The sequence below is a fragment of the Ranitomeya variabilis genome, chromosome 3 (genome assembly GCF_051348905.1).
Source record: "Ranitomeya variabilis isolate aRanVar5 chromosome 3, aRanVar5.hap1, whole genome shotgun sequence".
In the NCBI taxonomy this organism is placed as follows: Eukaryota; Metazoa; Chordata; class Amphibia; order Anura; family Dendrobatidae; genus Ranitomeya; species Ranitomeya variabilis.
The window spans coordinates 435,744,256-435,814,640 of record NC_135234.1 but is presented as its reverse complement, the minus strand read 5'-3'; the positions used below and the strand labels follow the sequence as shown (position 1 = coordinate 435,814,640).

The 70,385-nt window shown below is 52.1% G+C and overlaps 1 long non-coding RNA gene across 1 annotated transcript; it reads left to right on the top strand.

Moving 5' to 3' along the window:
• The first annotated feature begins 29,358 nt into the window (after window positions 1-29,358).
• LOC143816262 (uncharacterized) lies at window positions 29,359-65,937 on the top strand. The gene is made up of 4 exons (XR_013223904.1): window positions 29,359-29,762; window positions 39,948-40,263; window positions 41,772-42,081; window positions 65,808-65,937. It is a non-coding gene; the product is annotated as an uncharacterized LOC143816262 (long non-coding RNA).
• The last annotated feature ends 4,448 nt before the right edge of the window (window positions 65,938-70,385 follow it).

Here is a 70,385-nt window from a genome sequence, read left to right as displayed (position 1 = left end):
GCAAAAAATCACTTAATTCTCCTACTTCTACATCTACAGGGTTAAAACGATGTTGTAAAGCATCCCAAAAGAGTTCCCAAAGAGGGGGTATAGTGCATGTTTGATTTGTGGAAAAAAAAATTTTTGGCTGAAAATCAGCCATTTTTGGCTTGGCCGGGTATTAGATTTTTTGACGTTTTCAGGTTTTGCGAAAAATCACTTAATTCTCCTACTTCAACATCTAGAGGGTTAAAACTATGTTTTAAAGCATCCCAAAAGAGTTCCCAAAGAGGGGGTATAGTGCGTGTTTGATTTGTGGAAAAAAATTTTTTGGCTGAAATCAGCCATTTTTGGCTTGGCTGGGTATTAGATTTTTTGAAGTTTTCAGGTTTTGCGAAAAATCACTTAATTCTCCTACTTCTACATCTACAGGGTTAAAACTACGTTGTAAAGCATCCCAAAAGAGTTCCCAAAGAGGGGGTATAGTGCGTGTTTGATTTGTGGAAAAAAAAATTTTGGCTGAAAATCAGCCATTTTTGGCTTGGCCGGGTATTAGATTTTTTGACGTTTTCAGGTTTTGCGGAAAATCAATTAATTCTCCTACTTCTACATCTAGAGGGTTAAAACTATGTTAGAAAGCATCCCAAAAGAGTTCCCAAAGAGGGGTTATAGAGCAGGTTTGATTTGTGAAAAAAAAAAATTTGGCTGAAAATCAGCCATTTTTGGCTTGGCCGGGTATTAGATTTTTTGACGTTTTCAGGTTTTGCGGAAAATCAATTAATTCTCCTACTTCTACATCTAGAGGGTTAAAACTATGTTAGAAAGCATCTCAAAAGAGTTCCCAAAGAGGGGTTATAGAGCAGGTTTGATTTGTGGAAAAAAAAATTTGGCTGAAAATCAGCCATTTTTGGCTTGGCCGGGTATTATATTTTTTGACGTTTTCAGGTTTTGCGAAAAATCACTTAATTCTCCTATTTCTACATCTAGAGGGTTAAAACTATGTTGTAAAGCATCCCAAAAGAGTTCCCAAAGAGGGGGTATAGTGCGTGTTTGATTTGTGGAAAAATAATTTTTGGCTGAAAATCAGCCATTTTTGGCTTGGCCGGGTATTAGATTTTTTGACGTTTTCAGGTTTGGCGAAAAATCACTTAATTCTCCTACTTCTACATCTAGAGGGTTAAAACTATGTTAGAAAGCATCCCAAAAGAGTTCCCAAAGAGGGGGTATAGTGTGTGTTTGATTTGTGGAAAAAAAAATTTTGGCTGAAAATCAGCCATTTTTGGCTTGGCCGGGTATTAGATTTTTTGTCGTTTTCGGGTTTTGCGAAAAATCACTTAATTCTCCTACTTCTACATCTAGAGGGTTAAAACTATGTTGGAAAGCATCCCAAAAGAGTTCCCAAAGAGGGGGTATAGTGCGTGTTTGATTTGTGGAAAAAAAAAATTTGGCTGAAAATCAGCCATTTTTGGCTTGGCCGGGTATTAGATTTTTTGACGTTTTAAGGTTTTGCGAAAAATCAATTAATTCTCCTACTTCTACATCTAGAGGGTTAAAACTATGTTGGAAAGCATCCCAAAAGAGTTCCCAAAGAGGGGGTATAGTGCGTGTTTGATTTGTGGAAAAAAAAATTTTGGCTGAAAATCAGCCATTTTTGGCTTGGCCGGGTATTAGATTTTTTGTCGTTTTCGGGTTTTGCGAAAAATCACTTAATTCTCCTACTTCTACATCTAGAGGGTTAAAACTATGTTGGAAAGCATCCCAAAAGAGTTCCCAAAGAGGGGGTATAGTGTGTGTTTGATTTGTGGAAAAAAATATTTTGGCTGAAAATCAGCCATTTTTGGCTTGGCTGGGTATTAGATTTTTTGTCGTTTTCGGGTTTTGCGAAAAATCAATTATTTCTCCTACTTCTACATCTAGAGGGTTAAAACTATGTTAGAAAGCATCCCAAAAGAGTTCCCAAAGAGGGGGTATAGTGCGTGTTTGATTTGTGGAAAAAAAAATTTTGGCTGAAAATCAGCCCTTTTTGGCTTGGCCGGGGAATTAGATTTTTTGACGTTTTCAGGTTTTGCGAAAAATCACTTAATTCTCCTACTTCTACATCTAGAGGGTTAAAACTATGTTAGAAAGCATCCCAAAAGAGTTCCCAAAGAGGGGGTATAGTGTGTGTTTGATTTGTGGAAAAAAAATTTTTGGCTGAAAATCAGCCATTTTTGGCTTGGCCGGGTATTAGATTTTTTGTCGTTTTCGGGTTTTGCGAAAAATCACTTAATTCTCCTACTTCTACATCTAGAGGGTTAAAACTATGTTGGAAAGCATCCCAAAAGAGTTCCCAAAGAGGGGGTATAGTGCGTGTTTGATTTGTGGAAAAAAAAATTTTGGCTGAAAATCAGCCATTTTTGGCTTGGCCGGGTATTAGATTTTTTGACGTTTTCAGGTTTTGCAAAAAATCACTTAATTCTCCTACTTCTACATCTAGAGGGTTAAAACTATGTTGGAAAGCATCCCAAAAGAGTTCCCAAAGAGGGGGTATAGTGCGTGTTTGATTTGTGGAAAAAAAATTTTGGCTGAAAATCAGCCATTTTTGGCTTGGCCGGGTATTAGATTTTTTGACGTTTTCAGGTTTTGCGGAAAATCAATTAATTCTCCTACTTCTACATCTAGAGGGTTAAAACTATGTTAGAAAGCATCCCAAAAGAGTTCCCAAAGAGGGGTTATAGAGCAGGTTTGATTTGTGGAAAACAAAATTTTGGCTGAAAATCAGCCATTTTTGGCTTGGCCGGGTATTAGATTTTTTGACGTTTTCAGGTTTTGCGAAAAATCACTTAATTCTCCTATTTCTACATCTAGAGGGTTAAAACTATGTTGTAAAGCATCCCAAAAGTGTTCCCAAAGAGGGGGTATAGTGCATGTTTGATTTGTGGAAAAAAAAATTTTGGCTGAAAATCAGCCATTTTTGGCTTGGCCGGGGAATTAGATTTTTTGACGTTTTCAGGTTTTGCGAAAAATCACTTAATTCTCCTACTTCTACATCTAGAGGGTTAAAACTATGTTAGAAAGCATCCCAAAAGAGTTCCCAAAGAGGGGGTATAGTGTGTGTTTGATTTGTGGAAAAAAAAATGTTGGCTGAAAATCAGCCATTTTTGGCTTGGCCGGGTATTAGATTTTTTGTCGTTTTCAGGTTTTGCAAAAAATCACTTAATTCTCCTACTTCTACATCTAGAGGGTTAAAACTATGTTGGAAAGCATCCCAAAAGAGTTCCCAAAGAGGGGGTATAGTGCGTGTTTAATTTGTGGAAAAATAAATTTTGGCTGAAAATCAGCTATTTTTGGCTTGGCCGGTTATTAGATTTTTTGACGTTTTCAGGTTTTGCAAAAAATCACTTAATTCTCCTACTTCTACATCTACAGGGTTAAAACGATGTTGTAAAGCATCCCAAAAGAGTTCCCAAAGAGGGGGTATAGTGCATGTTTGATTTGTGGAAAAAAAAATTTTTGGCTGAAAATCAGCCATTTTTGGCTTGGCCGGGTATTAGATTTTTTGACGTTTTCAGGTTTTGCGAAAAATCACTTAATTCTCCTACTTCAACATCTAGAGGGTTAAAACTATGTTTTAAAGCATCCCAAAAGAGTTCCCAAAGAGGGGGTATAGTGCGTGTCTGATTTGTGGAAAAAAATTTTTTGGCTGAAATCAGCCATTTTTGGCTTGGCTGGGTATTAGATTTTTTGAAGTTTTCAGGTTTTGCGAAAAATCACTTAATTCTCCTACTTCTACATCTACAGGGTTAAAACTACGTTGTAAAGCATCCCAAAAGAGTTCCCAAAGAGGGGGTATAGTGCGTGTTTGATTTGTGGAAAAAAAAATTTTGGCTGAAAATCAGCCATTTTTGGCTTGGCCGGGTATTAGATTTTTTGACGTTTTCAGGTTTTGCGGAAAATCAATTAATTCTCCTACTTCTACATCTAGAGGGTTAAAACTATGTTAGAAAGCATCCCAAAAGAGTTCCCAAAGAGGGGTTATAGAGCAGGTTTGATTTGTGAAAAAAAAAATTTGGCTGAAAATCAGCCATTTTTGGCTTGGCCGGGTATTAGATTTTTTGACGTTTTCAGGTTTTGCGGAAAATCAATTAATTCTCCTACTTCTACATCTAGAGGGTTAAAACTATGTTAGAAAGCATCTCAAAAGAGTTCCCAAAGAGGGGTTATAGAGCAGGTTTGATTTGTGGAAAAAAAAATTTGGCTGAAAATCAGCCATTTTTGGCTTGGCCGGGTATTATATTTTTTGACGTTTTCAGGTTTTGCGAAAAATCACTTAATTCTCCTATTTCTACATCTAGAGGGTTAAAACTATGTTGTAAAGCATCCCAAAAGAGTTCCCAAAGAGGGGGTATAGTGCGTGTTTGATTTGTGGAAAAATAATTTTTGGCTGAAAATCAGCCATTTTTGGCTTGGCCGGGTATTAGATTTTTTGACGTTTTCAGGTTTGGCGAAAAATCACTTAATTCTCCTACTTCTACATCTAGAGGGTTAAAACTATGTTAGAAAGCATCCCAAAAGAGTTCCCAAAGAGGGGGTATAGTGTGTGTTTGATTTGTGGAAAAAAAAATTTTGGCTGAAAATCAGCCATTTTTGGCTTGGCCGGGTATTAGATTTTTTGACGTTTTCAGGTTTTGCGAAAAATCACTTAATTCTCCTATTTCTACATCTAGAGGGTTAAAACTATGTTGTAAAGCATCCCAAAAGTGTTCCCAAAGAGGGGGTATAGTGCATGTTTGATTTGTGGAAAAAAAAATTTTGGCTGAAAATCAGCCATTTTTGGCTTGGCCGGGGAATTAGATTTTTTGACGTTTTCAGGTTTTGCGAAAAATCACTTAATTCTCCTACTTCTACATCTAGAGGGTTAAAACTATGTTAGAAAGCATCCCAAAAGAGTTCCCAAAGAGGGGGTATAGTGTGTGTTTGATTTGTGGAAAAAAAAATGTTGGCTGAAAATCAGCCATTTTTGGCTTGGCCGGGTATTAGATTTTTTGTCGTTTTCAGGTTTTGCAAAAAATCACTTAATTCTCCTACTTCTACATCTAGAGGGTTAAAACTATGTTGGAAAGCATCCCAAAAGAGTTCCCAAAGAGGGGGTATAGTGCGTGTTTAATTTGTGGAAAAATAAATTTTGGCTGAAAATCAGCTATTTTTGGCTTGGCCGGTTATTAGATTTTTTGACGTTTTCAGGTTTTGCAAAAAATCACTTAATTCTCCTACTTCTACATCTACAGGGTTAAAACGATGTTGTAAAGCATCCCAAAAGAGTTCCCAAAGAGGGGGTATAGTGCATGTTTGATTTGTGGAAAAAAAAATTTTTGGCTGAAAATCAGCCATTTTTGGCTTGGCCGGGTATTAGATTTTTTGACGTTTTCAGGTTTTGCGAAAAATCACTTAATTCTCCTACTTCAACATCTAGAGGGTTAAAACTATGTTTTAAAGCATCCCAAAAGAGTTCCCAAAGAGGGGGTATAGTGCGTGTTTGATTTGTGGAAAAAAATTTTTTGGCTGAAATCAGCCATTTTTGGCTTGGCTGGGTATTAGATTTTTTGAAGTTTTCAGGTTTTGCGAAAAATCACTTAATTCTCCTACTTCTACATCTACAGGGTTAAAACTACGTTGTAAAGCATCCCAAAAGAGTTCCCAAAGAGGGGGTATAGTGCGTGTTTGATTTGTGGAAAAAAAAATTTTGGCTGAAAATCAGCCATTTTTGGCTTGGCCGGGTATTAGATTTTTTGACGTTTTCAGGTTTTGCGGAAAATCAATTAATTCTCCTACTTCTACATCTAGAGGGTTAAAACTATGTTAGAAAGCATCCCAAAAGAGTTCCCAAAGAGGGGTTATAGAGCAGGTTTGATTTGTGAAAAAAAAAAATTTGGCTGAAAATCAGCCATTTTTGGCTTGGCCGGGTATTAGATTTTTTGACGTTTTCAGGTTTTGCGGAAAATCAATTAATTCTCCTACTTCTACATCTAGAGGGTTAAAACTATGTTAGAAAGCATCTCAAAAGAGTTCCCAAAGAGGGGTTATAGAGCAGGTTTGATTTGTGGAAAAAAAAATTTGGCTGAAAATCAGCCATTTTTGGCTTGGCCGGGTATTATATTTTTTGACGTTTTCAGGTTTTGCGAAAAATCACTTAATTCTCCTATTTCTACATCTAGAGGGTTAAAACTATGTTGTAAAGCATCCCAAAAGAGTTCCCAAAGAGGGGGTATAGTGCGTGTTTGATTTGTGGAAAAATAATTTTTGGCTGAAAATCAGCCATTTTTGGCTTGGCCGGGTATTAGATTTTTTGACGTTTTCAGGTTTGGCGAAAAATCACTTAATTCTCCTACTTCTACATCTAGAGGGTTAAAACTATGTTAGAAAGCATCCCAAAAGAGTTCCCAAAGAGGGGGTATAGTGTGTGTTTGATTTGTGGAAAAAAAAATTTTGGCTGAAAATCAGCCATTTTTGGCTTGGCCGGGTATTAGATTTTTTGTCGTTTTCGGGTTTTGCGAAAAATCACTTAATTCTCCTACTTCTACATCTAGAGGGTTAAAACTATGTTGGAAAGCATCCCAAAAGAGTTCCCAAAGAGGGGGTATAGTGCGTGTTTGATTTGTGGAAAAAAAATTTTTGGCTGAAAATCAGCCATTTTTGGCTTGGCCGGGTATTAGATTTTTTGACGTTTTCAGGTTTTGCGAAAAATCACTTAATTCTCCTACTTCTACATCTAGAGGGTTAAAACTATGTTAGAAAGCATCCCAAAAGAGTTCCCAAAGAGGGGGTATAGTGTGTGTTTGATTTGTGGAAAAAAAAATTTTGGCTGAAAATCAGCCATTTTTGGCTTGGCCGGGTATTAGATTTTTTGTCGTTTTCGGGTTTTGCGAAAAATCACTTAATTCTCCTACTTCTACATCTAGAGGGTTAAAACTATGTTGGAAAGCATCCCAAAAGAGTTCCCAAAGAGGGGGTATAGTGCGTGTTTGATTTGTGGAAAAAAAAAATTTGGCTGAAAATCAGCCATTTTTTGCTTGGCCGGGTATTAGATTTTTTGACGTTTTCAGGTTTTGCGAAAAATCACTTAATTCTCCTACTTCTACATCTAGAGGGTTAAAACTATGTTAGAAAGCATCCCAAAAGAGTTCCCAAAGAGGGGGTATAGTGTGTGTTTGATTTGTGGAAAAAAAAATTTTGGCTGAAAATCAGCCATTTTTGGCTTGGCCGGGTATTAGATTTTTTGTCGTTTTCGGGTTTTGCGAAAAATCACTTAATTCTCCTACTTCTACATCTAGAGGGTTAAAACTATGTTGGAAAGCATCCCAAAAGAGTTCCCAAAGAGGGGGTATAGTGCGTGTTTGATTTGTGGAAAAAAAATTTTTGGCTGAAAATCAGCCATTTTTGGCTTGGCCGGGTATTAGATTTTTTGACGTTTTCAGGTTTTGCAAAAAATCACTTAATTCTCCTACTTCTACATCTAGAGGGTTAAAACTATGTTAGAAAGCATCCCAAAAGAGTTCCCAAAGAGGGGGTACAGTGTGTGTTTGATTTGTGGAAAAAAAAATTTTGGCTGAAAATCAGCCATTTTTGGCTTGGCCGGGTATTAGATTTTTTGTCGTTTTCGGGTTTTGCGAAAAATCACTTAATTCTCCTACTTCTACATCTAGAGGGTTAAAACTATGTTGGAAAGCATCCCAAAAGAGTTCCCAAAGAGGGGGTATAGTGCGTGTTTGATTTGTGGAAAAAAAAATTTTGGCTGAAAATCAGCCATTTTTGGCTTGGCCGGGTATTAGATTTTTTGACGTTTTCAGGTTTTGCAAAAAATCACTTAATTCTCCTACTTCTACATCTAGAGGGTTAAAACTATGTTAGAAAGCATCCCAAAAGAGTTCCCAAAGAGGGGGTATAGTGTGTGTTTGATTTGTGGAAAAAAAAATTTTGGCTGAAAATCAGCCATTTTTGGCTTGGCCGGGTATTAGATTTTTTGTCGTTTTCGGGTTTTGCGAAAAATCACTTAATTCTCCTACTTCTACATCTAGAGGGTTAAAACTATGTTGGAAAGCATCCCAAAAGAGTTCCCAAAGAGGGGGTATAGTGCGTGTTTGATTTGTGGAAAAAAAAATTTTGGCTGAAAATCAGCCATTTTTGGCTTGGCCGGGTATTAGATTTTTTGACGTTTTCAGGTTTTGCGAAAAATCAATTAATTCTCCTACTTCTATATCTAGAGGGTTAAAACTATGTTGGAAAGCATCCCAAAAGAGTTCCCAAAGAGGGGGTATAGTGCGTGTTTGATTTGTGGAAAAAAAAAATTTGGCTGAAAATCAGCCATTTTTGGCTTGGCCGGGTATTAGATTTTTTGACGTTTTCAGGTTTTGCGAAAAATCACTTAATTCTCCTACTTCTACATCTAGAGGGTTAAAACTATGTTAGAAAGCTTCCCAAAAGAGTTCCCAAAGAGGGGGTGTAGTGTGTGTTTGATTTGTGGAAAAAAAAATTTTGGCTGAAAATCAGCCATTTTTGGCTTGGCCGGGTATTAGATTTTTTGTCGTTTTCGGGTTTTGCGAAAAATCACTTAATTCTCCTACTTCTACATGTAGAGGGTTAAAACTATGTTGGAAAGCATCCCAAAAGAGTTCCCAAAGAGGGGGTATAGTGTGTGTTTGATTTGTGGAAAAAAATATTTTGGCTGAAAATCAGCCATTTTTGGCTTGGCTGGGTATTAGATTTTTTGTCATTTTCGGGTTTTGCGAAAAATCAATTATTTCTCCTACTTCTACATCTAGAGGGTTAAAACTATGTTAGAAAGCATCCCAAAAGAGTTCCCAAAGAGGGGGTATAGTGCGTGTTTGATTTGTGGAAAAAAAATTTTTGGCTGAAAATCAGCCATTTTTGGCTTGGCCGGGTATTAGATTTTTTGACGTTTTCAGGTTTTGCAAAAAATTACTTAATTCTCCTACTTCTACATCTAGAGGGTTAAAACTATGTTGGAAAGCATCCCAAAAGAGTTCCCAAAGAGGGGGTATAGTGCGTGTTTAATTTGTGGAAAAATAAATTTTGGCTGAAAATCAGCTATTTTTGGCTTGGCCGGTTATTAGATTTTTTGACGTTTTCAGGTTTTGCGAAAAATCACTTAATTCTCCTACTTCTACATCTACAGGGTTAAAACGATGTTGTAAAGCATCCCAAAAGAGTTCCCAAAGAGGGGGTATAGTGCATGTTTGATTTGTGGAAAAAAAAATTTTTGGCTGAAAATCAGCCATTTTTGGCTTGGCCGGGTATTAGATTTTTTGACGTTTTCAGGTTTTGCGAAAAATCACTTAATTCTCCTACTTCTACATCTACAGGGTTAAAACTACGTTGTAAAGCATCCCAAAAGAGTTCCCAAAGAGGGGGTATAGTGCGTGTTTGATTTGTGGAAAAAAAAATTTTGGCTGAAAATCAGCCATTTTTGGCTTGGCCGGGTATTAGATTTTTTGACGTTTTCAGGTTTTGCGGAAAATCAATTAATTCTCCTACTTCTACATCTAGAGGGTTAAAACTATGTTAGAAAGCATCCCAAAAGAGTTCCCAAAGAGGGGTTATAGAGCAGGTTTGATTTGTGGAAAAAAAAAATTTGGCTGAAAATCAGCCATTTTTGGCTTGGCCGGGTATTATATTTTTTGACGTTTTCAGGTTTTGCGAAAAATCACTTAATTCTCCTATTTCTACATCTAGAGGGTTAAAACTATGTTGTAAAGCATCCCAAAAGAGTTCCCAAAGAGGGGGTATAGTGCGTGTTTGATTTGTGGAAAAATAATTTTTGGCTGAAAATCAGCCATTTTTGGCTTGGCCGGGTATTAGATTTTTTGTCGTTTTCGGGTTTTGCGAAAAATCACTTAATTCTCCTACTTCTACATCTAGAGGGTTAAAACTATGTTGGAAAGCATCCCAAAAGAGTTCCCAAAGAGGGGGTATAGTGCGTGTTTGATTTGTGGAAAAAAAATTTTTGGCTGAAAATCAGCCATTTTTGGCTTGGCCGGGTATTAGATTTTTTGACGTTTTCAGGTTTTGCAAAAAATCACTTAATTCTCCTACTTCTACATCCAGAGGGTTAAAACTATGTTAGAAAGCATCCCAAAAGAGTTCCAAAAGAGGGGGTACAGTGTGTGTTTGATTTGTGGAAAAAAAAATTTTGGCTGAAAATCAGCCATTTTTGGCTTGGCCGGGTATTAGATTTTTTGTCGTTTTCGGGTTTTGCGAAAAATCACTTAATTCTCCTACTTCTACATCTAGAGGGTTAAAACTATGTTGGAAAGCATCCCAAAAGAGTTCCCAAAGAGGGGGTATAGTGCGTGTTTGATTTGTGGAAAAAAAAATTTTGGCTGAAAATCAGCCATTTTTGGCTTGGCCGGGTATTAGATTTTTTGACGTTTTCAGGTTTTGCAAAAAATCACTTAATTCTCCTACTTCTACATCTAGAGGGTTAAAACTATGTTGGAAAGCATCCCAAAAGAGTTCCCAAAGAGGGGGTATAGTGCGTGTTTGATTTGTGGAAAAAAAAATTTTGGCTGAAAATCAGCCATTTTTGGCTTGGCCGGGTATTAGATTTTTTGACGTTTTCAGGTTTTGCGAAAAATCACTTAATTCTCCTACTTCTACATCTAGAGGGTTAAAACTATGTTAGAAAGCTTCCCAAAAGAGTTCCCAAAGAGGGGGTGTAGTGTGTGTTTGATTTGTGGAAAAAAAAATTTTGGCTGAAAATCAGCCATTTTTGGCTTGGCCGGGTATTAGATTTTTTGTCGTTTTCGGGTTTTGCGAAAAATCACTTAATTCTCCTACTTCTGCATGTAGAGGGTTAAAACTATGTTGTAAAGCATCCCAAAAGAGTTCCCAAAGAGGGGGTATAGTGTGTGTTTGATTTGTGGAAAAAAATATTTTGGCTGAAAATCAGCCATTTTTGGCTTGGCTGGGTATTAGATTTTTTGTCATTTTCGGGTTTTGCGAAAAATCAATTATTTCTCCTACTTCTACATCTAGAGGGTTAAAACTATGTTAGAAAGCATCCCAAAAGAGTTCCCAAAGAGGGGGTATAGTGCGTGTTTGATTTGTGGAAAAAAAATTTTTGGCTGAAAATCAGCCATTTTTGGCTTGGCCGGGTATTAGATTTTTTGACGTTTTCAGGTTTTGCAAAAAATTACTTAATTCTCCTACTTCTACATCTAGAGGGTTAAAACTATGTTGGAAAGCATCCCAAAAGAGTTCCCAAAGAGGGGGTATAGTGCGTGTTTAATTTGTGGAAAAATAAATTTTGGCTGAAAATCAGCTATTTTTGGCTTGGCCGGTTATTAGATTTTTTGACGTTTTCAGGTTTTGCGAAAAATCACTTAATTCTCCTACTTCTACATCTACAGGGTTAAAACGATGTTGTAAAGCATCCCAAAAGAGTTCCCAAAGAGGGGGTATAGTGCATGTTTGATTTGTGGAAAAAAAAATTTTTGGCTGAAAATCAGCCATTTTTGGCTTGGCCGGGTATTAGATTTTTTGACGTTTTCAGGTTTTGCGAAAAATCACTTAATTCTCCTACTTCTACATCTAGAGGGTTAAAACTATGTTAGAAAGCATCCCAAAAGAGTTCCCAAAGAGGGGTTATAGAGCAGGTTTGATTTGTGGAAAAAAAAAATTTGGCTGAAAATCAGCCATTTTTGGCTTGGCCGGGTATTATATTTTTTGACGTTTTCAGGTTTTGCGAAAAATCACTTAATTCTCCTATTTCTACATCTAGAGGGTTAAAACTATGTTGTAAAGCATCCCAAAAGAGTTCCCAAAGAGGGGGTATAGTGCGTGTTTGATTTGTGGAAAAATAATTTTTGGCTGAAAATCAGCCATTTTTGGCTTGGCCGGGTATTAGATTTTTTGTCGTTTTCGGGTTTTGCGAAAAATCACTTAATTCTCCTACTTCTACATCTAGAGGGTTAAAACTATGTTGGAAAGCATCCCAAAAGAGTTCCCAAAGAGGGGGTATAGTGCGTGTTTGATTTGTGGAAAAAAAATTTTTGGCTGAAAATCAGCCATTTTTGGCTTGGCCGGGTATTAGATTTTTTGACGTTTTCAGGTTTTGCAAAAAATCACTTAATTCTCCTACTTCTACATCCAGAGGGTTAAAACTATGTTAGAAAGCATCCCAAAAGAGTTCCAAAAGAGGGGGTACAGTGTGTGTTTGATTTGTGGAAAAAAAAATTTTGGCTGAAAATCAGCCATTTTTGGCTTGGCCGGGTATTAGATTTTTTGTCGTTTTCGGGTTTTGCGAAAAATCACTTAATTCTCCTACTTCTACATCTAGAGGGTTAAAACTATGTTGGAAAGCATCCCAAAAGAGTTCCCAAAGAGGGGGTATAGTGCGTGTTTGATTTGTGGAAAAAAAAATTTTGGCTGAAAATCAGCCATTTTTGGCTTGGCCGGGTATTAGATTTTTTGACGTTTTCAGGTTTTGCGAAAAATCAATTAATTCTCCTACTTCTATATCTAGAGGGTTAAAACTATGTTGGAAAGCATCCCAAAAGAGTTCCCAAAGAGGGGGTATAGTGCGTGTTTGATTTGTGGAAAAAAAAAATTTGGCTGAAAATCAGCCATTTTTGGCTTGGCCGGGTATTAGATTTTTTGACGTTTTCAGGTTTTGCGAAAAATCACTTAATTCTCCTACTTCTACATCTAGAGGGTTAAAACTATGTTAGAAAGCTTCCCAAAAGAGTTCCCAAAGAGGGGGTGTAGTGTGTGTTTGATTTGTGGAAAAAAAAATTTTGGCTGAAAATCAGCCATTTTTGGCTTGGCCGGGTATTAGATTTTTTGTCGTTTTCGGGTTTTGCGAAAAATCACTTAATTCTCCTACTTCTGCATGTAGAGGGTTAAAACTATGTTGGAAAGCATCCCAAAAGAGTTCCCAAAGAGGGGGTATAGTGTGTGTTTGATTTGTGGAAAAAAATATTTTGGCTGAAAATCAGCCATTTTTGGCTTGGCTGGGTATTAGATTTTTTGTCATTTTCGGGTTTTGCGAAAAATCAATTATTTCTCCTACTTCTACATCTAGAGGGTTAAAACTATGTTAGAAAGCATCCCAAAAGAGTTCCCAAAGAGGGGGTATAGTGCGTGTTTGATTTGTGGAAAAAAAATTTTTGGCTGAAAATCAGCCATTTTTGGCTTGGCCGGGTATTAGATTTTTTGACGTTTTCAGGTTTTGCAAAAAATTACTTAATTCTCCTACTTCTACATCTAGAGGGTTAAAACTATGTTGGAAAGCATCCCAAAAGAGTTCCCAAAGAGGGGGTATAGTGCGTGTTTAATTTGTGGAAAAATAAATTTTGGCTGAAAATCAGCTATTTTTGGCTTGGCCGGTTATTAGATTTTTTGACGTTTTCAGGTTTTGCGAAAAATCACTTAATTCTCCTACTTCTACATCTACAGGGTTAAAACGATGTTGTAAAGCATCCCAAAAGAGTTCCCAAAGAGGGGGTATAGTGCATGTTTGATTTGTGGAAAAAAAAATTTTTGGCTGAAAATCAGCCATTTTTGGCTTGGCCGGGTATTAGATTTTTTGACGTTTTCAGGTTTTGCGAAAAATCACTTAATTCTCCTACTTCTACATCTACAGGGTTAAAACTACGTTGTAAAGCATCCCAAAAGAGTTCCCAAAGAGGGCGTATAGTGCGTGTTTGATTTGTGGAAAAAAAAATTTTGGCTGAAAATCAGCCATTTTTGGCTTGGCCGGGTATTAGATTTTTTGACGTTTTCAGGTTTTGCGGAAAATCAATTAATTCTCCTACTTCTACATCTAGAGGGTTAAAACTATGTTAGAAAGCATCCCAAAAGAGTTCCCAAAGAGGGGTTATAGAGCAGGTTTGATTTGTGGAAAAAAAAAATTTGGCTGAAAATCAGCCATTTTTGGCTTGGCCGGGTATTATATTTTTTGACGTTTTCAGGTTTTGCGAAAAATCACTTAATTCTCCTATTTCTACATCTAGAGGGTTAAAACTATGTTGTAAAGCATCCCAAAAGAGTTCCCAAAGAGGGGGTATAGTGCGTGTTTGATTTGTGGAAAAATAATTTTTGGCTGAAAATCAGCCATTTTTGGCTTGGCCGGGTATTAGATTTTTTGACGTTTTCAGGTTTTGCGAAAAATCACTTAATTCTCCTACTTCTACATCTAGAGGGTTAAAACTATGTTAGAAAGCATCCCAAAAGAGTTCCCAAAGAGGGGGTATAGTGTGTGTTTGATTTGTGGAAAAAAAAATTTTGGCTGAAAATCAGCCATTTTTGGCTTGGCCGGGTATTAGATTTTTTGTCGTTTTCGGGTTTTGCGAAAAATCACTTAATTCTCCTACTTCTACATCTAGAGGGTTAAAACTATGTTGGAAAGCATCCCAAAAGAGTTCCCAAAGAGGGGGTATAGTGCGTGTTTGATTTGTGGAAAAAAAATTTTTGGCTGAAAATCAGCCATTTTTGGCTTGGCCGGGTATTAGATTTTTTGACGTTTTCAGGTTTTGCGAAAAATCACTTAATTCTCCTACTTCTACATCTAGAGGGTTAAAACTATGTTAGAAAGCATCCCAAAAGAGTTCCCAAAGAGGGGGTATAGTGTGTGTTTGATTTGTGGAAAAAAAAATTTTGGCTGAAAATCAGCCATTTTTGGCTTGGCCGGGTATTAGATTTTTTGTCGTTTTCGGGTTTTGCGAAAAATCACTTAATTCTCCTACTTCTACATCTAGAGGGTTAAAACTATGTTGGAAAGCATCCCAAAAGAGTTCCCAAAGAGGGGGTATAGTGCGTGTTTGATTTGTGAAAAAAAAAATTTTGGCTGAAAATCAGCCATTTTTGGCTTGGCCGGGTATTAGATTTTTTGACGTTTTCAGGTTTTGCGAAAAATCACTTAATTCTCCTACTTCTACATCTAGAGGGTTAAAACTATGTTAGAAAGCATCCCAAAAGAGTTCCCAAAGAGGGGGTATAGTGTGTGTTTGATTTGTGGAAAAAAAAATTTTGGCTGAAAATCAGCCATTTTTGGCTTGGCCGGGTATTAGATTTTTTGTCGTTTTCGGGTTTTGCGAAAAATCACTTAATTCTCCTACTTCTACATCTAGAGGGTTAAAACTATGTTGGAAAGCATCCCAAAAGAGTTCCCAAAGAGGGGGTATAGTGCGTGTTTGATTTGTGGAAATAAAATTTTTGGCTGAAAATCAGCCATTTTTGGCTTGGCCGGGTATTAGATTTTTTGACGTTTTCAGGTTTTGCAAAAAATCACTTAATTCTCCTACTTCTACATCTAGAGGGTTAAAACTATGTTAGAAAGCATCCCAAAAGAGTTCCCAAAGAGGGGGTATAGTGTGTGTTTGATTTGTGGAAAAAAAAATTTTGGCTGAAAATCAGCCATTTTTGGCTTGGCCGGGTATTAGATTTTTTGTCGTTTTCGGGTTTTGCGAAAAATCACTTAATTCTCCTACTTCTACATCTAGAGGGTTAAAACTATGTTGGAAAGCATCCCAAAAGAGTTCCCAAAGAGGGGGTATAGTGCGTGTTTGATTTGTGGAAAAAAAAATTTTGGCTGAAAATCAGCCATTTTTGGCTTGGCCGGGTATTAGATTTTTTGACGTTTTCAGGTTTTGCGAAAAATCACTTAATTCTCCTACTTCTACATCTAGAGGGTTAAAACTATGTTAGAAAGCATCCTAAAAGAGTTCCCAAAGAGGGGGTATAGTGTGTGTTTGATTTGTGGAAAAAAAAATTTTGGCTGAAAATCAGCCATTTTTGGCTTGGCCGGGTATTAGATTTTTTGTCGTTTTCGGGTTTTGCGAAAAATCACTTAATTCTCCTACTTCTACATCTAGAGGGTTAAAACTATGTTGGAAAGCATCCCAAAAGAGTTCCCAAAGAGGGGGTATAGTGCGTGTTTGATTTGTGGAAAAAAAAATTTTGGCTGAAAATCAGCCATTTTTGGCTTGGCCGGGTATTAGATTTTTTGACGTTTTCAGGTTTTGCGAAAAATCAATTAATTCTCCTACTTCTACATCTAGAGGGTTAAAACTATGTTGGAAAGCATCCCAAAAGAGTTCCCAAAGAGGGGGTATAGTGCGTGTTTGATTTGTGGAAAAAAAAATTTTGGCTGAAAATCAGCCATTTTTGGCTTGGCCGGGTATTAGATTTTTTGACGTTTTCAGGTTTTGCGAAAAATCACTTAATTCTCCTACTTCTACATCTAGAGGGTTAAAACTATGTTAGAAAGCATCCCAAAAGAGTTCCCAAAGAGGGGGTATAGTGTGTGTTTGATTTGTGGAAAAAAAAATTTTGGCTGAAAATCAGCCATTTTTGGCTTGGCCGGGTATTAGATTTTATGTCGTTTTCGGGTTTTGCGAAAAATCACTTAATTCTCCTACTTCTACATCTAGAGGGTTAAAACTATGTTGGAAAGCATCCCAAAAGAGTTCCCAAAGAGGGGGTATAGTGTGTGTTTGATTTGTGGAAAAAAATATTTTGGCTGAAAATCAGCCATTTTTGGCTTGGCTGGGTATTAGATTTTTTGTCGTTTTCGGGTTTTGCGAAAAATCAATTATTTCTCCTACTTCTACATCTAGAGGGTTAAAACTATGTTAGAAAGCATCCCAAAAGAGTTCCCAAAGAGGGGGTATAGTGCGTGTTTGATTTGTGGAAAAAAATTTTTTGGCTGAAAATCAGCCATTTTTGGCTTGGCCGGGTATTAGATTTTTTGACGTTTTCAGGTTTTGCAAAAAATCACTTAATTCTCCTACTTCTACATCTAGAGGGTTAAAACTATGTTGGAAAGCATCCCAAAAGAGTTCCCAAAGAGGGGGTATAGTGCGTGTTTAATTTGTGGAAAAATAAATTTTGGCTGAAAATCAGCTATTTTTGGCTTGGCCGGTTATTAGATTTTTTGACGTTTTCAGGTTTTGCGAAAAATCACTTAATTCTCCTACTTCTACATCTACAGGGTTAAAACGATGTTGTAAAGCATCCCAAAAGAGTTCCCAAAGAGGGGGTATAGTGCATGTTTGATTTGTGGAAAAAAAAATTTTTGGCTGAAAATCAGCCATTTTTGGCTTGGCCGGGTATTAGATTTTTTGACGTTTTCAGGTTTTGCGAAAAATCACTTAATTCTCCTACTTCTACATCTACAGGGTTAAAACTACGTTGTAAAGCATCCCAAAAGAGTTCCCAAAGAGGGGGTATAGTGCGTGTTTGATATGTGGAAAAAAAAATTTTGGCTGAAAATCAGCCATTTTTGGCTTGGCCGGGTATTAGATTTTTTGACGTTTTCAGGTTTTGCGGAAAATCAATTAATTCTCCTACTTCTACATCTAGAGGGTTAAAACTATGTTAGAAAGCATCCCAAAAGAGTTCCCAAAGAGGGGTTATAGAGCAGGTTTGATTTGTGGAAAAAAAAAATTTGGCTGAAAATCAGCCATTTTTGGCTTGGCCGGGTATTATATTTTTTGACGTTTTCAGGTTTTGCGAAAAATCACTTAATTCTCCTATTTCTACATCTAGAGGGTTAAAACTATGTTGTAAAGCATCCCAAAAGAGTTCCCAAAGAGGGGGTATAGTGCGTGTTTGATTTGTGGAAAAATAATTTTTGGCTGAAAATCAGCCATTTTTGGCTTGGCCGGGTATTAGATTTTTTGACGTTTTCAGGTTTTGCGAAAAATCACTTAATTCTCCTACTTCTACATCTAGAGGGTTAAAACTATGTTAGAAAGCATCCCAAAAGAGTTCCCAAAGAGGGGGTATAGTGTGTGTTTGATTTGTGGAAAAAAAAATTTTGGCTGAAAATCAGCCATTTTTGGCTTGGCCGGGTATTAGATTTTTTGTCGTTTTCGGGTTTTGCGAAAAATCACTTAATTCTCCTACTTCTACATCTAGAGGGTTAAAACTATGTTGGAAAGCATCCCAAAAGAGTTCCCAAAGAGGGGGTATAGTGCGTGTTTGATTTGTGGAAAAAAATTTTTTGGCTGAAAATCAGCCATTTTTGGCTTGGCCGGGTATTAGATTTTTTGACGTTTTCAGGTTTTGCGAAAAATCACTTAATTCTCCTACTTCTACATCTAGAGGGTTAAAACTATGTTAGAAAGCATCCCAAAAGAGTTCCCAAAGAGGGGGTATAGTGTGTGTTTGATTTGTGGAAAAAAAAATTTTGGCTGAAAATCAGCCATTTTTGGCTTGGCCGGGTATTAGATTTTTTGTCGTTTTCGGGTTTTGCGAAAAATCACTTAATTCTCCTACTTCTACATCTAGAGGGTTAAAACTATGTTGGAAAGCATCCCAAAAGAGTTCCCAAAGAGGGGGTATAGTGCGTGTTTGATTTGTGGAAAAAAAAATTTTGGCTGAAAATCAGCCATTTTTGGCTTGGCCGGGTATTAGATTTTTTGACGTTTTCAGGTTTTGCGAAAAATCACTTAATTCTCCTACTTCTACATCTAGAGGGTTAAAACTATGTTAGAAAGCATCCCAAAAGAGTTCCCAAAGAGGGGGTATAGTGTGTGTTTGATTTGTGGAAAAAAAAATTTTGGCTGAAAATCAGCCATTTTTGGCTTGGCCGGGTATTAGATTTTTTGTCGTTTTCGGGTTTTGCGAAAAATCACTTAATTCTCCTACTTCTACATCTAGAGGGTTAAAACTATGTTGGAAAGCATCCCAAAAGAGTTCCCAAAGAGGGGGTATAGTGCGTGTTTGATTTGTGGAAATAAAATTTTTGGCTGAAAATCAGCCATTTTTGGCTTGGCCGGGTATTAGATTTTTTGACATTTTCAGGTTTTGCAAAAAATCACTTAATTCTCCTACTTCTACATCTAGAGGGTTAAAACTATGTTAGAAAGCATCCCAAAAGAGTTCCCAAAGAGGGGGTATAGTGTGTGTTTGATTTGTGGAAAAAAAAATTTTGGCTGAAAATCAGCCATTTTTGGCTTGGCCGGGTATTAGATTTTTTGTCGTTTTCGGGTTTTGCGAAAAATCACTTAATTCTCCTACTTCTACATCTAGAGGGTTAAAACTATGTTGGAAAGCATCCCAAAAGAGTTCCCAAAGAGGGGGTATAGTGCGTGTTTGATTTGTGGAAAAAAAAATTTTGGCTGAAAATCAGCCATTTTTGGCTTGGCCGGGTATTAGATTTTTTGACGTTTTCAGGTTTTGCGAAAAATCACTTAATTCTCCTACTTCTACATCTAGAGGGTTAAAACTATGTTAGAAAGCATCCTAAAAGAGTTCCCAAAGAGGGGGTATAGTGTGTGTTTGATTTGTGGAAAAAAAAATTTTGGCTGAAAATCAGCCATTTTTGGCTTGGCCGGGTATTAGATTTTTTGTCGTTTTCGGGTTTTGCGAAAAATCACTTAATTCTCCTACTTCTACATCTAGAGGGTTAAAACTATGTTGGAAAGCATCCCAAAAGAGTTCCCAAAGAGGGGGTATAGTGCGTGTTTGATTTGTGGAAAAAAAAATTTTGGCTGAAAATCAGCCATTTTTGGCTTGGCCGGGTATTAGATTTTTTGACGTTTTCAGGTTTTGCGAAAAATCAATTAATTCTCCTACTTCTACATCTAGAGGGTTAAAACTATGTTGGAAAGCATCCCAAAAGAGTTCCCAAAGAGGGGGTATAGTGCGTGTTTGATTTGTGGAAAAAAAAATTTTGGCTGAAAATCAGCCATTTTTGGCTTGGCCGGGTATTAGATTTTTTGACGTTTTCAGGTTTTGCGAAAAATCACTTAATTCTCCTACTTCTACATCTAGAGGGTTAAAACTATGTTAGAAAGCATCCCAAAAGAGTTCCCAAAGAGGGGGTATAGTGTGTGTTTGATTTGTGGAAAAAAAAATTTTGGCTGAAAATCAGCCATTTTTGGCTTGGCCGGGTATTAGATTTTATGTCGTTTTCGGGTTTTGCGAAAAATCACTTAATTCTCCTACTTCTACATCTAGAGGGTTAAAACTATGTTGGAAAGCATCCCAAAAGAGTTCCCAAAGAGGGGGTATAGTGTGTGTTTGATTTGTGGAAAAAAATATTTTGGCTGAAAATCAGCCATTTTTGGCTTGGCTGGGTATTAGATTTTTTGTCGTTTTCGGGTTTTGCGAAAAATCAATTATTTCTCCTACTTCTACATCTAGAGGGTTAAAACTATGTTAGAAAGCATCCCAAAAGAGTTCCCAAAGAGGGGGTATAGTGCGTGTTTGATTTGTGGAAAAAAATTTTTTGGCTGAAAATCAGCCATTTTTGGCTTGGCCGGGTATTAGATTTTTTGACGTTTTCAGGTTTTGCAAAAAATCACTTAATTCTCCTACTTCTACATCTAGAGGGTTAAAACTATGTTGGAAAGCATCCCAAAAGAGTTCCCAAAGAGGGGGTATAGTGCGTGTTTAATTTGTGGAAAAATAAATTTTGGCTGAAAATCAGCTATTTTTGGCTTGGCCGGTTATTAGATTTTTTGACGTTTTCAGGTTTTGCGAAAAATCACTTAATTCTCCTACTTCTACATCTACAGGGTTAAAACGATGTTGTAAAGCATCCCAAAAGAGTTCCCAAAGAGGGGGTATAGTGCATGTTTGATTTGTGGAAAAAAAAATTTTGGCTGAAAATCAGCCATTTTTGGCTTGGCCGGGTATTAGATTTTTTGACGTTTTCAGGTTTTGCGAAAAATCACTTAATTCTCCTTACTTCAACATCTAGAGGGTTAAAACTATGTTTTAAAGCATCCCAAAAGAGTTCCCAAAGAGGGGGTATAGTGCGTGTTTGATTTGTGGAAAAAAAAAATTTGGCTGAAAATCAGCCATTTTTGGCTTGGCTGGGTATTAGATTTTTTGACGTTTTCAGGTTTTGCGAAAAATCACTTAATTCTCCTACTTCTACATCTACAGGGTTAAAACTACGTTGTAAAGCATCCCAAAAGAGTTCCCAAAGATGGGGTATAGTGCGTGTTTGATTTGTGGAAAAAAAAATTTTGGCTGAAAATCAGCCATTTTTGGCTTGGCCGGGTATTAGATTTTTTGACGTTTTCAGGTTTTGCGGAAAATCAATTAATTCTCCTACTTCTACATCTAGAGGGTTAAAACTATGTTAGAAAGCATCCCAAAAGAGTTCCCAAAGAGGGGTTATAGAGCAGGTTTGATTTGTGGAAAAAAAAATTTAGCTGAAAATCAGCCATTTTTGGCTTGGCCGGGTATTAGATTTTTTGACGTTTTCAGGTTTTGCGAAAATCACTTAATTCTCCTACTTCTACATCTAGAGGGTGAAAACTATGTTGTAAAGCATCCCAAATGAGTTCCCAAAGAGGGGGTATAGTGCGTGTTTGATTTGTGGAAAAATACATTTTGGCTGAAAATCAGCCATTTTTGGCTTAGCCGGGTATGAGATTTTTTGAAGTTTTCAGGTTTTGCGAAAAATCACTCAATTCTCCTACTTCTACATCTAGAGGGTTAAAACTATGTTGGAAAGCATCCCAAAAGAGTTCCCAAAGAGGGGGTATAGTGCGTGTTTGATTTGTGGAAAAAAATTTTGGGCTGAAAATCAGCCATTTTTGGCTTGGCCGGGTATTAGATCTTTTGACGTTTTCAGGTTTTGCGAAAAATCACTTAATTCTCCTACTTCTACATCTAGAGGGTTCAAACTATGTTGGAAAGCATCCCAAAAGAGTTCCCAAAGAGGGGGTATAGTGCATGTTTGATATGAGGAAAAAAAAATTTTGGCTGAAAATCAGCCATTTTTGGCTTGGCCGGGTATTAGATTTTTTGACGTTTTCAGGTTTTGCGAAAAATCACTTAATTCTCCTACGTCAACATCTAGAGGGTTAAAACTATGTTGTAAAGCATCCCAAAAGAGTTCCCAAAGAGGGGGTATAGTGCGTGTTTGATTTGTGGAAAAAAATTTTTTGGCTGAAATCAGCCATTTTTGGCTTGGCTGGGTGTTAGATTTTTTGACGTTTTCACGTTTTGCGAAAAATCACTTAATTCTCCTACTTCTACATCTACAGGGTTAAAACTACATTGTAAAGCATCCCAAAAGAGTTCCCAAAGAGGGGGTATAGTGCATGTTTGATTTGTGGAAAAAAGATTTTGGCTGAAAATCAGCCATTTTTGGCTTGGCCGGGTATTAGATTTTTTGACATTTTCAGGTTTTGCGAAAAATCAATTAATTCTCCTACTTCTACATCTAGAGTGTTAAAACTATGTTAGAAAGCATCCCAAAAGAGTTCCCAAAGAGGGGGTATAGTGCGTGTTTGATTTGTGGAAAAAAAAATTTTGGCTGAAAATCAGCCATTTTTGGCTTGGCCGGGTATTAGATTTTTTGACGTTTTCAGGTTTTGCGAAAAATCACTTAATTCTCCTATTTCTACATCTAGAGGGTTAAAACTATGTTTTAAAGCATCCCAAAAGAGTTCCCAAAGAGGGGGTATAGTGCGTGTTTGATTTGTGGAAAAAAAAATTTTGGCTGAAAATCAGCCATTTTTGGCTTGGCCGGGTATTAGATTTTTTGACGTTTTCAGGTTTGGCGAAAAATCACTTAATTCTCCTACTTCTACATCTAGAGGGTTAAAACTATGTTGGAAAGCATCCCAAAAGAGTTCCCAAAGAGGGGGTATAGTGCGTGTTTGATTTGTGGAAAAATAATTTTTGGCTGAAAATCAGCCATTTTTGGCTTGGCCGGGTATTAGATTTTTTGACGTTTTCAGGTTTTGCGAAAAATCACTTAATTCTCCTACTTCTACATCTAGAGGGTTAAAACTATGTTGGAAAGCATCCCAAAGAGGGGGTATAGTGCGTGTTTGATTTGTGGAAAAAAAATTTTTGGCTGAAAATCAGCCATTTTTGGCTTGGCCGGGTATTAGATTTTTTGACGTTTTCAGGTTTTGCGAAAATCACTAAATTCTCCTACTTCTACATCTAGAGGGTGAAAACTATGTTGTAAAGCATCCCAAATGAGTTCCCAAAGAGGGGGTATAGTGCGTGTTTGATTTGTGGAAAAATACATTTTGGCTGAAAATCAGCCATTTTTGGCTTAGCCGGGTATGAGATTTTTTGAAGTTTTCAGGTTTTGCGAAAAATCACTTAATTCTCCTACTTCTACATCTAGAGGGTTAAAACTATGTTGGAAAGCATCCCAAAAGAGTTCCCAAAGAGGGGGTATAGTGCGTGTTTGATTTGTGGAAAAAAATTTTGGGCTGAAAATCAGCCATTTTTGGCTTGGCCGGGTATTAGATCTTTTGACGTTTTCAGGTTTTGCGAAAAATCACTTAATTCTCCTACTTCTACATCTAGAGGGTTCAAACTATGTTGGAAAGCATCCCAAAAGAGTTCCCAAAGAGGGGGTATAGTGCATGTTTGATATGAGGAAAAAAAAATTTTGGCTGAAAATCAGCCATTTTTGGCTTGGCCGGGTATTAGATTTTTTGACGTTTTCAGGTTTTGCGAAAAATCACTTAATTCTCCTACGTCAACATCTAGAGGGTTAAAACTATGTTGTAAAGCATCCCAAAAGAGTTCCCAAAGAGGGGGTATAGTGCGTGTTTGATTTGTGGAAAAAAAATTTTTGGCTGAAATCAGCCATTTTTGGCTTGGCTGGGTGTTAGATTTTTTGACGTTTTCACGTTTTGCGAAAAATCACTTAATTCTCCTACTTCTACATCTACAGGGTTAAAACTACATTGTAAAGCATCCCAAAAGAGTTCCCAAAGAGGGGGTATAGTGCATGTTTGATTTGTGGAAAAAAGATTTTGGCTGAAAATCAGCCATTTTTGGCTTGGCCGGGTATTAGATTTTTTGACATTTTCAGGTTTTGCGAAAAATCAATTAATTCTCCTACTTCTACATCTAGAGTGTTAAAACTATGTTAGAAAGCATCCCAAAAGAGTTCCCAAAGAGGGGGTATAGTACGTGTTTGATTTGTGGAAAAAAAATTTTTGGCTGAAAATCAGCCATTTTTGGCTTGGCCGGGTATTAGATTTTTTGAGTTTTCAGGTTTTGCGAAAAATCACTTAATTCTCCTATTTCTACATCTAGAGGGTTAAAACTATGTTTTAAAGCATCTCAAAAGTGTTCCCAAAGAGGGGGTATAGTGCATGTTTGATTTGTGGAAAAAAAAATTTTGGCTGAAAATCAGCCATTTTTTGCTTGGCCGGGTATTAGATTTTTTGACGTTTTCAGGTTTGGCGAAAAATCACTTAATTCTCCTACTTCTACATCTAGAGGGTTAAAACTATGTTGGAAAGCATCCCAAAAGAGTTCCCAAAGAGGGGGTATAGTGCGTGTTTGATTTGTGGAAAAATAATTTTTGGCTGAAAATCAGCCATTTTTGGCTTGGCCGGGTATTAGATTTTTTGACGTTTTCAGGTTTTGCGAAAAATCACTTAATTCTCCTACTTCTACATCTAGAGGGTTAAAACTATGTTGGAAAGCATCCCAAAGAGGGGGTATAGTGCGTGTTTGATTTGTGGAAAAAAAATTTTTGGCTGAAAATCAGCCATTTTTGGCTTGGCCGGGTATTAGATTTTTTGACGTTTTCAGGTTTTGCGAAAATCACTTAATTCTCCTACTTCTACATCTAGAGGGTGAAAACTATGTTGTAAAGCATCCCAAATGAGTTCCCAAAGAGGGGGTATAGTGCGTGTTTGATTTGTGGAAAAATACATTTTGGCTGAAAATCAGCCATTTTTGGCTTAGCCGGGTATTAGATTTTTTGAAGTTTTCAGGTTTTGCGAAAAATCACTTAATTCTCCTACTTCTACATCTAGAGGGTTAAAACTATGTTGGAAAGCATCCCAAAAGAGTTCCCAAAGAGGGGGTATAGTGCGTGTTTGATTTGTGGAAAAAAATTTTGGGCTGAAAATCAGCCATTTTTGGCTTGGCCGGGTATTAGATCTTTTGACGTTTTCAGGTTTTGCAAAAAATCACTTAATTCTCCTACTTCTACATCTAGAGGGTTAAAACTATGTTGTAAAGCATCCCAAAAGAGTTCCTAAAGAGGAGGTATAGTGCGTGTTTGATTTGTGGAAAAAAATTTTTTGGCTGAAATCAGCCATTTTTGGCTTGGCTGGGTATTAGATCTTTTGACGTTTTCAGGTTTTGCGAAAAATCACTTAATTCTCCTACTTCTACATCTAGAGGGTTCAAACTATGTTGGAAAGCATCCCAAAAGAGTTCCCAAAGAGGGGGTATAGTGCGTGTTTGATTTGTGGAAAAAAATTTTGGGCTGAAAATCAGCCATTTTTGGCTTGGCCGGGTATTAGATCTTTTGACGTTTTCAGGTTTTGCGAAAAATCACTTAATTCTCCTACTTCTACATCTAGAGGGTTCAAACTATGTTGGAAAGCATCCCAAAAGAGTTCCCAAAGAGGGGGTATAGTGCATGTTTGATATGAGGAAAAAAAAATTTTGGCTGAAAATCAGCCATTTTTGGCTTGGCCGGGTATTAGATTTTTTGACGTTTTCAGGTTTTGCGAAAAATCACTTAATTCTCCTACGTCAACATCTAGAGGGTTAAAACTATGTTGTAAAGCATCCCAAAAGAGTTCCCAAAGAGGGGGTATAGTGCGTGTTTGATTTGTGGAAAAAAAATTTTTGGCTGAAATCAGCCATTTTTGGCTTGGCTGGGTGTTAGATTTTTTGACGTTTTCACGTTTTGCGAAAAATCACTTAATTCTCCTACTTCTACATCTACAGGGTTAAAACTACATTGTAAAGCATCCCAAAAGAGTTCCCAAAGAGGGGGTATAGTGCATGTTTGATTTGTGGAAAAAAGATTTTGGCTGAAAATCAGCCATTTTTGGCTTGGCCGGGTATTAGATTTTTTGACATTTTCAGGTTTTGCGAAAAATCAATTAATTCTCCTACTTCTACATCTAGAGTGTTAAAACTATGTTAGAAAGCATCCCAAAAGAGTTCCCAAAGAGGGGGTATAGTGCATGTTTGATTTGTGGAAAAAAGATTTTGGCTGAAAATCAGCCATTTTTGGCTTGGCCGGGTATTAGATTTTTTGAGTTTTCAGGTTTTGCGAAAAATCACTTAATTCTCCTATTTCTACATCTAGAGGGTTAAAACTATGTTTTAAAGCATCTCAAAAGTGTTCCCAAAGAGGGGGTATAGTGCATGTTTGATTTGTGGAAAAAAAAATTTTGGCTGAAAATCAGCCATTTTTTGCTTGGCCGGGTATTAGATTTTTTGACGTTTTCAGGTTTGGCGAAAAATCACTTAATTCTCCTACTTCTACATCTAGAGGGTTAAAACTATGTTGGAAAGCATCCCAAAAGAGTTCCCAAAGAGGGGGTATAGTGCGTGTTTGATTTGTGGAAAAATAATTTTTGGCTGAAAATCAGCCATTTTTGGCTTGGCCGGGTATTAGATTTTTTGACGTTTTCAGGTTTTGCGAAAAATCACTTAATTCTCCTACTTCTACATCTAGAGGGTTAAAACTATGTTGGAAAGCATCCCAAAGAGGGGGTATAGTGCGTGTTTGATTTGTGGAAAAAAAATTTTTGGCTGAAAATCAGCCATTTTTGGCTTGGCCGGGTATTAGATTTTTTGACGTTTTCAGGTTTTGCGAAAATCACTTAATTCTCCTACTTCTACATCTAGAGGGTGAAAACTATGTTGTAAAGCATCCCAAATGAGTTCCCAAAGAGGGGGTATAGTGCGTGTTTGATTTGTGGAAAAATACATTTTGGCTGAAAATCAGCCATTTTTGGCTTAGCCGGGTATTAGATTTTTTGAAGTTTTCAGGTTTTGCGAAAAATCACTTAATTCTCCTACTTCTACATCTAGAGGGTTAAAACTATGTTGGAAAGCATCCCAAAAGAGTTCCCAAAGAGGGGGTATAGTGCGTGTTTGATTTGTGGAAAAAAATTTTGGGCTGAAAATCAGCCATTTTTGGCTTGGCCGGGTATTAGATCTTTTGACGTTTTCAGGTTTTGCAAAAAATCACTTAATTCTCCTACTTCTACATCTAGAGGGTTAAAACTATGTTGTAAAGCATCCCAAAAGAGTTCCTAAAGAGGAGGTATAGTGCGTGTTTGATTTGTGGAAAAAAATTTTTTGGCTGAAATCAGCCATTTTTGGCTTGGCTGGGTGTTAGATTTTTTGACGTTTTCACGTTTTGCGAAAAATCACTTAATTCTCCTACTTCTACATCTACAGGGTTAAAACTACATTGTAAAGCATCCCAAAAGAGTTCCCAAAGAGGGGGTATAGTGCATGTTTGATTTGTGGAAAAAAGATTTTGGCTGAAAATCAGCCATTTTTGGCTTGGCCGGGTATTAGATTTTTTGACATTTTCAGGTTTTGCGAAAAATCAATTAATTCTCCTACTTCTACATCTAGAGTGTTAAAACTATGTTAGAAAGCATCCCAAAAGAGTTCCCAAAGAGGGGGTATAGTGCGTGTTTGATTTGTGTAAAAAAAAATTTTGGCTGAAAATCAGCCATTTTTGGCTTGGCCGGGTATTAGATTTTTTGACGTTTTCAGGTTTTGCGGAAAATCAATTAATTCTCCTACTTCTACATCTAGAGGGTTAAAACTATGTTAGAAAGCATCCCAAAAGAGTTCCCAAAGAGGGGTTATAGAGCAGGTTTGATTTGTGGAAAAAAAAAATTTGGCTGAAAATCAGCCATTTTTGGCTTGGCCGGGTATTAGATTTTTTGTCGTTTTCAGGTTCTGCGAAAAATCACTTAATTCTCCTACTTCTACACTATGTTAGAAAGCATCCCAAAAGAGTTCCCAAAGAGGGAGTATAGTGTGTTTGATTTGTGGAAAAAAAAAATTTGGGTGAAAATCAACAGTTTGACCTTGCCGCTCCGCCGGGGTCCGCGGGGGCGGGGTCCGACCGGCTCCCCCGACCGCCGGGGGCGCCCCGGAGGCGCGTGTCCGGTCGCGGGCGGCCGGCGCGCTCTTTTGGTTTTTCGATGCTGCCGCGAGCGCGCGGCCGAAGCCAGCGCTCTGAGCGTCTCCGGCGCGCTCCCCGCCGCCCCTCGGACCGCCCGAAAAAATCGCGGGCGAATCGGACGACGTGAAAAAACGTGCTCTTTACCCGGATTAGACCCTATCCGCCCCTTTTCCCGCCCCCTTTGTTCCCTCTACCCAGACTGGACTTTAGAGGTTTAACTGCAGTACCGCAGCGAACACCAGGTGTCATCATTCAGCTTTTTAAAGGCCGAACGGCCACTGGATGGCAGCGGCGCTCCACCGAAGAGCCCGGTGACCCTCCGCTCCCCTTCAGTGCTGTTTGCCGTGTCGAGCTTCGGTAAGGGACGCCGGTTCCCAACGTTACGTACACATCTGTCCACACAGAAGCGCAATAAGACATCGTGCGTGCGGTTTTTTTTTCCGTTTCTTATTTTCAGCGCGCGCGCGTGCGTTTTTTTTTTTGCGGGAAAAATCAGAGGAGCTCTTAGCCGATACTGACGCGCGCGTTTAAATTCCTCTGCGATGGAAAAACACCCCGAAAACCGGGGTCACGGCGACTTTTTCGTCGCAGACGAAGTTGAAAGCGTGCGCGTCAGGATCGGGGCGCCCCCCGGAGGCTGACCGTAAAAGAATGGTTAAAAACTGCTGCTAATGACTAGGACGGGGCCGTGGATGGCGGGGGGCGGGGTCAGTGTGCAAAAATCGCAATATCGCATAAAAACCGCATGCGATTTTTAAAAAACCGCATGCGTTTTTTGCGGGAAAATCTGAGGAATCCTGAGCTGATACTAACGCGCACGTTTAAATTCCTCTGCGATGAAAAAACACCCCGAAAACAGGGGTCACGGCGACTTTTTCGTCGCAGACGAAGTTGAAAGCGTGCGCGTTAGGATCAGGGCGCCCCCCGGAGGCTGACTGTCCGGAAAAAATCGTTAAAAACCGGTCCGAATGCCTACAACGGGACCGTGGAAGAAGGGGGCGGGGTCAGCGTCAGTGCATAACGGCCGGGGGGCTCATACATCTCCCCCCGTCTTTTACTGTGTGGGTCGGGGTGGGAGGGGTCAGCGCCGTGTGCCCCCGGGGCTCATAGATGGCCCCCCTGTGCTCCGGTGTGTGGCGCAGGGTGGGCGGAGTCAGCGCTGTGCGGTGCACGGTGGGCGGAGTCAGCGCTGCGTGCCTCCGGGGCTCATACATCTCTCCCCGGCTTTTACTGTGTGTGGGGCGGGGTGGGCGGGGTCAGCGCCGTGTGCCCCCGGGGCTCATAGATGCCCCCCTGTGCTCCGGTGTGTGGCGCAGGGTGGGCGGAGTCAGCGCCGTGTGCCCCCGGGGCTCATAGCTCTCCCCCTGTGCTCCGCTGTGTGGCGCAGGGTGGGCGGGGTCAGGGCCAGTGCTGCCCGTGGTGGGCGGGGCCAGTGCTGCGCTCCTGGGGTTCATTCATTCCCCGGCTGTGTGCTGTTACGGCGGACAGTGGCGGGGGAGGGGCGGTGTGTGAGGAGCTTGTCACCCATCCCCCTCCTCAGCACTGTCTTGCCGGTGGGCGGGGTCCCCGCTGTGCGGCCAGAACCCGGAACTCACTCGCCGGCATGTGTACACAGTGGAAGGGGGAGGACTGCTGTGACACGCCGGGCTGCCTGTGACTCGTCCCCTGTAGTGAAGGCTCGGGGGGCGGAGTCAGCGCCGTGCGGCTGCAGCACAATGAACACATCCTCTGCCCGGCTGTACGGTGAAGCGGGGGAGGGGCGGCCGGGCTCTCTGTGTGACATGGCGCCGAGCCCGCCCGCTGCTTTCCCGGTATGACGGAAGCAACAATGACGTGACCTGTGAGCGCCAGATTTGAAGCTTGGAGCTGCCGGCCGGTAAGTATAAGCCCGCTGCATGTCTGTATGGGGTCAGCTGTAGGGAGAGGGGGGGGGGGGACATCTGTCCCTGGAAGGGGACCGTGAGCTGAGCAGAGTGTATGGGGGGGCACTGCGGGGGGAGATAGGCTGTCCCTGGAAGGGGACCGTGAACTGAGCACAGTGTATGGGGGGCACTGCGGGGGGGACATCTGTCCCTGGAAGGGGACCGTGAGCTGAGCAGAGTGTATGGGGGGGCACTGCGGGGGGAGATAGGCTGTCCCTGGAAGGGGACCGTGAACTGAGCACAGTGTATGGGGGGCACTGCGGGGGGGACATCTGTCCCTGGAAGGGGACCGTGAGCTGAGCAGAGTGTATGGGGGGGCACTGCGGGGGGAGATAGGCTGTCCCTGGAAGGGGACCGTGAACTGAGCACAGTGTATGGGGGGCACTGCGGGGGGGACATCTGTCCCTGGAAGGGGACCGTGAGCTGAGCAGAGTGTATGGGGGGGCACTGCGGGGGGAGATAGGCTGTCCCTGGAAGGGGACCCTGAACTGAGCACAGTGTATGGGGGGCACTGCGGGGGGGACATCTGTCCCTGGAAGGGGACCGTGAGCTGAGCAGAGTGTATGGGGGGGCACTGCGGGGGGAGATAGGCTGTCCCTGGAAGGGGACCGTGAACTGAGCACAGTGTATGGGGGGCACTGCGGGGGGGACATCTGTCCCTGGAAGGGGACCGTGAGCTGAGCAGAGTGTATGGGGGGGCACTGCGGGGGGAGATAGGCTGTCCCTGGAAGGGGACCGTGAACTGAGCACAGTGTATGGGGGGCACTGCGGGGGGGACATCTGTCCCTGGAAGGGGACCGTGAGCTGAGCAGAGTGTATGGGGGGGCACTGCGGGGGGAGATAGGCTGTCCCTGGAAGGGGACCGTGAACTGAGCACAGTGTATGGGGGGCACTGCGGGGGGGACATCTGTCCCTGGAAGGGGACCGTGAGCTGAGCAGAGTGTATGGGGGGGCACTGCGGGGGGAGATAGGCTGTCCCTGGAAGGGGACCCTGAACTGAGCACAGTGTATGGGAGGCACTGCGGGGGGGACATCTGTCCCTGGAAGGGGACCGTGAGCTGAGCAGAGTGTATGGGGGGGCACTGCGGGGGGAGATAGGCTGTCCCTGGAAGGGGACCCTGAACTGAGAACAGTGTATGGGGGGCACTGCGGGGGGGACATCTGTCCCTGGAAGGGGACCGTGAGCTGAGCAGAGTGTATGGGGGGGCACTGCGGGGGGAGATAGGCTGTCCCTGGAAGGGGACCCTGAACTGAGCACAGTGTATGGGGGGCACTGCGGGGGGGACATCTGTCCCTGGAAGGGGACCGTGAGCTGAGCAGAGTGTATGGGGGGGCACTGCGGGGGGAGATAGGCTGTCCCTGGAAGGGGACCCTGAACTCAGCACAGTGTATGGGGGGCACTGCGGGGGGGACATCTGTCCCTGGAAGGGGACCGTGAGCTGAGCAGAGTGTATGGGGGGGCACTGCGGGGGGAGATAGGCTGTCCCTGGAAGGGGACCCTGAACTGAGCACAGTGTATGGGGGGCACTGCGGGGGGGACATCTGTCCCTGGAAGGGGACCGTGAGCTGAGCAGAGTGTATGGGGGGGCACTGCGGGGGGAGATAGGCTGTCCCTGGAAGGGGACCCTGAACTGAGCACAGTGTATGGGGGGCACTGCGGGGGGGACATCTGTCCCTGGAAGGGGACCGTGAGCTGAGCAGAGTGTATGGGGGGGCACTGCGGGGGGAGATAGGCTGTCCCTGGAAGGGGACCGTGAACTGAGCACAGTGTATGGGGGGCACTGCGGGGGGGACATCTGTCCCTGGAAGGGGACCGTGAGCTGAGCAGAGTGTATGGGGGGGCACTGCGGGGGGAGATAGGCTGTCCCTGGAAGGGGACCGTGAACTGAGCACAGTGTATGGGGGGCACTGCGGGGGGGACATCTGTCCCTGGAAGGGGACCGTGAGCTGAGCAGAGTGTATGGGGGGGCACTGCGGGGGGAGATAGGCTGTCCCTGGAAGGGGACCCTGAACTGAGCACAGTGTATGGGGTGCACTGCGGGGGGGGACATCTGTCCCTGGAAGGGGACCGTGAGCTGAGCAGAGTGTATGGGGGGGGGAGATAGGCTGTCCCTGGAAGGGGACCCTGAACTGAGCACAGTGTATGGGGGGCACTGCGGGGGGGACATCTGTCCCTGGAAGGGGACCGTGAGCTGAGCAGAGTGTATGGGGGGGCACTGCGGGGGGAGAAAGGCTGTCCCTGGAAGGGGACCGAGAACTGAGCACAGTGTATGGGGGGCACTGCGGGGGGGACATCTGTCCCTGGAAGGGGACCGTGAGCTGAGCAGAGTGTATGGGGGGGCACTGCGGGGGGAGATGGGCTGTCCCTGGAAGGGGACCGTGAACTGAGCACAGTGTATGGGGGGCACTGCGGGGGGGACATCTGTCCCTGGAAGGGGACCGTGAGCTGAGCAGAGTGTATGGGGGGGCACTGCGGGGGGAGATAGGCTGTCCCTGGAAGGGGACCGTGAACTGAGCACAGTGTATGGGGGGCACTGCGGGGGGGACATCTGTCCCTGGAAGGGGACCGTGAGCTGAGCAGAGTGTATGGGGGGGCACTGCGGGGGGAGATAGGCTGTCCCTGGAAGGGGACCGTGAACTGAGCACAGTGTATGGGGGGCACTGCGGGGGGGACATCTGTCCCTGGAAGGGGACCGTGAGCTGAGCAGAGTGTATGGGGGGGCACTGCGGGGGGAGATAGGCTGTCCCTGGAAGGGGACCGTGAACTGAGCACAGTGTATGGGGGGCACTGCGGGGGGGACATCTGTCCCTGGAAGGGGACCGTGAGCTGAGCAGAGTGTATGGGGGGGCACTGCGGGGGGAGATAGGCTGTCCCTGGAAGGGGACCGTGAACTGAGCACAGTGTATGGGGGGCACTGCGGGGGGGACATCTGTCCCTGGAAGGGGACCGTGAGCTGAGCAGAGTGTATGGGGGGGCACTGCGGGGGGAGATAGGCTGTCCCTGGAAGGGGACCCTGAACTGAGCACAGTGTATGGGGGGCACTGCGGGGGGGGGACATCTGTCCCTGGAAGGGGACCGTGAGCTGAGCAGAGTGTATGGGGGGGGGAGATAGGCTGTCCCTGGAAGGGGACCGTGAACTGAGCTCAGTGTATGGGGGGCACTGCGGGGGGGACATCTGTCCCTGGAAGGGGACCGTGAGCTGAGCAGAGTGTATGGGGGGGCACTGCGGGGGGAGATAGGCTGTCCCTGGAAGGGGACCGTGAACTGAGCACAGTGTATGGGGGGCACTGCGGGGGGGACATCTGTCCCTGGAAGGGGACCGTGAGCTGAGCAGAGTGTATGGGGGGGCACTGCGGGGGGAGATAGGCTGTCCCTGGAAGGGGACCGTGAACTGAGCACAGTGTATGGGGGGCACTGCGGGGGGGACATCTGTCCCTGGAAGGGGACCGTGAGCTGAGCAGAGTGTATGGGGGGGCACTGCGGGGGGAGATAGGCTGTCCCTGGAAGGGGACCGTGAACTGAGCGCAGTGTATGGGGGGCACTGCGGGGGGGACATCTGTCCCTGGAAGGGGACCGTGAGCTGAGCAGAGTGTATGGGGGGGCACTGCGGGGGGAGATAGGCTGTCCCTGGAAGGGGACCGTGAACTGAGCGCAGTGTATGGGGGGCACTGCGAGGGGGACATCTGTCCCTGGAAGGGGACCGTGAGCTGAGCAGAGTGTATGGGGGGGCACTGCGGGGGGAGATAGGCTGTCCCTGGAAGGGGACCGTGAACTGAGCGCAGTGTATGGGGGGCACTGCGGGGGGGACATCTGTCCCTGGAAGGGGACCGTGAGCTGAGCAGAGTGTATGGGGGGGCACTGCGGGGGGAGATAGGCTGTCCTTGGAAGGGGACCCTGAACTGAGCACAGTGTATGGGGGGCACTGCGGGGGGGGACATCTGTCCCTGGAAGGGGACCGTGAGCTGAGCAGAGTGTATGGGGGGGGGAGATAGGCTGTCCCTGGAAGGGGACCCTGAACTGAGCACAGTGTATGGGGGGCACTGCGGGGGGGACATCTGTCCCTGGAAGGGGACCGTGAGCTGAGCAGAGTGTATGGGGGGGCACTGCGGGGGGAGAAAGGCTGTCCCTGGAAGGGGACCGAGAACTGAGCACAGTGTATGGGGGGCACTGCGGGGGGGACATCTGTCCCTGGAAGGGGACCGTGAGCTGAGCAGAGTGTATGGGGGGCACTGCGGGGGGAGATAGGCTGTCCCTGGAAGGGGACCGTGAACTGAGCCCAGTGTATGAGGGGCACTGCGGGGGGGATATCTGTCCCTGGAAGGGGACCGTGAGCTGAGCAGAGTGTATGGGGGGGCACTGCGGGGGGAGAGAGGCTGTCCCTGGAAGGGGACCGTGAACTGAGCAGAGTGTATGGGGGGCACTGCGGGGGGGACATCTGTCCCTGGAAGGGGACCGTGAGCTGAGCAGAGTGTATGGGGGGGCACTGCGGGGGGAGATAGGCTGTCCCTGGAAGGGGACCCTGAACTGAGCACAGTGTATGGGGGGCACTGCGGGGGGGGACATCTGTCCCTGGAAGGGGACCGTGAGCTGAGCAGAGTGTATGGGGGGGGGAGATAGGCTGTCCCTGGAAGGGGACCCTGAACTGAGCACAGTGTATGGGGGGCACTGCGGGGGGGACATCTGTCCCTGGAAGGGGACCGTGAGCTGAGCAGAGTGTATGGGGGGGCACTGCGGGGGGAGAAAGGCTGTCCCTGGAAGGGGACCGAGAACTGAGCACAGTGTATGGGGGGCACTGCGGGGGGGACATCTGTCCCTGGAAGGGGACCGTGAGCTGAGCAGAGTGTATGGGGGGGCACTGCGGGGGGAGATAGGCTGTCCCTGGAAGGGGACCGTGAACTGAGTGCAGTGTATGGGGGGCACTGCGGGGGGGACATCTGTCCCTGGAAGGGGACCGTGAGCTGAGCAGAGTGTATGGGGGGGGCACTGCGGGGGGAGATAGGCTGTCCCTGGAAGGGGACCGTGAACTGAGCGCAGTGTATGGGGGGCACTGCGGGGGGGACATCTGTCCCTGGAAGGGGACCGTGAGCTGAGCAGAGTGTATGGGGGGGCACTGCGGGGGGAGATAGGCTGTCCCTGGAAGGGGACCGTGAACTGAGCCCAGTGTATGGGGGGCACTGCGGGGGGGACATCTGTCCCTGGAAGGGGACCGTGAGCTGAGCAGAGTGTATGGGGGGGCACTGCGGGGGGAGATAGGCTGTCCCTGGAAGGGGACCGTGAACTGAGCACAGTGTATGGGGGGCACTGCGGGGGGGACATCTGTCCCTGTAAGGGGACCGTGAGCTGAGCAGAGTGTATGGGGGGGCACTGCGGGGGGAGATAGGCTGTCCCTGGAAGGGGACCGTGAACTGAGCGCAGTGTATGGGGGGCACTGCGGGGGGGACATCTGTCCCTGGAAGGGGACCGTGAGCTGAGCAGAGTGTATGGGGGGGCACTGCGGGGGGAGATAGGCTGTCCCTGGAAGGGGACCGTGAACTGAGCGCAGTGTATGGGGGGCACTGCGGGGGGGACATCTGTCCCTGGAAGGGGACCGTGAACTGAGCGCAGTGTATGGGGGGCACTGCGGGGGGGACATCTGTCCCTGGAAGGGGACCGTGAGCTGAGCAGAGTGTATGGGGGGGCACTGCGGGGGGAGATAGGCTGTCCCTGGAAGGGGACCGTGAACTGAGCGCAGTGTATGGGGGGGCACTGCGGGGGGGACATCTCTCCCTGGAAGGGGACCGTGAGCTGAGCAGAGTGTATGGGGGGGGCACTGCAGGGGGGGACAGGCTGTCCCTGGAAGGGGACCGTGAGCTGAGCGCAGTGTATGGGGGGGCACTGCGGGGGGGGAGACAGGCTGTCCCTGGAGGGGGACGGTGAGCTGAGCACAGTGTATGGGGGAGACAGGTCCCTGGAGGGGGACGGTGAGCTCTGCACAGTATGGGGGGGCACTGCGGGGGAGACAGGTAGGTAGATGATAGGCTCTCACGGCCTCCGACCGATGATAGGCTCTCACGGCCTCCGACCGATGATAGGCTCTCACGGCCTCCCACAGCCTCCGACTGGCTCACAGCCTCCGACTGGCCCTCACGGCCTCCAATAGGCTCTCGCGGCCTCCGACCGATGATAGGCTCTCACGGCCTCCGACCGATGATAGGCTCTCACGGCCTCCGACCGATGATAGGCTCTCACGGCCTCCGACCGATGATAGGCTCTCACGGCCTCCGACCGATGATAGGCTCTCACGGCCTCCGACCGATGATAGGCTCTCACGGCCTCCGACCGATGATAGGCTCTCATGGCCTCCGACCGATGATAGGCGCTCACGGCCTCCGACCGATGATAGGCGCTCACGGCCTCCAACCGGCGCTCACGGCCTCCCACAGCCTCCGACTGGCTCTCACGGCCTCCGACCGATGATAGGCTCTCACGGCCTCCGACTGATGATAGGCTCTCACGGCCTCCGACCGATGATAGGCTCTCACGGCCTCCCACAGCCTCCGACTGGCTCACAGCCTCCGACTGGCCCTCACGGCCTCCAATAGGCTCTCGCGGCCTCCGACCGATGATAGGCTCTCACGGCCTCCGACCGATGATAGGCTCTCACGGCCTCCGACCGATGATAGGCTCTCACGGCCTCCGACCGATGATAGGCTCTCACGGCCTCCGACCGATGATAGGCTCTCACGGCCTCCGACCGATGATAGGCTCTCACGGCCTCCGACCGATGATAGGCTCTCACGGCCTCCGACCGATGATAGGCGCTCACGGCCTCCGACCGATGATAGGCGCTCACGGCCTCCAACCGGCGCTCACGGCCTCCCACAGCCTCCGACTGGCTCTCACGGCCTCCGACCGATGATAGGCTCTCACGGCCTCCGACCGATGATAGGCTCTCACGGCCTCCGACCGATGATAGGCTCTCACGGCCTCCGACCGATGATAGGCTCTCACGGCCTCCGACCGATGATAGGCTCTCACGGCCTCCGACCGATGATAGGCTCTCACGGCCTCCGACCGATGATAGGCTCTCACGGCCTCCGACCGATGATAGGCTCTCACGGCCTCCGACCGATGATAGGCTCTCACGGCCTCCGACCGATGATAGGCTCTCACGGCCTCCGACCGATGATAGGCTCTCACGGCCTCCGACCGATGATAGGCTCTCACGGCCTCCGACCGATGATAGGCTCTCACGGCCTCCGACCGATGATAGGCTCTCACGGCCTCAGACGGCCTTCGACTGGTGCTCACGGCCTCCGACCGATGATAGGCTCTCACGGCCTCCAATAGGCTCTCACGGCCTCCGACCGATGATAGGCTCTCACGGCCTCCGACCGATGATAGGCTCTCACGGCCTCCGACCGATGATAGGCTCTCACGGCCTCCGACCGATTATAGGCTCTCACGGCCTCCGACCGATGATAGGCTCTCACGGCCTCCGACCGATGATAGGCTCTCACGGCCTCCGACCGATGATAGGCTCTCACGGCCTCCGACCGATGATAGGCTCTCACGGCCTCCGACCGATGATAGGCTCTCACGGCCTCAGACGGCCTCCGACTGGTGCTCACGGCCTCCAATAGGCTCTCACGGCCTCCGACCGATGATAGGCTCTCACGGCCTCCAATAGGCTCTCACGGCCTCCGACCGATGATAGGCTCTCACGGCCTCCGACCGATGATAGGCTCTCACGGCCTCCGACCGATGATAGGCTCTCACGGCCTCCGACCGATGATAGGCTCTCACGGCCTCCGACCGATGATAGGCTCTCACGGCCTCCGACCGATGATAGGCTCTCACGGCCTCCGACCGATGATAGGCTCTCACGGCCTCCGACCGATGATAGGCTCTCACGGCCTCCGACCGATGATAGGCTCTCACGGCCTCCGACCGATGATAGGCTCTCACGGCCTCCGACCGATGATAGGCTCTCACGGCCTCCGACCGATGATAGGCTCTCACGGCCTCCGACCGATGATAGGCTCTCACGGCCTCCGACCGATGATAGGCTCTCACGGCCTCCGACCGATGATAGGCTCTCACGGCCTCCGACCGATGATAGGCTCTCACGGCCTCCGACCGATGATAGGCTCTCACGGCCTCCGACCGATGATAGGCTCTCACGGCCTCCGACCGATGATAGGCTCTCACGGCCTCCGACCGATGATAGGCTCTCACGGCCTCCGACCGATGATAGGCTCTCACGGCCTCAGACGGCCTCCGACTGGTGCTCACGGCCTCCAATAGGCTCTCACGGCCTCCGACCGATGATAGGCTCTCACGGCCTCCGACCGATGATAGGCTCTCACGGCCTCCGACCGATGATAGGCTCTCACGGCCTCCGACCGATGATAGGCTCTCACGGCCTCCGACCGATGATAGGCTCTCACGGCCTCCGACCGATGATAGGCTCTCACGGCCTCCGACCGATGATAGGCTCTCACGGCCTCCGACCGATGATAGGCTCTCACGGCCTCCGACCGATGATAGGCTCTCACGGCCTCCGACCGATGATAGGCTCTCACGGCCTCCGACCGATGATAGGCTCTCACGGCCTCCGACCGATGATAGGCTCTCACGGCCTCCGACCGATGATAGGCTCTCACGGCCTCCGACCGATGATAGGCTCTCACGGCCTCCGACCGATGATAGGCTCTCACGGCCTCCGACCGATGATAGGCTCTCACGGCCTCCGACCGATGATAGGCTCTCACGGCCTCCGACCGATGATAGGCTCTCACGGCATCAGACGGCCTCCGACTGGTGCTCACGGCCTCCAATAGGCTCTCACGGCCTCCGACCGATGATAGGCTCTCACGGCCTCCAATAGGCTCTCACGGCCTCCGACCGATGATAGGCTCTCACGGCCTCCGACCGATGATAGGCTCTCACGGCCTCCGACCGATGATAGGCTCTCACGGCCTCCGACCGATGATAGGCTCTCACGGCCTCCGACCGATGATAGGCTCTCACGGCCTCCGACCGATGATAGGCTCTCACGGCCTCCGACCGATGATAGGCTCTCACGGCCTCCGACCGATGATAGGCTCTCACGGCCTCCGACCGATGATAGGCTCTCACGGCCTCCGACCGATGATAGGCTCTCACGGCCTCCGACCGATGATAGGCTCTCACGGCCTCCGACCGATGATAGGCTCTCACGGCCTCCGACCGATGATAGGCGCTCACGGCCTCCGACCGGCGCTCACGGCCTCCCACAGCCTCCGACTGGCGCTCACGGCCTCCGACCGATGATAGGCTCTCACGGCCTCCGACCGATGATAGGCTCTCACGGCCTCCGACCGATGATAGGCTCTCACGGCCTCCGACCGATGATAGGCTCTCACGGCCTCCGACCGATGATAGGCTCTCACGGCCTCCGACCGATGATAGGCTCTCACGGCCTCCGACCGATGATAGGCTCTCACGGCCTCCGACCGATGATAGGCTCTCACGGCCTCCGACCGATGATAGGCTCTCACGGCCTCCGACCGATGATAGGCTCTCACGGCCTCCGACCGATGATAGGCTCTCACGGCATCAGACGGCCTCCGACTGGTGCTCACGGCCTCCAATAGGCTCTCACGGCCTCCGACCGATGATAGGCTCTCACGGCCTCCAATAGGCTCTCACGGCCTCCAATAGGCTCTCACGGCCTCCAATAGGCTCTCACGGCCTCCGACCGATGATAGGCTCTCACGGCCTCCGACCGATGATAGGCTCTCACGGCCTCCGACCGATGATAGGCTCTCACGGCCTCCGACCGATGATAGGCTCTCACGGCCTCCGACCGATGATAGGCTCTCACGGCCTCCGACCGATGATAGGCTCTCACGGCCTCCGACCGATGATAGGCTCTCACGGCCTCCGACCGATGATAGGCTCTCACGGCCTCCCTTAGGCTGTTTCTGTAGGGGAAAGGGGAGGGGGAGCAGAGCTCAGCATATGGGGTCAACTGTGAGGGGCATGGCGGGGGTACAGGCATCCCTGTGGGGTCAGGGGAGGGTTAGGAGGGCTGTGTTGTTACTGCTATGAACACTAATTATAAAATACAATATTTCCCTTATTAATTATTATTTTTTATTTCCCTGTCTCTCAGTAGGTAACAGAGCGTCACCCACAGGAAGCTCTTGGGACAGTCGCCCGTTTGCTATGTGTCTGCTGGGAATATACGCTCATGGAAGAAGGGGTTAATGTACCAGTAGAATTTATAGGGCTTAGAATAAAAATTATTTAAAAATTCAATAATTTCCTTTTTTTTTCAAAAGGGTAACAAGGCATCGTGGACACTGGCTCAAGAACTGGCGGGACAAGGACACCAAGTTTCCCTAACGGGTGACATCGCTATGGAGGAACACTGCTCTCCGGCCTCCATCATCATGTGGAGCAGCTAAGCCTCTTCATCCTCGGTTTGGGTAAGTGACAATCCATGTATGTATGGTCTAAGGAGCGGTCATGGCACATGTACATACATGTATGTGTATACATGTATATACAGTCAGCTGTCATGGCACTTGGGAAGTCACACCAGGGGGCTGTGTGGCTCTGTAGGCCTCTACATCACCACACAGCCCCTCTACACCAATCTACAGCCCCTCAGAGCCAGCATTCTCTGCCACCCAGAGTCAGCGTTCTCTGCCACCCAGGGTCAGCGTTCTCTGGCACCCAGGGTCAGCGTTCTCTGGCACCCAGGGTCTGCGTTCTCTGGCACCCAGGGTCTGCATTCTCTGGCACCCAGGGTCTGCGTTCTCTGCCACCCAGGGTCTGCGTTCTCTGGCACCCAGGGTCTGCGTTCTCTGGCACCCAGGGTCTGCTTTCTCTGGCACCCAGGGTCTGCTTTCTCTGGCACCCAGGGTCTGCATTCTCTGGCACCCAGGGTCTGCATTCTCTGGCACCCAGGGTCTGCATTCTCTGGCACCCAGGGTCTGCATTCTCTGGCACCCAGGGTCTGCATTCTCTGGCACCCAGGGTCTGCATTCTCTGGCACCCAGGGTCTGCATTCTCTGGCACCCAGGGTCTGCATTCTCTGGCACTCTGGGCCAGCTTCCCGTCAGTGCCACACAGCCTCTACAGCACCATACCAGGCCCACATACTCACTCTGCCCCCTTTATTGGCTCCTGCAGCACGCCACAAGCTCTGCCACCCCAGGCCCTCAGTGACCCTCCTCCAGCCCTTGAGACCCTCCTCCAGCCCTTGAGACCCTCCTCCATCCCCTTACAGCCTCCTCCATCCCCTTACAGCCTCCTCCATCCCCTTACAGCCTCCTCCATCCCCAGACACCCTCCTCCATCCCCAGACACCCTCCTCCATCCCCAGACACCCTCCTCCATCCCCAGACACCCTCCTCCATCCCCTGACACCCTCCTCCATCCCCTGACACCCTCCTCCAGCCACTGACACCCTCCTCCAGCCACTGACACCCTCCTCCAGCCACTGACACCCTCCTCCAGCCACTGACACCCTCCTCCAGCCACTGACACCCTCCTCCAGCCACTGACACCCTCCTCCAGCCACTGACACCCTCCTCCAGCCACTGACACCCTCCTCCAGCCACTGACACCCTCCTCAGTGTATGGGGGAACACTGCGGGGGAGACAGACTGTCCCTGGAGGGGGACAGTGAGCTGAGCGCAGTGTATGGGGGGGCACTGTGGGGGAGACAGGCTGTCCCTGGATGGGGACGGTGAGCTGAGCAAGGTGTATGGGGTCAGCTGTGGGGGGCACTGCGGGGAGGCTGGGTCCCTGCAGGGGGAGGTGAGGACAATGTATAGGGTCAGCTGTGGGGGGCATGGCGGGGTACAGGCGTTCCCTGTGGGGTAGGGAGGGTTAGGGGGAGCTGAGCTCAGTCACTTTGCTGTGAACACTAATTATGAATGCAATATTTCCCTTATTAATTATTGTTCTTTCTTTCCCTGTCTCTCAGTAGGTAACACTTGGGACAGTCGCCCGCTCGCTGTGTGTCTGCTGGGAATATACGCTCGTGGAACAAGGGGTTAATGTACCAGTAGAAATAATAGGGCTTAGAATAAAAATAATGTCAAAATTCAATAATTTCCTTTTTTTCCCTTTTTTTTTTTCCAATAGGTAACAAGGCATCGTGGACACTGGCTCAAGAACTGGCGGGACAAGGACACCAAGTTTCCTTAATGGACGACATCGCTATGGAGGAACACTGCTCTCCGGCCTCCATCATCATCATGTGGAGCAGCTAAGCCTCTTCATCCTCGGTTTGGGTAAGTGACAATCCATGTATGTATGGTCTAAGGATCGGTCATGGCACATGTACATACATGTATGTGTATACATGTATATACAGTCAGCTGTCATGGCACTCGGGAAGTCACACCAGGGGGCTGTGTGGCTCTGTAGGCCTCTACATCACCACACAGCCCCTCTACACCAATCCACAGCCCCTCAGAGCCAGCATTCTCTGCCACCCAGAGTCAGCGTTCTCTACCACCCAGGGTCAGCATTCTCTGCCACCCAGAGTCAGCGTTCTCTGCCACCCAGGGTCAGCGTTCTCTGCCACCCAGGGTCAGCGTTCTCTGCCACCCAGAGTCAGCGTTCTCTGCCACCCAGAGTCAGCGTTCTCTGCCACCCAGAGTCAGCGTTCTCTGCCACCCAGAGTCAGCGTTCTCTGCCACCCAGAGTCAGCGTTCTCTGCCACCCAGAGTCAGCGTTCTCTGCCACCCAGAGTCAGCGTTCTCTGCCACCCAGAGTCAGCGTTCTCTGCCACCCAGAGTCAGCGTTCTCTGCCACCCAGAGTCAGCGTTCTCTGCCACCCAGAGTCAGCGTTCTCTGCCACCCAGAGTCAGCGTTCTCTGCCACCCAGAGTCAGCGTTCTCTGCCACCCAGAGTCAGCGTTCTCTGCCACCCAGGGTCCGCGTTCTCTGCCACCCAGGGTCCGCGTTCTCTGCCACCCAAGGTCAGCGTTCTCTGCCACCCAGGGTCAGCGTTCTCTGCCACCCAGGGTCAGCGTTCTCTGCCACCCAGGGTCAGCGTTCTCTGCCACCCAGGGTCAGCGTTCTCTGCCACCCAGGGTCAGCGTTCTCTGCCACCCAGGGTCAGCGTTCACTGCCACCCAGGGTCTGCATTCTGTGGCACCCAGGGTCTGCATTCTGTGGCACCCAGAGTCTGCATTCTGTGGCACCCAGGGTCAGCATTCTGTGGCACCCAGGGTCTGCATTCTGTGGCACCCAGGGTCTGCATTCTGTGGCACCCAGGGTCTGCATTCTGTGGCACCCAGGGTCTGCATTCTGTGGCACCCAGGGTCTGCATTCTGTGGCACCCAGGGTCTGCATTCTGTGGCACCCAGGGTCTGCATTCTGTGGCACCCAGGGTCTGCATTCTGTGGCACCCAGGGTCTGCATTCTGTGGCACCCAGGGTCTGCATTCTGTGGCACCCAGGGTCTGCATTCTGTGGCACCCAGGGTCTGCATTCTGTGGCACCCAGGGTCTGCATTCTGTGGCACCCAGGGTCTGCATTCTGTGGCACCCAGGGTCTGCATTCTGTGGCACCCAGGGTCTGCATTCTGTGGCACCCAGGGTCTGCATTCTGTGGCACCCAGGGTCTGCATTCTGTGGCACCCAGGGTCTGCATTCTGTGGCACCCAGGGTCTGCATTCTGTGGCACCCAGGGTCTGCATTCTGTGGCACCCAGGGTCTGCATTCTGTGGCACCCAGGGTCTGCATTCTGTGGCACCCAGGGTCTGCATTCTGTGGCACCCAGGGTCTGCATTCTGTGGCACCCAGGGTCTGCATTCTGTGGCACCCAGGGTCTGCATTCTGTGGCACCCAGGGTCTGCATTCTGTGGCACCCAGGGTCTGCATTCTGTGGCACCCAGGGTCTGCATCCTCTGGCACACAGGGTCTGCATTCTCTGGCACACAGGGTCTGCATCCCCAGCCACTCTGGGCCTGCATCCCCAGCCACTCTGGGCCTGCATCCCCAGCCACTCTGGGCCAGCATCCTCTGCCACTCTGGGCCAGCATCCTCTGCCACTCTGGGCCAGCATCCTCTGCCACTCTGGGCCAGCATTCTCTGCCACTCTGGGCCAGCTTCCCGTCAGTGCCACACAGCCTCTACAGCACCATACCAGGCCATATACTCACTCTGCCCCCTTTATTGGCTCCTGCAGCACGCCACAAGCTCTGCCACCCCAGGCCCTCAGTGACCCTCCTCCAGCCCTTGAGACCCTCCTCCAGCCCCTGACACCCTCCTCCATCCCCAGGCAGCCTCCTCCATCCCCAGGCAGCCTCCTCCATCCCCAGACAGCCTCCTCCATCCCCTGGCACCCTCCTCCATCCCCAGGCAGCCTCCTCCATCCCCAGACAGCCTCCTCCATCCCCAGACAGCCTCCTCCATCCCCAGACAGCCTCCTCCATCCCCAGACAGCCTCCTGCCCCTGACAGCCTCCTCCATCCCCTGACAGCCTCCTCCATCCCCTGACAGCCTCCTCCTGCCCCTGACAGCCTCCTCCTTCCCCTGACAGCCTCCTCCATGCCCCTGACAGCCTCCTCCATGCCCCTGACAGCCTCCTCCATGCCCCTGACAGCCTCCTCCATGCGCTGACAGCCTCCTCCATGCCCTGACAGCCTCCTCCAGCCTCTGACAGCCTCTGACAGCCTCTGACAGCCTCCTCCAGCCTCTGACAGCCAACTACAGACTCTGACAGCCTCTGACAGCCTCTGGTTGCCTCCTCCAGCCTCTGACAGCCTCTGACAGCCTCCTCCAGCCTCTGACAGCCTCCTCCAGCCTCTGACAGCCTCTGACAGCCTCCTCCAGCCTCTGACAGCCTCCTCCAGCCTCTGACAGCCTCCTCCAGCCTCTGACAGCCTCCTCCAGCCTCTGACAGCCTCCTCCAGCCTCTGACAGCCACCTCCAGCCTCTGACAGCCACCTCCAGCCTCTGACAGCCTCCTCCAGCCTCTGACAGCCTCTGTCAGCCTCTGACAGCCTCCTCCAGCCTCTGACAGCCTCTGACAGCCTCCGACAGCCTCTGACAGCCTCTGACAGCCTCCGACAGCCTCTGACAGCCTCCTCCAGCCTCTGACAGCCTCCTCCAGCCTCTGACAGCCTCCTCCAGCCTCTGACCGCCTCCTCCAGGCCCTGACAGCCTCCTCCAGGCCCTGACAGCCTCCTCCAGGCCCTGACAGCCTCTGACAGCCTCCTCCAGCCTCTGACAGCCTCCTCCAGACTCTGACAGCCTCCTCCAGCCTCTGACAGCCTCTGACAGCCTCCTCCAGCCTCTGACAGCCTCCTCCATGCCCTGACAGCCTCCTCCAGCCTCTGACAGCCTCCTCCAGCCTCTGACAGCCTCCTCCAGGCCCTGACAGCCTCCTCCAGCCTCTGACACCCTCTCCAGCCTCTGAGACACTACTTATGACAAATGCAAGGTAAACCCAAATTTTCGTCCCGCAAGAGGGACACCGGTCCCTCTTGCGGGACGGAAAATCGGGTTTACCTTGCATTAGCCATATGTAGGGTCTGACAGCCCCTGACACCCTCCTCCATGCCCTGACACCCTCCTCCAGGCCCTGACACCCTCCTCCAGGCCCTGACACCCTCCTCCAGCCTCTGACAGCCTCCTCCAGCCTCTGACAGCCTCCTCCAGGCCCTGACAGCCTCCTCCATGCCCTGACACCCTCCTCCAGGCCCTGACACCCTCCTCCAGGCCCTGACACCCTCCAGCCTCTGACAGCCTCCTCCAGCCTCTGACAGCCTCCTCCAGGCCCTGACAGCCTCCTCCAGGCCCTGACAGCCTCCTCCAGCCTCTGACAGCCTCCTCCAGGCCCTGACAGCCTCCTCCAGCCTCTGACAGCCTCCTCCAGCCTCTGACAGCCTCTGACAGCCTCTGACAGCCTCTGACAGCCTCTGACAGCCTCCTCCAGCCTCTGACAGCCTCCTCCAGCCTCTGACAGCCTCCTCCAGCATCTGACAGCCTCCTCCATGCCCTGACAGCCTCCTCCAGCCCCTGACAGCCTCCTCCAGCCTCTGACAGCCTCCTCCAGCCCCTGACAGCCTCTGACAGCCTCTGACAGCCTCTGACAGCCTCCTCCAGCCTCCTCCAGGCCCTGACAGCCTCCTCCAGGCCCTGACAGCCTCCTCCAGCCTCTGACAGCCTCCTCCAGCCTCTGACAGCCTCCTCCAGCCTCTGACAGCCTCCTCCAGCCTCTGACAGCCTCCTCAAGCCTCTGACAGCCTCATCCAGCCTCTGACAGCCTCCTCCAGCCTCTGACAGCCTCCTCCAGCCTCTGACAGCCTCTGACAGCCTCCTCAAGCCTCCTCAAGCCTCTGACAGCCTCCTCAAGCCTCTGACAGCCTCTGACAGCCTCTGACAGCCTCTGACAGCCTCCTCTAGCCTCTGACAGCCTCCTCCAGCCTCTGACAGCCTCTGACAGCCTCCTCCAGCCTCTGACAGCCTCCTCCAGCCTCTGACAGCCTCTGACAGCCTCCTCCAGCCTCTGACAGCCTCCTGCAGCCTCTGACAGCCTCCTCCAGCCTCTGACAGCCTCTGACAGCCTCCTCCAGCCTCTGACAGCCTCCTCCAGCCTCTGACAGCCTCTGACAGCCTCTGACAGCCTCTCCAGCCTCTGAGACACTACTTATGACAAATGCAAGGTAAACCCAAATTTTCGTCCCGCAAGAGGGACACCGGTCCCTCTTGCGGGACGGAAAATCGGGTTTACCTTGCATTAGCCATATGTAGGGTCTGACAGCCCCTGACACCCTCCTCCATGCCCTGACACCCTCCTCCATGCCCTGACACCCTCCTCCAGGCCCTGACACCCTCCTCCAGGCCCTGACACCCTCCTCCAGGCCCTGACAGCCTCCTCCAGCCTCTGACAGCCTCCTCCAGGCCCTGACAGCCTCCTCCAGCCTCTGACAGCCTCCTCCAGCCTCTGACAGCCTCCTCCAGCCTCTGACAGCCTCCTCCAGCCTCTGACAGCCTCCTCCAGCCTCCTCCAGCCTCTGACAGCCTCCTCCAGCCTCTGACAGCCTCTGACAGCCTCCTCCAGCCTCTGACAGCCTCTGACAGCCTCCTCCAGCCTCCTCCAGCCTCTGACAGCCACCTCCAGCCTCCTCCAGCCTCTGACAGCCACCTCCAGCCTCTGACAGCCTCCTCCAGCCTCTGACAGCCTCTGACAGCCTCCTCCAGCCTCTGACAGCCTCTGACAGCCTCCTCCAGCCTCTGACAGCCTCCTCCAGCCTCTGACAGCCTCCTCCATGCCCTGACAGCCTCCTCCATGCCCTGACAGCCTCCTCCAGCCCCTGACAGCCTCTGACAGCCTCCTCCAGCCTCTGACAGCCTCCTCCAGCCTCTGACAGCCTCCTCCAGCCTCTGACAGCCTCCTCCATGCCCTGACAGCCTCCTCCAGCCTCTGACAGCCTCCTCCAGGCCCTGACAGCCTCCTCCAGGCCCTGACAGCCTCCTTCAGCCTCTGACAGCCTCCTCCATGCCCTGACAGCCTCCTCCAGCCTCTGACACCCTCTCCAGCCTCTGAGACACTACTTATGACAAATGCAAGGTAAACCCAAATTTTCGTCCCGCAAGAGGGACACCGGTCCCTCTTGCGGGACGGAAAATCGGGTTTACCTTGCATTAGCCATATGTAGGGTCTGACAGCCCCTGACACCCTCCTCCATGCCCTGACACCCTCCTCCAGGCCCTGACACCCTCCTCCAGGCCCTGACACCCTCCTCCAGGCCCTGACACCCTCCTCCAGCCTCTGACAGCCTCCTCCATGCCCTGACAGCCTCCTCCAGCCTCTGACAGCCTCCTCCAGCCTCTGACACCCTCCTCCAAGCCCTGACAGCCTCCTCCAGGCCCTGACAGCCTCCTCCAGGCCCTGACAGCCTCCTCCAGGCCCTGACAGCCTCCTCCAGCCTCTGACAGTCTCCTCCAGGCCTTGACAGCCTCCTCCAGGCCCTGACAGCCTCCTACAGCCTCTGACAGCCTCCTACAGCCTCTGACAGCCTCTGACAGCCTCCTCCAGCCTCTGACAGCCTCCTCCAGCCTCTGACAGCCTCCTCCAGCCTCTGACAGCCTCATCCAGCATCTGACAGCCTCCTCCATGCCCTGACAGCCTCCTCCAGCCCCTGACAGCCTCCTCCAGCCTCTGACAGCCTCCTCCAGCCCCTGACAGCCTCTGACAGCCTCCTCCAGCCTCTGACAGCCTCCTCCAGCCTCTGACAGCCTCCTCCAGCCTCTGACAGCCTCCTCCAGCCTCCTCCAGGCCCTGACAGCCTCCTCCAGCCTCTGACAGCCTCCTCCAGGCCCTGACAGCCTCCTCCAGGCCCTGACAGCCTCCTCCAGGCCCTGACAGCCTCCTCCAGCCTCTGACAGCCTCCTCCAGCCTCTGACAGCCTCCTCAAGCCTCTGACAGCCTCCTCAAGCCTCTGACAGCCTCCTCCAGACTCTGACAGCCTCCTCCAGCCTCTGACAGCCTCCTCCAGCCTCCTCCAGGCCCTGACAGCCTCCTCCAGGCCCTGACAGCCTCCTCCAGGCCCTGACAGCCTCCTCCAGCCTCTGACAGCCTCCTCCAGCCTCTGACAGCCTCCTCCAGCCTCTGACAGCCTCCTCCAGCCTCTGACAGCCTCCTCCAGCCTCTGACACCCTCTCCAGCCTCTAAGACACTACTTATGACAAATGCAAGGTAAACCCAAATTTTCGTCCCGCAAGAGGGACACCGGTCCCTCTTGCGGGACGGAAAATCGGGTTTACCTTGCATTAGCCATATGTAGGGTCTGACAGCCCCTGACACCCTCCTCCAGGCCCTGACAGCCTCCTCCAGGCCCTGACAGCCTCCTCCAGGCCCTGACAGCCTCCTCCAGGCCCTGAAAGCCTCCTCCAGGCCCTGACAGCCTCCTCCAGCCTCTGACAGCCTCCTCCAGGCCCTGACAGCCTCATCCAGCCTCTGACAGCCTCCTCCAGCCTCTGACAGCCTCCTCCAGCCTCTGACAGCCTCCGACAGCCTCCTCCAGCCTCCTCCAGGCCCTGACAGCCTCCTCCAGGCCCTGACAGCCTCCTCCAGGCCCTGACAGCCTCCTCCAGGCCCTGACAGCCTCCTCCAGCCTCTGACAGCCTCCTCCAGGCCCTGACAGCCTCATCCAGCCTCTGACAGCCTCCTCCAGCCTCTGACAGCCTCCTCCAGGCCCTGACAGCCTCCTCCAGGCCCTGACAGCCTCCTCCAGCCTCTGACAGCCTCCTCCAGCCTCTTCCAGCCTCCTCCAGCCTCTGACAGCCTCCTACAGCCTCTGACAGCCTCCTCCAGCCTCTGACAGCCTCTGACAGCCTCCTCCAGGCCCTGACAGCCTCCTCCAGGCCCTGACAGCCTCCTCCAGGCCCTGACAGCCTCTTCCAGGCCCTGACAGCCTCCTCCAGCCTCTGACAGCCTCTGACAGCCTCCTCCAGCCTCTGACACCCTCTCCAGCCTCTGAGACACTACTTATGACAAATGCAAGGTAAACCCAAATTTTCGTCCCGCACGAGGGACACCGGTCCCTCTTGCGGGACGGAAAATCGGGTTCACCTTGCATTAGCCATATGTAGGGTCTGACAGCCCCTGACACCCTCCTCCATGCCCTGACACCCTCCTCCAGGCCCTGACAGCCTCCTCCAGGCCCTGACAGCCTCCTCCAGGCCCTGACAGCCTCCTCCAGCCTCTGACAGCCTCCTCCAGCCTCTGACAGCCTCCTCCAGCCTCTGACAGCCTCCTACAGCCTCTGACAGCCTCCTCCAGCCTCTGACAGCCTCCTCCAGCCTCTGACAGCGTCCTCCAGCCTCTGACAGCCTCCTCCAGCTTCTGACAGCCTCCTCCAGCCTCTGACAGCCTCCTCCAGCCTCTGACAGCCTCCTCCAGCCTCTGACAGCCTCATCCAGCCTCTGACAGCCTCCTACAGCCTCTGACAGCCTCTGACAGCCTCTGACAGCCTCCTCCAGCCCCTGACAGCCTCTGACAGCCTCCTCCAGCCTCTGACAGCCTCCTCCAGCCTCTGACAGCCTCCTCCAGCCTCTGACAGCCTCTGACAGCCTCCTCCAGCCTCTGACAGCCTCCTCCAGGCCCTGACAGCCTCCTCCAGGCCCTGACAGCCTCCTCCAGCCTCTGACAGCCTCCTCCAGCCTCTGACAGCCTCCTCCAGCCTCTGACAGCCTCTGACAGCCTCCTCCAGCCTCTGACAGCCTCCTCCAGCCTCTGACAGCCTCCTCCAGCCTCTGACAGCCTCCTCCAGCCCCTGACAGCCTCTGACAGCCTCCTCCAGCCTCTGACAGCCTCCTCCAGCCTCTGACAGCCTCCTCCAGCCTCTGACAGCCTCCTCCAGCCTCTGACAGCCTCCTCCAGCCTCTGACAGCCTCTGACAGCCTCCTCCAGCCTCTGACAGCCTCCTCCAGCCTCTGACAGCCTCCTCCAGCCTCTGACAGCCTCCTCCAGCCCCTGACAGCCTCTGACAGCCTCCTCCAGCCTCTGACAGCCTCCTCCAGCCTCTGACAGCCTCCTCCAGCCTCTGACAGCCTCCTCCAGGCCCTGACAGCCTCCTCCAGGCCCTGACAGCCTCCTCCAGCCTCTGACAGCCTCCTCCAGCCTCTGAAGCCTCCTCCAGCCTCTGACACCCTCTCCAGCCTCTGAGACACTACTTATGACAAATGCAAGGTAAACCCAAATTTTCGTCCCGCAAGAGGGACACCGGTCCCTCTTGCGGGACGGAAAATCGGGTTTACCTTGCATTAGCCATATGTAGGGTCTGACAGCCCCTGACACCCTCCTCCATGCCCTGACACCCTCCTCCAGGCCCTGACAGCCTCCTCCAGGCCCTGACAGCCTCCTCCAGGCCCTGACACCCTCCTCCAGGCCCTGACAGCCTCCTCCAGGCCCTGACAGCCTCTGACAGCCTCTGACAGCCTCCTCCAGCCTCTGACAGCCTCCTCCAGCCTCCTCCAGGCCCTGACAGCCTCCTCCAGGCCCTGACAGCCTCCTCCAGGCCCTGACAGCCTCTGACAGCCTCCTCCAGCCTCTGACAGCCTCCTCCAGCCTCTGACAGCCTCCTCCAGCCTCTGACACCCTCTCCAGCCTCTGAGACACTACTTATGACAAATGCAAGGTAAACCCAAATTTTCGTCCCGCAAGAGGGACACCGGTCCCTCTTGCGGGACGGAAAATCGGGTTTACCTTGCATTAGCCATATGTAGGGTCTGACAGCCCCTGACACCCTCCTCCATGCCCTGACACCCTCCTCCATGCCCTGACAGCCTCCTCCAGGCCCTGACAGCCTCCTCCAGGCCCTGACACCCTCCTCCAGGCCCTGACAGCCTCCTCCAGGCCCTGACAGCCTCCTCCAGGCCCTGACAGCCTCCTCCAGGCCCTGACAGCCTCCTCCAGCCTCTGACAGCCTCCTCCAGGCCCTGACAGCCTCCTCCAGCCTCTGACAGCCTCCTCCAGCCTCTGACAGCCTCCTCCAGCCTCTGACAGCCTCCTCCAGCCTCTGACAGCCTCCTCCAAACTCTGACAGCCTCCTCCAGCCTCTGACAGCCTCCTCCAGCCTCTGACAGCCACCTCCAGCCTCTGACAGCCTCTGACAGCCTCTGACAGCCTCTGACAGCCTCCTCCAGCCTCTGACAGCCTCCTCCAGCCTCCTTCAGCTTCCTCCAGCCTCTGACAGCCTCCTCCAAACTCTGACAGCCTCCTCCAGCCTCTGACATTCTCCTCCAGCCTCTGACAGCCTCCTCCAGCCTCTGACAGCCTCCTCCAGCCTCTGACAGCCACCTCCAGCCTCTGACAGCCACCTCCAGCCTCTGACAGCCTCCTCCAGCCTCTGTCAGCCTCTGACAGCCTCCTCCAGCCTCTGACAGCCTCTGACAGCCTCCTTCAGCCTCTGACAGCCTCCTCCAGCCTCCTCCAGGCCCTGACAGCCTCCTCCAGCCTCTGACAGCCTCTGACAGCCTCCTCCAGCCTCTGACACCCTCTCCAGCCTCTGAGACACTACTTATGACAAATGCAAGGTAAACCCAAATTTTCGTCCCGCAAGAGGGACACCGGTCCCTCTTGCGGGACGGAAAATCGGGTTTACCTTGCATTAGCCATATGTAGGGTCTGACAGCCCCTGACACCCTCCTCCATGCCCTGACAGCCTCCTCCAGGCCCTGACACCCTCCTCCAGGCCCTGACAGCCTCCTCCAGGCCCTGACAGCCTCCTCCAGGCCTTGACAGCCTCCTCCAGCCTCTGAAAGCCTCCTCCAGGCCCTGACAGCCTCCTCCAGCCTCTGACAGCCTCCTCCAGCCTCTGACAGCCTCCTCCAGCCTCTGACAGCCTCCTCCAGGCCCTGACAGCCTCCTCCAGGCCCTGACAGCCTCCTCCAGCCTCTGACAGCCTCCTCCAGCCTCTGACAGCCTCCTCCAGCCTCTGACAGCCTCCTCCAGCCTCTGACACCCTCTCCAGCCTCTGAGACACTACTTATGACAAATGCAAGGTAAACCCAAATTTTCGTCCCGCAAGAGGGACACCGGTCCCTCTTGCGGGACGGAAAATCGGGTTTACCTTGCATTAGCCATATGTAGGGTCTGACAGCCCCTGACACCCTCCTCCATGCCCTGACACCCTCCTCCAGGCCCTGACACCCTCCTCCAGGCCCTGACAGCCTCCTCCAGGCCCTGACAGCCTCCTCCAGGTCCTGACACCCTCCTCCAGGCCCTGACAGCCTCCTCCAGGCCCTGACAGCCTCCTCCAGGCCCTGACAGCCTCTGACAGCCTCCTCCAGGCCCTGACAGCCTCCTCCAGCCTCTGACAGCCTCCTCCAGCCTCTGACAGCCTCCTCCAAACTCTGACAGCCTCCTCCAAACTCTGACAGCCTCCTCCAGCCTCTGACAGCCCCCTCCAGCCTCTGACAGCCTCCTCCAGCCTCTGACAGCCTCCTCCAGCCTCCTTCAGCTTCCTCCAGCCTCTGACAGCCTCCTCCAAACTCTGACAGCCTCCTCCAGCCTCTGACATCCTCCTCCAGCCTCTGACAGCCTCCTCCAGCCTCTGACAGCCTCCTCCAGCCTCTGACAGCCTCTGACAGCCTACTCCAGCCTCTGACAGCCTCCTCCAGCCTCTGACAGCCACCTACAGCCTCTGACAGCCTCCGACAGCCTCTGACAGCCTCTGACAGCCTCCTCCAGCCCCTGGCAGCCTCCTCCTGCCCCTGGCAGCCTCCTCCATGCCCTGGCAGCCTCCTCCATGCCCTGGCAGCCTCCTCCATGCCATGGCAGCCTCTTCCTGCCCCTGGCAGCCTCCTCCTGCCCCTGGCAGCCTCCTCCTGCCCCTGACAGCCTCCTCCTGCCCCTGGCAGCCTCCTCCTGCCCCTGGCAGCCTCCTCCATGCCCTGGCAGCCTCCTCCATGCCCTGGCAGCCTCCTCCATGCCCTGGCAGCCTCCTCCATACCCTGGCAGCCTCCTCCTGCCCCTGGCAGCCTCCTCCTGCCCATGACAGCCTCCTCCTGCCCCTGACAGCCTCCTCCTGCCCCTGGCAGCCTCCTCCTGCCCCTGGCAGCCTCCTCCATGCCCTGGCAGCCTCCTCCATGCCCTGGCAGCCTCCTCCTGCCCCTGACAGCCTCCTCCTGCCCCTGACAGCCTCCTCCATGCCCTGGCAGCCTCCTCCATGCCCTGGCAGCCTCCTCCTGCCCCTGGCAGCCTCCTCCTGCCCCTGACAGCCTCCTCCATGCCCTGGCAGCCTCCTCCATGCCCTGGCAGCCTCCTCCATGCCCTGGCAGCCTCCTCCATGCTCTGGCAGCCTCCTCCTGCCCCTGACAGCCTCCTCCATGCCCTGGCAGCCTCCTCCATGCCCTGGCAGCCTCCTCCTGCCCCTGACAGCCTCCTCCATGCCCTGGCAGCCTCCTCCTGCCCCTGACAGCCTCCTCCTGCCCCTGACAGCCTCCTCCATGCCCTGGCAGCCTCCTCCATGCCATGGCAGCCTCTTCCTGCCCCTGGCAGCCTCCTCCTGCCCCTGGCAGCCTCCTCCTGCCCCTGACAGCCTCCTCCTGCCCCTGACAGCCTCCTCCTGCCCCTGGCAGCCTCCTCCATGCCCTGGCAGCCTCCTCCATGCCCTGGCAGCCTCCTCCATGCCCCTGGCAGCCTCCTCCATGCCCCTGGCAGCCTCCTCCTGCCCCTGGCAGCCTCCTCCTGCCCCTGACACCCTCTACAGCCTCTGAGACACTACTTATGACAAATGCAAGGTAAACCCGAATTTCATCCCGCAAGAGGGACCGGAGTCCCGCAGGTGGGATGGGAATCGGGTTTACCTTGCATTTGCCATATGTAGCGTCTGACAGCCTCCTCCTGCCCCTGACAGCCTCCTCCTGCCCCTGACAGCCTCCTCCATGCCCTGGCAGCCTCCTCCATGCCCTGGCAGCCTCCTCCTGCCCCTGACAGCCTCCTCCTGCCCCTGACAGCCTCCTCCTGCCCCTGACAGCCTCCTCCATGCCCTGGCAGCCTCCTCCATGCCCTGGCAGCCTCCTCCATGCCCCTGGCAGCCTCCTCCATGCCCCTGGCAGCCTCCTCCTGCCCCTGGCAGCCTCCTCCTGCCCCTGACACCCTCTCCAGCCTGAGACACTACTTATGACAAATGCAAGGTAAACCCGAATTTCATCCCGCAAGAGGGACCGGAGTCCCGCAGGTGGGATGGGAATCGGGTTTACCTTGCATTTGCCATATGTAGCGTCTGACAGCCTCCTCCTGCCCCTGACAGCCTCCTCCTGCCCCTGACAGCCTCCTCCATGCCCTGGCAGCCTCCTCCATGCCCTGGCAGCCTCCTCCAGGCCCTGACACCCTCCTCCAGGCCCTGACACCCTCCAGCCTCTGACAGCCTCCTCCAGCCTCTGACAGCCTCCTCCAGGCCCTGACAGCCTCCTCCAGGCCCTGACAGCCTCCTCCAGCCTCTGACAGCCTCCTCCAGGCCCTGACAGCCTCCTCCAGCCTCTGACAGCCTCTGACAGCCTCTGACAGCCTCCTCCAGCCTCTGACAGCCTCCTCCAGCCTCTGACAGCCTCCTCCAGCATCTGACAGCCTCCTCCATGCCCTGACAGCCTCCTCCAGCCCCTGACAGCCTCTGACAGCCTCCTCCAGCCTCTGACAGCCTCCTCCAGCCCCTGACAGCCTCTGACAGCCTCCTCCAGCCTCTGACAGCCTCCTCCAGCCTCCTCCAGGCCCTGACAGCCTCCTCCAGGCCCTGACAGCCTCCTCCAGCCTCTGACAGCCTCTGACAGCCTCTGACAGCCTCTGACAGCCTCCTCAAGCCTCTGACAGCCTCATCCAGCCTCTGACAGCCTCCTCCAGCCTCTGACAGCCTCCTCCAGCCTCTGACAGCCTCTGACAGCCTCCTCAAGCCTCTGACAGCCTCATCCAGCCTCTGACAGCCTCTGACAGCCTCCTCTAGCCTCTGACAGCCTCTGACAGCCTCCTCCAGCCTCTGACAGCCTCTGACAGCCTCTGACAGCCTCTGACAGCCTCCTGCAGCCTCTGACAGCCTCCTCCAGCCTCTGACAGCCTCCTCCAGCCTCCTCCAGGCCCTGACAGCCTCCTCCAGGCCCTAACAGCCTCCTCCAGGCCCTAACAGCCTCCTCCAGCCTCTGACAGCCTCCTCCAGCCTCTGACAGCCTCCTCCAGCCTCTGACAGCCTCCTCCAGCCTCTGACAGCCTCTGACAGCCTCTGACAGCCTCTGACAGCCTCTGACAGCCTCTCCAGCCTCTGAGACACTACTTATGACAAATGCAAGGTAAACCCAAATTTTCGTCCCGCAAGAGGGACACCGGTCCCTCTTGCGGGACGGAAAATCGGGTTTACCTTGCATTAGCCATATGTAGGGTCTGACAGCCCCTGACACCCTCCTCCATGCCCTGACACCCTCCTCCATGCCCTGACACCCTCCTCCATGCCCTGACACCCTCCTCCAGGCCCTGACACCCTCCTCCAGGCCCTGACACCCTCCTCCAGGCCCTGACACCCTCCTCCAGGCCCTGACAGCCTCCTCCAGCCTCTGACAGCCTCCTCCAGGCCCTGACAGCCTCCTCCAGCCTCTGACAGCCTCCTCCAGCCTCTGACAGCCTCCTCCAGCCTCTGACAGCCTCTGACAGCCTCTGACAGCCTCCTCCAGCCTCTGACAGCCACCTCCAGCCTCTGACAGCCTCCTCCAGCCTCTGACAGCCACCTCCAGCCTCTGACAGCCTCCTCCAGCCTCTGACAGCCTCCTCCAGCCTCTGACAGCCTCCTCCAGCCTCTGACAGCCTCCTCCATGCCCTGACAGCCTCCTCCATGCCCTGACAGCCTCCTCCAGCCCCTGACAGCCTCTGACAGCCTCCTCCAGCCTCTGACAGCCTCCTCCAGCCTCTGACAGCCTCCTCCAGCCTCTGACAGCCTCCTCCATGCCCTGACAGCCTCCTCCAGCCTCTGACAGCCTCCTCCAGGCCCTGACAGCCTCCTCCAGGCCCTGACAGCCTCCTTCAGCCTCTGACAGCCTCCTCCATGCCCTGACAGCCTCCTCCAGCCTCTGACACCCTCTCCAGCCTCTCAGACACTACTTATGACAAATGCAAGGTAAACCCAAATTTTCGTCCCGCAAGAGGGACACCGGTCCCTCTTGCGGGACGGAAAATCGGGTTTACCTTGCATTAGCCATATGTAGGGTCTGACAGCCCCTGACACCCTCCTCCATGCCCTGACAGCCTCCTCCAGGCCCTGACACCCTCCTCCAGGCCCTGACAGCCTCCTCCAGGCCCTGACACCCTCCTCCAGCCTCTGACAGCCTCCTCCATGCCCTGACAGCCTCTGACAGCCTCCTCCAGCCTCTGACAGCCTCCTCCAGCCTCTGACAGCCTCCTCCAAGCCCTGACAGCCTCCTCCAGGCCCTGACAGCCTCCTCCAGGCCCTGACAGCCTCCTCCAGCCTCTGACAGCCTCCTCCAGCCTCTGACAGCCTCCTCCAGGCCCTGACAGCCTCCTCCAGGCCCTGACAGCCTCCTACAGCCTCTGACAGCCTCCTCCAGCCTCTGACAGCCTCCTCCAGCCTCTGACAGCCTCCTCCAGCCTCTGACAGCCTCCTCCAGCATCTGACAGCCTCCTCCATGCCCTGACAGCCTCCTCCAGCCCCTGACAGCCTCCTCCAGCCTCTGACAGCCTCCTCCAGCCCCTGACAGCCTCTGACAGCCTCCTCCAGCCTCTGACAGCCTCCTCCAGCCTCTGACAGCCTCCTCCAGCCTCTGACAGCCTCCTCCAGCCTCCTCCAGGCCCTGACAGCCTCCTCCAGCCTCTGACAGCCTCCTCCAGGCCCTGACAGCCTCCTCCAGGCCCTGACAGCCTCCTCCAGCCTCTGACAGCCTCCTCCAGCCTCTGACAGCCTCCTCAAGCCTCTGACAGCCTCCTCCAGCCTCTGACAGCCTCCTCCAGCCTCTGACAGCCTCCTCCAGCCTCTGACAGCCTCCTCCAGCCTCTGACAGCCTCCTCCAGCCTCCTCCAGGCCCTGACAGCCTCCTCCAGGCCCTGACAGCCTCCTCCAGGCCCTGACAGCCTCCTCCAGCCTCTGACAGCCTCCTCCAGCCTCTGACAGCCTCCTCCAGCCTCTGACACCCTCTCCAGCCTCTAAGACACTACTTATGACAAATGCAAGGTAAACCCAAATTTTCGTCCCGCAAGAGGGACACCGGTCCCTCTTGCGGGACGGAAAATCGGGTTTACCTTGCATTAGCCATATGTAGGGTCTGACAGCCCCTGACACCCTCCTCCAGGCCCTGACAGCCTCCTCCAGGCCCTGACAGCCTCCTCCAGGCCCTGACAGCCTCCTCCAGGCCCTGAAAGCCTCCTCCAGGCCCTGACAGCCTCCTCCAGCCTCTGACAGCCTCCTCCAGGCCCTGACAGCCTCATCCAGCCTCTGACAGCCTCTTCCAGCCTCTGACAGCCTCCTCCAGCCTCTGACAGCCTCCTCCAGCCTCCTCCAGCCTCCTCCAGGCCCTGACAGCCTCCTCCAGGCCCTGACAGCCTCCTCCAGGCCCTGACAGCCTCCTCCAGGCCCTGAAAGCCTCCTCCAGGCCCTGACAGCCTCCTCCAGCCTCTGACAGCCTCCTCCAGGCCCTGACAGCCTCATCCAGCCTCTGACAGCCTCCTCCAGCCTCCTCCAGCCTCTGACAGCCTCCTCCAGCCTCTGACAGCCTCCTCCATGCCCTGACAGCCTCCTCCAGCCCCTGACAGCCTCCTCCAGCCTCTGACAGCCTCTGACAGCCTCCTCCAGCCTCTGACAACCTCCTCCAGCCTCTGACAGCCTCCTCCAGCCTCTGACAGCCTCCTCCAGGCCCTGACAGCCTCCTCCAGGCCCTGACAGCCTCCTCCAGCCTCTGACAGCCTCTGACAGCCTCCTCCAGCCTCTTCCAGCCTCTGACAGCCTCCTACAGCCTCTGACAGCCTCCTCCAGCCTCTGACAGCCTCCTCCAGCCTCTGACAGCCTCCTCCAGGCCCTGACAGCCTCCTCCAGGCCCTGACAGCCTCCTCCAGGCCCTGACAGCCTCTTCCAGGCCCTGACAGCCTCCTCCAGCCTCTGACAGCCTCCTCCAGCCTCTGACAGCCTCCTCCAGCCTCTGACACCCTCTCCAGCCTCTGAGACACTACTTATGACAAATGCAAGGTAAACCCAAATTTTCGTCCCGCAAGAGGGACACCGGTCCCTCTTGCGGGACGGAAAATCGGGTTCACCTTGCATTAGCCATATGTAGGGTCTGACAGCCCCTGACACCCTCCTCCATGCCCTGACACCCTCCTCCAGGCCCTGACAGCCTCCTCCAGGCCCTGACAGCCTCCTCCAGGCCCTGACAGCCTCCTCCAGGCCCTGACAGCCTCCTCCAGCCTCTGACAGCCTCCTCCAGGCCCTGACAGCCTCCTCCAGCCTCCTCCAGCCTCTGACAGCCTCCTCCAGCCTCTGACAGCCTCTGACAGCCTCCTCCAGCCTCTGACAGCCTCCTCCAGCCTCTGACAGCCTCCTCCAGCCTCCTACAGCCTCTGACAGCCTCCTCCAGCCTCTGACAGCCTCCTCCAGCCTCTGACAGCCTCCTCCAGCCTCTGACAGCGTCCTCCAGCCTCTGACAGCCTCCTCCAGCTTCTGACAGCCTCCTCCAGCCTCTGACAGCCTCCTCCAGCCTCTGACAGCCTCTGACAGCCTCTGACAGCCTCTGACAGCCTCCTCCAGCCTCTGACAGCCTCCTACAGCCTCTGACAGCCTCCTCCAGCCCCTGACAGCCTCTGACAGCCTCTGACAGCCTCCTCCAGCCTCTGACAGCCTCCTCCAGCCTCTGACAGCCTCCTCCAGCCTCTGGCAGCCTCCTCCAGCCTCCTCCAGCCTCTGACAGCCTCCTCCAGGCCCTGACAGCCTCCTCCAGCCTCTGACAGCCTCCTCCAGCCTCTGACAGCCTCCTCCAGCCTCTGACAGCCTCCTCCAGCCCCTGACAGCCTCTGACAGCCTCCTCCAGCCTCTGACAGCCTCCTCCAGCCTCTGACAGCCTCCTCCAGCCTCTGACAGCCTCCTCCAGGCCCTGACAGCCTCCTCCAGGCCCTGACAGCCTCCTCCAGCCTCTGACAGCCTCCTCCAGCCTCTGAAGCCTCCTCCAGCCTCTGACACCCTCTCCAGCCTCTGAGACACTACTTATGACAAATGCAAGGTAAACCCAAATTTTCGTCCCGCAAGAGGGACACCGGTCCCTCTTGCGGGACGGAAAATCGGGTTTACCTTGCATTAGCCATATGTAGGGTCTGACAGCCCCTGACACCCTCCTCCATGCCCTGACACCCTCCTCCAGGCCCTGACAGCCTCCTCCAGGCCCTGACAGCCTCCTCCAGGCCCTGACACCCTCCTCCAGGCCCTGACAGCCTCCTCCAGGCCCTGACAGCCTCCTCCAGGCCCTGACAGCCTCTGACAGCCTCCTCCAGCCTCTGACAGCCTCCTCCAGCCTCTGACAGCCTCCTCCAGCCTCTGACAGCCTCCTCCAGCCTCCTCCAGGCCCTGACAGCCTCCTCCAGGCCCTGACAGCCTCCTCCAGGCCCTGACAGCCTCTGACAGCCTCCTCCAGCCTCTGACAGCCTCCTCCAGCCTCTGACAGCCTCCTCCAGCCTCTGACACCCTCTCCAGCCTCTGAGACACTACTTATGACAAATGCAAGGTAAACCCAAATTTTCGTCCCGCAAGAGGGACACCGGTCCCTCTTGCGGGACGGAAAATCGGGTTTACCTTGCATTAGCCATATGTAGGGTCTGACAGCCCCTGACACCCTCCTCCATGCCCTGACACCCTCCTCCATGCCCTGACAGCCTCCTCCAGGCCCTGACAGCCTCCTCCAGGCCCTGACACCCTCCTCCAGGCCCTGACAGCCTCCTCCAGGCCCTGACAGCCTCCTCCAGGCCCTGACAGCCTCCTCCAGGCCCTGACAGCCTCCTCCAGCCTCTGACAGCCTCCTCCAGGCCCTGACAGCCTCCTCCAGCCTCTGACAGCCTCCTCCAGCCTCTGACAGCCTCCTCCAGCCTCTGACAGCCTCCTCCAGCCTCTGACAGCCTCCTCCAAACTCTGACAGCCTCCTCCAGCCTCTGACAGCCTCTGACAGCCTCCTCCAGCTTCTGACAGCCTCCTCCAGCCTCCTTCAGCTTCCTCCAGCCTCTGACAGCCTCCTCCAAACTCTGACAGCCTCCTCCAGCCTCTGACATTCTCCTCCAGCCTCTGACAGCCTCCTCCAGCCTCTGACAGCCTCCTCCAGCCTCTGACAGCCACCTCCAGCCTCTGACAGCCACCTCCAGCCTCTGTCAGCCTCTGACAGCCTCCTCCAGCCTCTGACAGCCTCTGACAGCCTCCTCCAGCCTCTGACAGCCTCCTCCAGCCTCCTCCAGGCCCTGACAGCCTCCTCCAGCCTCTGACAGCCTCTGACAGCCTCCTCCAGCCTCTGACACCCTCTCCAGCCTCTGAGACACTACTTATGACAAATGCAAGGTAAACCCAAATTTTCGTCCCGCAAGAGGGACACCGGTCCCTCTTGCGGGACGGAAAATCGGGTTTACCTTGCATTAGCCATATGTAGGGTCTGACAGCCCCTGACACCCTCCTCCATGCCCTGACAGCCTCCTCCAGGCCCTGACACCCTCCTCCAGGCCCTGACAGCCTCCTCCAGGCCCTGACAGCCTCCTCCAGGCCTTGACAGCCTCCTCCAGCCTCTGAAAGCCTCCTCCAGGCCCTGACAGCCTCCTCCAGCCTCTGACAGCCTCCTCCAGCCTCTGACAGCCTCCTCCAGCCTCTGACAGCCTCCTCCAGGCCCTGACAGCCTCCTCCAGGCCCTGACAGCCTCCTCCAGCCTCTGACAGCCTCCTCCAGCCTCTGACAGCCTCCTCCAGCCTCTGACAGCCTCCTCCAGCCTCTGACACCCTCTCCAGCCTCTGAGACACTACTTATGACAAATGCAAGGTAAACCCAAATTTTCGTCCCGCAAGAGGGACACCGGTCCCTCTTGCGGGACGGAAAATCGGGTTTACCTTGCATTAGCCATATGTAGGGTCTGACAGCCCCTGACACCCTCCTCCATGCCCTGACACCCTCCTCCAGGCCCTGACACCCTCCTCCAGGCCCTGACACCCTCCTCCAGGCCCTGACAGCCTCCTCCAGGCCCTGACAGCCTCCTCCAGGCCCTGACAGCCTCCTCCAGGCCCTGACACCCTCCTCCAGGCCCTGACAGCCTCCTCCAGGCCCTGACAGCCTCCTCCAGGCCCTGACAGCCTCTGACAGCCTCCTCCAGGCCCTGACAGCCTCCTCCAGCCTCTGACAGCCTCCTCCAGCCTCTGACAGCCTCTTCCAAACTCTGACAGCCTCCACCAAACTCTGACAGCCTCTGACAGCCTCTGACAGCCTCTGACAGCCTCCTCCAGCCTCTGACAGCCTCCTCCAGCCTCTGACAGCCTCCTCCAGCCTCCTTCAGCTTCCTCCAGCCTCTGACAGCCTCCTCCAAACTCTGACAGCCTCCTCCAGCCTCTGACATCCTCCTCCAGCCTCTGACAGCCTCCTCCAGCCTCTGACAGCCTCTGACAGCCTCTGACAGCATCTGACAGCCTCTGACAGCCTACTCCAGCCTCTGACAGCCTCCTCCAGCCTCTGACAGCCACCTACAGCCTCTGACAGCCTCCTCCAGCCTCTGACAGCCTCCTCCAGCCTCTGACAGCCTCCTCCAGCCCCTGGCAGCCTCCTCCTGCCCCTGGCAGCCTCCTCCATGCCCTGGCAGCCTCCTCCATGCCCTGGCAGCCTCCTCCATGCCATGGCAGCCTCTTCCTGCCCCTGGCAGCCTCCTCCTGCCCCTGGCAGCCTCCTCCTGCCCCTGACAGCCTCCTCCTGCCCCTGGCAGCCTCCTCCTGCCCCTGGCAGCCTCCTCCATGCCCTGGCAGCCTCCTCCATGCCCTGGCAGCCTCCTCCATGCCCTGGCAGCCTCCTCCTGCCCCTGGCAGCCTCCTCCTGCCCATGACAGCCTCCTCCTGCCCCTGACAGCCTCCTCCTGCCCCTGGCAGCCTCCTCCATGCCCTGGCAGCCTCCTCCATGCCCTGGCAGCCTCCTCCTGCCCCTGACAGCCTCCTCCATGCCCTGGCAGCCTCCTCCATGCCCTGGCAGCCTCCTCCTGCCCCTGGCAGCCTCCTCCTGCCCCTGACAGCCTCCTCCATGCCCTGGCAGCCTCCTCCATGCCCTGGCAGCCTCCTCCATGCCCTGGCAGCCTCCTCCATGCTCTGGCAGCCTCCTCCTGCCCCTGACAGCCTCCTCCATGCCCTGGCAGCCTCCTCCATGCCCTGGCAGCCTCCTCCTGCCCCTGACAGCCTCCTCCATGCCCTGGCAGCCTCCTCCATGCCATGGCAGCCTCTTCCTGCCCCTGGCAGCCTCCTCCTGCCCCTGGCAGCCTCCTCCTGCCCCTGACAGCCTCCTCCTGCCCCTGACAGCCTCCTCCTGCCCCTGGCAGCCTCCTCCATGCCCTGGCAGCCTCCTCCATGCCCCTGGCAGCCTCCTCCATGCCCCTGGCAGCCTCCTCCTGCCCCTGGCAGCCTCCTCCTGCCCCTGACACCCTCTACAGCCTCTGAGACACTACTTATGACAAATGCAAGGTAAACCCGAATTTCATCCCGCAAGAGGGACCGGAGTCCCGCAGGTGGGATGGGAATCGGGTTTACCTTGCATTTGCCATATGTAGCATCTGACAGCCTCCTCCTGCCCCTGACAGCCTCCTCCTGCCCCTGACAGCCTCCTCCATGCCCTGGCAGCCTCCTCCATGCCCTGGCAGCCTCCTCCTGCCCCTGACAGCCTCCTCCTGCCCCTGACAGCCTCCTCCTGCCCCTGACAGCCTCCTCCATGCCCTGGCAGCCTCCTCCATGCCCTGGCAGCCTCCTCCATGCCCCTGGCAGCCTCCTCCATGCCCCTGGCAGCCTCCTCCTGCCCCTGGCAGCCTCCTCCTGCCCCTGACACCCTCTCCAGCCTCTGAGACACTACTTATGACAAATGCAAGGTAAACCCGAATTTCATCCCGCAAGAGGGACCGGAGTCCCGCAGGTGGGACGGGAATCGGGTTTACCTTGCATTTGCCATATGTAGCGTCTGACAGCCTCCTCCTGCCCCTGACAGCCTCCTCCATGCCCTGGCAGCCTCCTCCATGCCCTGGCAGCCTCCTCCATGCCCTGGCAGCCTCCTCCTGCCCCTGACAGCCTCCTCCATGCCCTGGCAGCCTCCTCCTGCCCCTGACAGCCTCCTCCTGCCCCTGGCAGCCTCCTCCATGCCCTGGCAGCCTCCTCCATGCCCTGGCAGCCTCCTCCTGCCCCTGACAGCCTCCTCCATGTCCTGGCCGCCTCCTCCATGCCCTGGCAGCCTCCTCCATTCCCTGGCAGCCTCCTCCATGCCCTGGCAGCCTCCTCCATGCACTGGCAGCCTCCTCCTGCCCCTGACAGCCTCCTCCATGCCCTGGCAGCCTCCTCCTGCGCCTGACAGCCTCCTCCTGCCCCTGACAGCCTCCTCCATGCCCTGGCAGCCTCCTCCATGCCCTGGCAGCCTCCTCCATGCCCTGACAGCCTCCTCCTGCCCCTGACAGCCTCCTCCATGCCCTGGCAGCCTCCTCCATGCCCTGGCAGCCTCCTCCATGCCGCAGCCTCCTCCATGCCCTGGCAGCCTCCTCCATGCCCTGGCAGCCTCCTCCTGCCCCTGACAGCCTCCTCCATGCCCTGGCAGCCTCCTCCTGCCCTTGACAGCCTCCTCCTGCCCCTGACAGCCTCCTCCATGCCCTGGCAGCCTCCTCCATGCCCTGGCAGCCTCCTCCATGCCCTGGCAGCCTCCTCCTGCCCCTGGCAGCCTCCTCCTGCCCCTGGCAGCCTCCTCCATGCCCTGGCAGCCTCCTCCATGCCCCTGGCAGCCTCCTCCATGCCCCTGGCAGCCTCCTCCTGCCCCTGGCAGCCTCCTCCTGCCCCTGACACCCTCTCCAGCCTCTGAGACACTACTTATGACAAATGCAAGGTAAACCCGAATTTCATCCCGCAAGAGGGACCGGAGTCCCGCAGGTGGGACGGGAATCGGGTTTACCTTGCATTTGCCATATGTAGCGTCTGACAGCCTCCTCCTGCCCCTGACAGCCTCCTCCATGCCCTGGCAGCCTCCTCCATGCCCTGGCAGCCTCCTCCATGCCCTGGCAGCCTCCTCCTGCCCCTGACAGCCTCCTCCTGCCCCTGACAGCCTCCTCCTGCCCCTGACAGCCTCCTCCTGCCCCTGGCAGCCTCCTCCATGCCCTGGCAGCCTCCTCCATGCCCTGGCAGCCTCCTTCTGCCCCTGGCAGCCTCCTCCATGCCCTGGCAGCCTCCTCCTGCCCCTGGCAGCCTCCTCCTGCCCCTGACAGCCTCCTCCATGCCCTGGCAGCCTCCTCCTGCCCCTGACAGCCTCCTCCACGCCCTGACAGCCTCCTCCACGCCCTGACAGCCTCCTCCACGCCCTGGCAGCCTCCTCCACGCCCTGACAGCCTCCTCCACGCCCTGACAGCCTCCTCCACGCCCTGACAGCCTCCTCCACGCCCTGGCAGCCTCCTCCACGCCCTGGCAGCCTCCTCCACGCCCTGGCAGCCTCCTCCACGCCCTGTCAGCCTCCTCCACGCCCTGTCAGCCTCCTCCACGCCCTGACAGCCTCCTCCACGCCCTGACAGCCTCCTCCACGCCCTGGCAGCCTCCTCCACGCCCTGGCAGCCTCCTCCTGCCCCTGACAGCCTCCTCCACGCCCTGGCAGCCTCCTCAACGCCCTGGCAGCCTCCTCCATGCCCTGGCAGCCTCCTCCATGCCCTGGCAGCCTCCTCCATGCCCTGGCAGCCTCCTCCACGCCCAGGCAGCCTCCTCCATCCCCAGGCAGCCTCCTCCATCCCCAGGCAGCCTCCTCCTGCCCCTGACAGCCTCCTCCTGCCCCTGACAGCCTCCTCCTGCCCCTGACAGCCTCTCCAGCCTCTGAGACACTACTTATGACAAACGCAAGGTAAACCCGAGTTTCGTCCCGCAAGAGGGACCTGAGTCCCGCAGGTGGGACGGGAATCGGGTTTACCTTGCATTTTCCATATGTAGCATCTGACAGCCTCCTCCATGCCCTGACAGCCTCCTCCATGCCCTGGCAGCCTCCTCCATGCCCTGGCAGCCTCCTCCATGCCCTGGCAGCCTCCTCCATGCCCTGGCAGCCTCCTCCATGCCCTGGCAGCCTCCTCCATGCCCTGACAACCGTCCTCCATGCCCTGACAACCGTCCTCCATGCCCTGACAGCCTCCTCCAGCCCGTGACACCGTCCTCCAGCCCGTGACACCGTCCTCCAGCCCGTGACACCCTCTCACAGGGAGCCATTCACCTTTCTGTACTATAATCCCAAGCTCACACTATTTACTTTTATTGTATTCTGCATTGTAAAATGTTTTTAATTTGATTTTTCTCTTTCCACAGGTTGAAAGCAGTGGTTGGAATTGGTTACATTTTAAAGCAGTTTTTTTTTCTTATATTTTGTTTTTGTGATAAATGTATTTTGCCTCGGCCTCATCACTTTTTCCACAAATAAAATGTTGTAAAAGTTTGACATGATTTTGTTTGCCTCTCTAGTATATTGGTGGGGTGTAGTGTTGATTGAATATATTCAGATGCCGAATATGGCCAAATAGATCTATTAGTACTGATAATAAATGCATTGTTAGGAAGATGCACTATCCTGAACACAGATGCTGCAATTTAACATCCAGGACAGTGCAGGGATATCTGGGAAAGACTCCTGCACACACCTGCAGCAGCGGCGCTGTCTCCACCCTGCTAACGGTAACTCAGTGTCCGTACGCGGGGGGTGCTAGGTGGCCAGCACCACAGAACCCAGCCACAGTGTGTCGTCACCACCTTCCTGCTATGATGGCATTGGGCCCTCATCACTATGTGTTAATATATGTGCAGCGCTATCGGATTATTGTGCTACTAGATTGTGGCCCGATTCTAACGCATCGGGTATTCTAGAATATGCATGTCCCCGTAGTATATGGACAATTATGATTCCAGAATTTGCAGCAGACTGTGCCCATCGCTGATTGGTTGAGGCAACCTTTATGACATCATCGTCGCCATGGCAACCATTATGACATCTACGTCGATACTGTGCCCGTCGCTGATTGGTCGAGGCCCAGGCGGCCTCGACCAATCAGAGATGCGGGATTTCCAGGACAGACAGAAAAACCCTTAGACAATTATATATATATATAGATTATTATTATTATTATTGTGCCATTTATTGCATGGCGCTTTCCATTTTTTCAGAAACTTGAAAAATATTTCAGAGTCCTAAATGAATGGGAATCCTCATAGGGAGACAAACACTTATATATCCGTGGTTGACTGACATAGGCACTAGATATTTCATGTGGTGAGAGCACAGACTCTCCCACAAATGTTAAGACCCCCCTCGACCGGCTGAGACTTGGGATTCCAGAGATATTGGCCCCAAACAGAGACCCCCCTATCAAATCGCTTCCAATGCATGTCTATGAGGAAAAAAATGCCAAAACTCCGGGGGTCACCGCTCTGCGGTCGTAGGTACGGCGCAAAAAGTTCTTTCCGAGGAAGAAAGCCCAGGGTCTGCCCTTTAAAAAGACACCAAAAGCGCGTCGCTGCGACTTGTGGTTCCGGAGAAACGAGGCCGGGACCGTGAGCTCCCCCTTCAATGAAAATGACAGGGTCCGATCTGGGTAAGAAACCCGAGTTATAGGCTTTCTTACCCGGAACGGACTCTGCAAGTGAAAAAAATGTTTCAAAGTCCCAAATGAATGGGAGTCCTCATAGGGAGATAAACGCTTATATCTCCGTGGTTGACTGACATAGGCAGTAGATATTTCAGGTGGTGAGAGCACAGACTCTCCCGCAAATGATAAGACCCCCCTCGACCGGCTGAGACTTGGGATTCCAGAGATATTGGCCCGAAACAGAGACCCCCCTATCAAATCGCTTCCAATGCATGTCTATGAGGAAAAAAATGCCAAAACTCCGGGGGTCACCGCTCTGCGGTCGTAGGTACGGCGCAAAAAGTTCCTGCTGTGGAAGAAAGCCCAGGGTCTGCCCTTTAAAAAGACACCAAAAGCGCGTCGCTGCGACTTGTGGTTCCGGAGAAACGAGGCCGGGACCGTGAGCTCCCCCTTCAATGAAAATGACAGGGTCCGATCTGGGTAAGAAACCCGAGTTATAGGCTTTCTTACCCGGAATGGACTCTGCAAATGAAAAAAATATTTCAAAGTCCCAAATGAATGGGAGTCCTCATAGGGAGATAAACGCTTATATCTCCGTGGTTGACTGACATAGGCACTAGATATTTCAGGAGGTGAGAGCACAGACTCTCCCACAAATGTTAAGACCCCCCTCGACCGGCTGAGACTTGGGATTCCAGAGATATTGGCCCCAAACAGAGACCCCCCTATCAAATCGCTTCCAATGCATGTCTATGAGGAAAAAAATGCCAAAACTCCGGGGGTCACCGCTCTGCGGTCGTAGGTACGGCGCAAAAAGTTCTTTCCGAGGAAGAAAGCCCAGGGTCTGCCCTTTAAAAAGACACCAAAAGCGCGTCGCTGCGACTTGTGGTTCCGGAGAAACGAGGCCGGGACCGTGAGCTCCCCCTTCAATGAAAATGACAGGGTCCGATCTGGGTAAGAAACCCGAGTTATAGGCTTTCTTACCCGGAACGGACTCTGCAAGTGAAAAAAATGTTTCAAAGTCCCAAATGAATGGGAGTCCTCATAGGGAGATAAACGCTTATATCTCCGTGGTTGACTGACATAGGCACTAGATATTTCAGGTGGTGAGAGCACAGACTCTCCCGCAAATGATAAGACCCCCCTCGACCGGCTGAGACTTGGGATTCCAGAGATATTGGCCCGAAACAGAGACCCCCCTATCAAATCGCTTCCAATGCATGTCTATGAGGAAAAAAATGCCAAAACTCCGGGGGTCACCGCTCTGCGGTCGTAGGTACGGCGCAAAAAGTTCCTGCTGTGGAAGAAAGCCCAGGGTCTGCCCTTTAAAAAGACACCAAAAGCGCGTCGCTGCGACTTGTGGTTCCGGAGAAACGAGGCCGGGACCGTGAGCTCCCCCTTCAATGAAAATGACAGGGTCCGATCTGGGTAAGAAACCCGAGTTATAGGCTTTCTTACCCGGAACGGACTCTGCAAGTGAAAAAAATATTTCAAAGTCCCAAATGAATGGGAGTCCTCATAGGGAGATAAACGCTTATATCTCCCTGGTTGACTGACATAGGCACTAGATATTTCAGGTGGTGAGAGCACAGACTCTCCCACAAATGTTAAGACCCCCCTCGACCGGCTGAGACTTGGGATTCCAGAGATATTGGCCCCAAACAGAGACCCCCCTATCAAATCGCTTCCAATGCATGTCTATGAGGAAAAAAATGCCAAAACTCCGGGGGTCACCGCTCTGCGGTCGTAGGTACGGCGCAAAAAGTTCTTTCCGAGGAAGAAAGCCCAGGGTCTGCCCTTTAAAAAGACACCAAAAGCGCGTCGCTGCGACTTGTGGTTCCGGAGAAACGAGGCCGGGACCGTGAGCTCCCCCTTCAATGAAAATGACAGGGTCCGATCTGGGTAAGAAACCCGAGTTATAGGCTTTCTTACCCGGAACGGACTCTGCAAGTGAAAAAAATGTTTCAAAGTCCCAAATGAATGGGAGTCCTCATAGGGAGATAAACGCTTATATCTCCGTGGTTGACTGACATAGGCACTAGATATTTCAGGTGGTGAGAGCACAGACTCTCCCGCAAATGATAAGACCCCCCTCGACCGGCTGAGACGGGATTCCAGAGATATTGGCCCGAAACAGAGACCCCCCTATCAAATCGCTTCCAATGCATGTCTATGAGGAAAAAAATGCCAAAACTCCGGGGGTCACCGCTCTGCGGTCGTAGGTACGGCGCAAAAAGTTCCTGCTGTGGAAGAAAGCCCAGGGTCTGCCCTTTAAAAAGACACCAAAAGCGCGTCGCTGCGACTTGTGGTTCCGGAGAAACGAGGCCGGGACCGTGAGCTCCCCCTTCAATGAAAATGACAGGGTCCGATCTGGGTAAGAAACCCGAGTTATAGGCTTTCTTACCCGGAATGGACTCTGCAAATGAAAAAAAATATTTCAAAGTCCCAAATGAATGGGAGTCCTCATAGGGAGATAAACGCTTATATCTCCGTGGTTGACTGACATAGGCACTAGATATTTCAGGAGGTGAGAGCACAGACTCTCCCACAAATGTTAAGACCCCCCTCGACCGGCTGAGACTTGGGATTCCAGAGATATTGGCCCCAAACAGAGACCCCCCTATCAAATCGCTTCCAATGCATGTCTATGAGGAAAAAAATGCCAAAACTCCGGGGGTCACCGCTCTGCGGTCGTAGGTACGGCGCAAAAAGTTCTTTCCGAGGAAGAAAGCCCAGGGTCTGCCCTTTAAAAAGACACCAAAAGCGCGTCGCTGCGACTTGTGGTTCCGGAGAAACGAGGCCGGGACCGTGAGCTCCCCCTTCAATGAAAATGACAGGGTCCGATCTGGGTAAGAAACCCGAGTTATAGGCTTTCTTACCCGGAACGGACTCTGCAAGTGAAAAAAATGTTTCAAAGTCCCAAATGAATGGGAGTCCTCATAGGGAGATAAACGCTTATATCTCCGTGGTTGACTGACATAGGCACTAGATATTTCAGGTGGTGAGAGCACAGACTCTCCCGCAAATGATAAGACCCCCCTCGACCGGCTGAGACTTGGGATTCCAGAGATATTGGCCCGAAACAGAGACCCCCCTATCAAATCGCTTCCAATGCATGTCTATGAGGAAAAAAATGCCAAAACTCCGGGGGTCACCGCTCTGCGGTCGTAGGTACGGCGCAAAAAGTTCCTGCTGTGGAAGAAAGCCCAGGGTCTGCCCTTTAAAAAGACACCAAAAGCGCGTCGCTGCGACTTGTGGTTCCGGAGAAACGAGGCCGGGACCGTGAGCTCCCCCTTCAATGAAAATG